General features: G+C 54.5%; 1 protein-coding gene across 1 annotated transcript; it reads left to right on the top strand.

Annotated features, from left to right (window-relative positions):
* Positions 1-12674: 12674 nt before the first annotated feature.
* Positions 12675-61557, top strand: MAPK8IP2 (mitogen-activated protein kinase 8 interacting protein 2). Its single transcript, XM_060244528.1, has 11 exons — positions 12675-12739; positions 36848-36953; positions 41999-42232; positions 47883-48003; positions 50669-52888; positions 54509-54584; positions 55127-55299; positions 57302-57411; positions 58575-58694; positions 60851-60921; positions 61441-61557. The coding sequence occupies exons 1-11, from the start codon at positions 12675-12677 to the stop codon at positions 61541-61543; spliced, it is 3399 nt and encodes a 1132-aa protein (XP_060100511.1). The 3' UTR covers positions 61544-61557.
* Positions 61558-69715: the final 8158 nt, after the last annotated feature.

Below are 69715 nucleotides of genomic sequence, written 5' to 3'. Positions count from 1 at the left end.
ATCATGTAGTCCAACCTCCTCCACAATGCAGGAAACTCACAGATACCTCCCCCTAAATTCACAGGATGTGGGGAGGCTCTTCGTGGGCCAGAGCTTTGGCTGCTGTTCATATGGAAGCGACACTCTTCTCTGTATCCACAATCACCCAGCGTGGCCTGGGTATCCGAAATTCTGTGCCCAGAATAATTCAAGTAGAAATACCTTGGCATGTATGGACATCGTTACAGGCATACAAAGCTGTCTTGGCTAGACAGAACCCCTGGCTTGTCGCAACCCAGACTTACTGCAGATGTCCCATTTGGGGAGGCTGGTCAGGGTAGACTCTTGGAACATAAGAACATAAGAGAAGCCATGTTGGATCAGGCCAGTGGCCCATCCAGTCCAACACTCTGTGTCACATAAGAACATAAGAGAAGCCCTGTTGGATCAGGCCAGTGGCCCCTCCAGTCCAACACTCTGTGTCACAGAAGAACATAAGAGAAGCCATTTTGGATCAGGCCAATGGCCCATCCAGTCCAACACTGTCACATAAGAACATAAGGGAAGCAATGTTGGATCAGGCCAAAGGCCCATCCAGTCCAACACTGTGTGTCACATAAGAACAGAAGAGAAGCCATGTTGGATCAGGCCAATGGCCCATCCAGTCCAACACTCTGTGTCACATAAGAACATAAGAGAAGCCATGTTGGATCAGGCCAATGGCCCATCCAGTCCAACACTGTCACATAAGAACATAAGGGAAGCAATGTTGGATCAGGCCAATGGCCCCTCCAGTCCGACACTCTGTGTCACAGAAGAACAGAAGAGAAGCCATGTTGGATCAGGCCAATGGCCCCTCCAGTCCAACACTCTGTGTCACATAAGAACATACGAGAAGCCCAGTTGGATCAGGCCAATGGCCCATCCAGTCCAACACTCTGTTTCACACAGTGGCCCAAAAACCCCAGGTGCCATCAGGAGGTCCATCAGTGGAGCCAGGACACTAGAAGCCCTCCCACTGTTCCCCCCCAAGCACCAAGAATGCAGAGCATCACTTGCCCCAGACATAAGAGAAGCCATGTTGGATCAGGCCAATGGCCCCCTCAGTCCAACACTCTGTGTCACATAAGAACATAAGAGAAGCCATGTTGGATCAGGCCAAAGGCCCATCCAGTCCAACACTCTGTGTCACATAAGAACATAAGAGAAGCCATGTTGGATCAGGCCAATGGCCCCCTCAGTCCAACACTTTGTGTCACGTAAGAACATAAGAGAAGCCATGTTGGATCAGGCCAATGGCCCCTGCAGTCCAACACTGTGTCACATAAGAACATAAGAGAAGCCCTGTTGGATCAGGCCAATGGCCCATCCAGTCCAACACTCTGTGTCACATAAGAACATAAGAGAAGCCATGTTGGATCAGGCCAGTGGCCCATCCAGTCAAACACTCTGTGTCACATAAGAACATAAAAGAAGCCATGTTGGATCAGGTCGATGGCCCCTCCAGTCCAACACTCTGTGTCACATAAGAACTTAAGAGAAGCCATGTTGGATCAGGCCAGTGGCCCCTCCAGTCCAACACTCTGTGTCACAGAAGAACATAAGAGAAGCCCTGTTGGATCAGGCCAGTGACCCCTCCAGTCCAACACTCTGTGTCACAGAAGAACATAAGAGAAGCCATGTTGAATCAGGCCAGTGGCCCCTGCAGTCCAGCACTCTGTGTCACATAAGAACATAAGAGAAGCCATGTTGAATCAGGTCAGTGGCCCCTGCAGTCCAACACTCTGTGTCACATAAGAACAGAAGAGAAGCCAGGTTGGATCAGGCCAGTGGCCCATCCAGCCCAACACTCTGTGTCACATAAGAACATAAGAGAAGCCATGTTGAATCAGGCCAGTGGCCCCTGCAGTCCAACACTCTGTGTCACATAAGAACAGAAGAGAAGCCAGGTTGGATCAGGCCAGTGGCCCCTCCAGTCCAACACTCTGTGTCACATAAGAACATAAGAGAAGCCATGTTGAATCAGGCCAGTGGCCCCTGCAGTCCAACACTCTGTGTCACATAAGAACAGAAGAGAAGCCAGGTTGGATCAGGCCAATGGCCCCTGCAGTCCAACACTCTGTGTCACATAAGAACATAAGAGAAGCCCTGTTGGATCAGGCCAGTGGCCCCTCCAGTCCAACACTCTGTGTCACATAAGAACATAGGAGAAGCCATGTTGGATTTTTTTAGGAAACCTTTTCAGGTCTTCTTTGGCTCCCTCTGCAGAACAGTCTCTTCTAAGTGAGAGCAAAATTTGTTAGATCTTCCTTACTGAAAAACAACACCAGGCCACAGGTGGTTTTTATGGAAGAGTGTCCTGATGCTCTCTGAGTTACACAGATCTCTGTTCCTTAGAAAGGCATCGTTTCCCTGCCTAGATCCTGCTGAATACAGAATCAAGCAGCAACCAGTGTACAAATAGTAAATACAAAATAATCACTGAGTAAGACAACACTTTAGAAAGATAAAGTATATTACAAGAAGTCAGAGTTGTTATATATAAACAAATATATTAATTACACACAGCTGCAAAGAGTCTGTCTACAAATGATAGCTTCTGTTGTTCCGCAGTTTCTGTCTCTTAAAGGGCCAACAGTCCCACTTTAAATTCCAAGCCACAGCTTCTGTACATAAGAAAGTGTGTCTTGTTTTGAGTCATAAGGACTTCTCTAGCATTGAAAAGAGACAGAACGCTCATGGCAAAATAAATCCAAAAGTAAAGGAGAGAAGTCGCCACACCTAGAACTTGCTGGTGGTTTCGAAGCCTTCCTCTGCTCTCTCTCTTATAAATATACAAGATTTCCACAGAGCTACAGTGTAAACATCAGTTGAGCAGACAATGCGTCATATCTTTTCTTGCAGTGAAGAAAAGATACAACGCTTTGTTCATTGAACTGAAGTTTACACGTGGAAATATCGTATACTTATAAAAGAGAGAGCAGAGGAAGGCTTCGAAGCAGTCAGCCAGTTCTAGATGTGGCGAGTTCTCTCCTTCACTTTTAGATTTATTTTGCTTTGGATCCTGCTGAAGGCTACAGTGAGTCTCTCAGAGGGCAAGCAGGAAATCTCCTGAGGCCTAGGAAGGCTGACTCCAACTGTATTCCTTTGCCTATTAGGCCACACACCACTGATGCAGCCAATCCTCCAAGAGCTTCCAGGGCTCTTCTTACAGGGCCTACTGGATGCTCCTGGAGGATTGGCTACATCAGGGGGTGTGGCCTAAAAGGCAAAGGAGTTCCTGCTACAAAAAAAGCACTGGGAGCAGCAGCATTTCCCCGAAGGCTTCAGCTTTGAGGAGGGCTTCCCCAAGGCTGGAGGAGGAGAAGATGGCCCTTGGGCGAGGTGCCTTCCTCAGGCAAAGCTCCGCTGCCCCACAGCCCCCATGCTGAAAAGTCTTGCCCTCTTCCCTCTGCAGGCTGTGCTGTCCCAGGCCCTGGGGGTGAAGGGCGTGGTGAAGAAGGAGCGCCGCCTCTACCTGGTGGGCCAGACTCGTGTCCACGTGGATCATGTGGAAGGGCTGGGAGACTTCATGGAGCTGGAGGCAAGTGAGGCTGTAAATGCGGGGTGGGGGTTGCCTTTGGGTCTCTTCCCAAGCAGGTTGGCCAGTTTGCCTTGCCATTCGGTTCAGAGAAGAAGGTTGGACATTGAGACCTTGGCTGGGGCTGGAGTGAAAGGCAAATGAGGCTGAAGACCAGGGAAAAGTGAAAGCAAGGATGACTTGGGGAAGCAGGGAAAGCCAGCAGGGGAGGGACGGTGACTCAGTGGTAAAGCCTCTGCTTGGTAAGCAGAAGGTCCCAGGTTCAATCCCCAGCATCTCCAACTCAAAAGGGTCCAGGCAAGTAGGCGTGAAAAACCTCATCTTGAGACCCTGGAGAGCTGCTGCCAGTCTGAGTAGTCAAGACTGACTTCGATGGATCCAGGGGGGTCTGATTCAGTACAAGGCAGATTCATGGGATAGGGCTGTGTGGCTCAGTGGTAGAGCATCTGCTCGGGAAGCAGAAGGCCCCAGGTTCAATCCCCGGCATCTCCAACTCAAAAGGGTCCAGGCAAAGAGGCATGAAAAACCTCCGCTTGGGACCCTGGAGAGCCACTGCCAGTCTGAGTAGACAAGACTGACTTGGATGGACCGAGGGGAGTCTGATACACTACAAGGCAGCTTCATATGCTCATATATATTGGGGAGGGAGGGTGGCTGAGTGGTAGAGCCTCTGCTTGGTAAGTAGAAGGTCCCAGATTCAATCCCCAGCATCTCCAACTCAAAAAGGTCCAGGCAAAGAGGCGTGAAAAACCTCAGCTTGTGACCCTGGAGAGCAGCTGCCAGTCTGAGTTGACAAGACTGACTTGGATGGACCCAGGGGGTCTGATGCAGTAGAAGGCAGCTTCATATACATGTTCAGCAGAGACGGGAGTCCGGGCAGGGCAAGGGGACCCACCAATGCAGCACCACCCAGTGGCTGCGCTGTCCGGAATCCTGCCTTCCTCCAGCCTCTTCCTCTTTCCTGTGGGAGGCTGAGCGGCCAAAGCAGTCTCCCTGTGGGGCTGAGAAGGGAGTCATGGGGGGGCAGCCTGCAGGGGGGACAAGTTCTGAGGAAGGGGCTTCACCCAGAGAGCTTGTCTTGAGATTGCTGCTCCAAGGACATGTGTCCATCTTGAGGGTGGCTGCTACCAAAGGATGAAGCAGGGGCTTTTCCCATGCGGACATCGCCCCAAAGAGTCAATGGGCAGCTCTCACAAGGGAGGGAAGCAAGGAGGGGGGCCTTACGAAGACCTCAGCCTCTGTGCCCTGCTGTTGGCCCTCCAGAGGAACTGGTTGGACAGTTTGTGAGACAGGAGGCTGGACTAGATGGACCCTCATTGGTCTGATCCAGCAGGGCTCTTCTGAGGTTCCTTTGAAGGCCTCAGCCTCTCTGCCCTGTTGTTGGCCCTCCAGAGGAACTGGCTGGCCCGTGTGAGACAGGAGGCTGGACTAGATGGACCCTCCCTGGTCTGACCCAGCAGGGCTCTTCTGATGTTCTTCTCAGGGGAAGGCCTCGGCCTCTCTGCCCTGTCGTTGGCCCTCCAGAGGAACTGGCTGGCCCCTGTGTGAGACAGGAGGCTGGACTAGATGGACCCTCCCTGGTCTGATCCAGCAGGGCTTTTCTGATGTTCTTATGAAGGCCTCGGCCTCTCTGCCCTGTTCTTGGCCCTCCAGAGGAACTGGCTGGCCCCTGTGTGAGACAGGAGGCTGGACAAGATGAACCCTCCCTGGTCTGATCCAGCAGGGCTCTTCTGGTGTTCTTATGAAGGCCTCGGCCTCTCTGCCCTGTTCTTGGCCCTCCAGAGGAACTGGCTGGCCACTGTGTGAGACAGGAGGCTGGACTAGATGGACCCTCCCTGGTCTGATCCAGCAGGGCTTTTCTGATGTTCTTCTCAGGGAAAGGCCTCAGCATCTCTGTCTTGTTGTTGCTCCTGCAGAGGAATTGGTTGGCTGCTGTGTGAGACAGGAGGCTGGACTAGATGGACCATTGGTCTAATCCAGCAGGGCTCTTCTTGGGTTCTTCTTATGGTTTTAATGTTCATGGCGTTGCACCTCTTGCCACCTCTCTTTGGTGAAATGGCCTTTGTGTCTGGTGTTGCTGAGAGAGTTTGTTTCTCCTCTAGCCCCTTGGGACTGCCAGGCAGAAAGCAGCTGGTTCACATGGATCCCCCCTCCCTCTTTCTCCCCCCCCCCCGCTCACTCCCTCTCCCCCCACCTTGGCTCAAGGTGGCCTCTGATTTTGTCTTCCTTCTTCTAGAAGGCCTCTGACCAATGCGGGGAAAGAGCTCTCTGTGAATCAGGTGCTTTTGCTGGCCACAGTTCCATCCCCAGGAGCGCAAGTGTGGATTGACAGAGAGAGCAGCTGGTGACACGGGGGGAGGGGGAAGACCTGCAAAGACCTCCCCTCCCCCAGCCCTCTCTGGCTCTGCTCTCTTGCCCCCTGCTCCTTCTCCCCCCGCCCCCCAGCCTTCCTCCCACTCACCCATCCTCCTTTTCCTCTTCCCTCCTGTTTGCCCGCTCACCACTGGCATGGCGAAATGTTGCTGGTCCCCCTTTATTTCCCCAAGTAGACCTCGCCATGGAGTGTTCCTGTGGGGCCCTTGGGACTGCTACGGCTCCCCAGAACCCCTCTGGAACTCCAGCTATGGGAGGGGAGGGGTCTGTGTGCTGCTCTTAGCATTTAGGTGTTTTTAACTTCTCTTCTTTTGTCGTTTGCTTGTCTGTTTTTTTAGTGAACCCTAGCCTTGTGCAAAGTCTGGGCTCCCCCCCCCCCCCGGTTTAGAGAGCCATAAATGGGTGGCCCCCGCATGCAGACTCCTTGTCCTGCACATGGGCTGGTCTTTGGTGGTCGATTGGGAGGCTACATGACATGGGGAGAAGTGTAGAGGGGCTCTAGGAAGACACAGGCTGGAGGAAGGAAGAGCTGCAAAGCATGGTGGGAAACTCCTGCCTCCTCTGTGAGTGGGTGCACCTCCGCCCACCCACCCGTTTGGCCAGGCCTGGTTCTCAGTCGCCTCGTGTGAAGCCTTGGGGGTGGGGTGGGAGGACAGCAGGCTCCTGGGATTACGCCTCCCACTCTCCCTTCTTCTCTCCCTCCAGGTGGTGCTGGAGGAGCATCAGAGCCCCCAGGAGGGGGAGCACGTGGCCCGGCAGCTGATGGCAGAGTTGGGAGTCAGCCCGGAGGACCTGCTCACGGGAGCCTATCTGGACCTGCTGGTGGGAGCGGCGCCTCACCCATGAGGCCACGCCATCCAGGCACGCTCAGAGGCCCTCTCGGGTGGCTCTGTCTTCTGGATGAGGGGCTGAAGCATCAGCACAAATGTTAGGAACACTCCGGATTTTAGGGGGCCTGAGACTCACCACCCGGGCTGAATACAAAGAAGACGTGGCCAAGGCCTCTTTCAAAACAGGCCGCCTCCCTTTAATGGTGCAGACTCCATGGGAAAAAGTGAGAGCCAGTTTGGTGTTGCGGTGAAGTGTGCGGACTCTTATCTGGGAGAACCGGGTTTGATTCCCCCCTCCTCCACTTGCACCTGCTGGAATGGCCTTGGGTAAGCCAGAGCTCTCCTATCTGGGAGAACCGGGTTTGATTCCCCACTCATCCACTTGCACCTGCTGGAATGGCCTTGGGTCAGCCAGAGCTCTCTTATCTGGGAGAACCGGGTTTGATTCCCCACTCCTCCACTTGCAGCTGCTGGGATGGCCTTGGGTTAGCCAAAGCTCTGGCAGAGTTGTCCTTGAAAGGGCAGCTTCCTGGGGCTTGCCCCTCCCTTGGCCTCCTGCTTGCAGTCCTGCCCCCCCCTCCTTTCTCTCTGGGCCAAAGGCCAGTCTGTGCAGAGAAGCAACCTGCTGGCCCGCCTGGCTTTTCAGGGCAGCCACTTGCTGGGGGCACGGATCCCCTGTGACATCTCGGCGCATCTTTTGTTCAGCCCCGACGGACCTGAGGCAGTAGATGGCCATGCTGGGAACTCAGCCTTTGGCCTGTGCAAGTTCCTGCGGTGAGAAATCTGTTGTTCTTTCAGATGCCGCAAGACCCCGGCTGGCCTTTCCCTGCTGTGTGGTGATGCGGCCATCCCCTCAGGAAAGTCTGTAAAGGAAAGAAGGACAATCCTCTAGCCTTGTGGCCCAAGAAGACACGTGCCACGCGGTGCAGGTTCAACAAGCATGCAGAGGTTCCGAAGACCAAAAAAACGATAGCATCGAGATGACTTGCCCTCCCCCCCCCCCCCCCCCGTTGTCTGTTCTCAGAAATACTTTCACTTTCCTGCGTCTCTGCTTCGCCTTGCTGCTATCTCTGTGCAGCAGTTACCACATTCTTTCAGCCTGGTCTCAAAAGTTACCAAGGTCACTCTTAGTAGATTAAGTTGTTGTTCAGCCAATAAAGTCGAGTCTGACTCTTTGCGACCCCCTGGACCAAGTCACGCCAGGCCCTCCTGTCTTCCACCATCCTCCGAAGTCTGCTCAAATTCGTGTTTGTGACATCAGGAACGCTGTCCAGGCATCTCCTCTTTTGCCGCCACCTTGCGCGGTTCAGTGAGGCTGTGGGCTGTGCCGTGCAGGGCCACCCAAGAGGGACGGCCACAGCTGAGAACCCAGAAAGAATGTGATCCACTGGGGAAGGAAATGGCAAACCGGGCTAGTATCCTTGCCAAGAAAATTCCATGGACAGTGGATTAAGTGCACCCCTGCAAAGGGGCGAGGGGTTGCTGCTTCCCGCTTTCCTTTGAAAATGTAACAGTTTTGGGTGAGGGCTATAAGAGAAAGGCGAAAGCCAGCCAACCCAGATTTTTGCAAAAGTCTGTACTGCCTTGGACTGCTGCATATCAATAAACTGCCATTCATGAAGTGGAATGAACTGCCAGGGTCTTGACAAATAGCAGAAAGAGCTCCTGCGCCCCCCTCCTTGGAAATATGCCATGGAAGTGGGTGAGCTTCCAGTGTGCAGCTTCCCCCTTGGCTTCTCTTTCCCCTTTAAAGGTGTTTTGTCTTTCTAAAAAAAGGAACAGGAAGTTCAGAGCCAGTTTGGTGTAGTGGTGAAGTGCGCGGACTCTTATCTGGGAGAACCAGGTTTGATTCCCCACTCCTACACTTGCAGCTGCTGGAATGGCCTTGGGTCAGCCAGAGCTCTCTTATCTGGGAGAACCGGGTTGGATTCCCCACTCCTCCACTTGCAGCTGCTGAAATGAACTTGGGTCAGCCAGAGCTGTCTTATCTGGGAGAACCGAGTTTATTTTCCCACTCCTCCACTTGCAGCTGCTGGAATGGCCTTGGGTCAGCCAGAGCTCTCTTATCTGGGAGAACCGAGTTTGATTCTCCACTTCTCCACTTGCAGCTGCTGGCATGGTCTTGGGTTAGCCACAGCTCTCGCAGAGTTGTCCTTGAAAGGGCAGCTTCTGTTCAAGCTCTCTCAGCCCCACCCAACTCACAGGGTGTCTGTTGTGGGGGAGGAAGATGAAGGAGATTGTGAGCCGCTCTGAGATTTGGAGTGGATGGAGGGATATAAATCCGATATCTTCTTCATGCTCGCCCTCATGAACTACAGTTTCCATCCTGGCTTAGACGTAACCCCCCTTCAGCCTCTCGTGTGGAGTGGCCTGCTCCCTGCATAAAGCTGTTGTTTCTTTTTATGTTATTTATTGAAAACAGTCATTAGGCTGCCCTGCTTCTTTTCAAGGCAGCTTGTGCTCTGAACAGAATATATAGAATAGAGGGCAGAAATGCATAGAACCAAAATGTAAAGTCACAGTGTCGGACTGCTTAAAGGATGCTGCCTTCAGCCCCCTTGAGGTCCAGGGGGCCAGCCATGCCTCCCTGGAGAGGTGGTTCCGTAATTGTGCAGCTGCCACTATAAAGGTGGTGTGATTCTCCTCAGGTATGGTTCCCAAGGATCAGTGTGGGTGGGTGGGGCTGCATGTTTTCCTGAAGACGGCAAAGAGATACGCCTTTCAGAGCCCCGTGGGATGGGCTGCCAGAGGCTTTGTGGTTCAGGTCTCACCCTGTCCAGACTAGGGTGAATGTTGCTGTGGTTTGTGACCTGCAAGCTGCAGTAGCAGCAACACAACAAAGGAGTCTGCAGACATCTATCAAGTCAGGTCCCTGCACAGGCGTCCCTCAGGCACATCTGCTGGTCGCCTCTGTTGGGGAGAGGTAGATGTAACCAGAACCAGCCCAAAATAAAACTCTCATCAACCTCCTCTGAAAGTGCAGGAGTCAGACACACCTCCTTGGGGAGGTTGTCCCATAATTGTGGGGCTGCCACTGGTAAGGCCCCGTCTCGTGTCCCTGCCTGATGAGCTTCTTCGGTGAGCCAGTTTGGTGTGGTTAAGTGCATGAACTCTTATCTGGGAGAACCAGGTTTGATTCCCCACTCCTTCACTTCCACCTGCTGGAATGGCCTTGGGTCAGCCAGAGCTCTCACATAGTTGTCCTTGAAAGGGCAGCTTCTGTCAGAGCTCTTTCAGTCCCACCTAACTCACAGGGTGTTTCTTATGGGGGGGGGAGGTGAAGGAGATTGTGAGCCACTCTGAGATTCAGAGTATAGGGTGGGATATAAATCCTATTTTCCTCCTCCTCGCTTGGTGAGACGGGGGGGGGCCTTGCCCTGTGATCCTAATGCCCAGGCAGGAAGCCTGCATTCCAAGGTTCCAGAAGGCAAGACAGTCTTCCTAGATTGACTTGATGATTTGATGCCTTTCTCAACACTCTGAAGTGGCTGGTGCAGGTCGTTCTTCTCACCATTCAAAAGAAAGAAGAAACGGGCTGCAGTTTTCCATCCCACCGTGCGCCCCTGGTGAAATGCATGCACATGTCCTAGCAGGCATCATGCTCTGGGGCTCTTTCTGCTCTCGCTGTGTGGAAGTGCAAACTTTGCAGGAGAACAGCTCTTTGGCCGCTGCCTCTGGAACCTGAGGGCTGTGCTTCAAAAGAAGAGGCTGTCTTGGCAGCAGCCCGTGTGTTTTTTTCCCCAACCTCGTGGCTGGTTGGGATGATCCTCTTGTGGTGACGAAATATGTCCTAACGGGAGGAGGGGATGCGTAGAGGCACCCCCCATGTGACAGCCGCCATGCAGAGCGGCCTATGAGGCTGAGCTCCCTCGGAAGGTGAGCAGCTGGTGTTTTGCCCAGGGCTTACTGCACATCTGATCTGCAGGGACCGAAGCCTCGCCCTGGCAACCAGCCAGCGAGTCGGAATTGGGTGCAAACACAACACGTTTATGGGCCGCAGCTGTCCTCAGTGGATCTGCCTTGGAAGGCGCCTGTGCCTCCCTCCTGCCCCTGGCGGGGGCCTCAGCCCCCTCCTGGAGCCATTCATCCACCGCTGATGGGAGGTGGGGAGTAGAAACGGTCACCATGAAGGTTCCTGTCTGCAGCGGCCTGAGTGGGGGTGGGCTGAAGCACACGGGACTCCTGTCTTTCAAGAAGAAGACTGCAGATTTATAACCCACCCTTCTCTCTGAATTAGACTCAGAGCAGTTTACAATCTTCTATATCTTCTCCCCCACAACAGACACCCTGTGAGGTGGGTGGGGCTGAGAGAGCTCTCACAACAGCTGCCCTTTCAAGGACAACTCTTGAGATATCTTTAGCTAACCCAAGGCCATTCCAGCAGCTGTAAGTGGAGGAGTGGGGAATCAAACCTGGTTCTCCCAGATAAGAGAGCTCTGGCTGACCCAAGGCCATTACAGCAGCTGCAAGTGGAGGAGTGGGGAATCAAACCCGGTTCTCCCAGATAAGAGAGCTCTGGCTGACCCAAGGCCATTCCAGCAGCTGCAAGTGGAGGAGTGGGGAATCAAACCAGGTTCTCCCAAATAAGAGTGCTATGGCTGACCCAAGGCCATTCCAGCAGCTGCAAGTGGAGGAGGGGGTAGCAAACCTGGTTCTCCCAGATAAGAGAGCCATGGCTGACCCAAGGCCATTCCAGCAGCTGCAAGTGGAGGAGTGGGGAATCAAACCCAGTTCTCCCAGATAAGAGAGCCATGGCTGACCCAAGGCCATTCCAGCAGCTGTAAGTGGAGGAGTGGGGAATCAAGCCTGGTTCTCCCAGTTAAGAGTCTTTTTACCTAAGAAGAAGAAGACTGCAGATTTATACTCCACCCTTCTCTCTGAATCTCAGAGTGGCTTACAATCTCCTATATCTTCTCCTCCCACAACATACACCCTGTGAGGTGGGTGCGGCTGGGAGAGCTTTGAGAGGAACTGCCCTTTCAAGGACAACTCCTGCAAGAGCTGTGGCTGACCCAAGGCCATTCCAGCAGCTGCAAGTGGAGGAGGGGGGAATGAAACCCCGTTCTCCCAGATAAGAGAGCTCTGGCTGACCCAAGGCCATTCCAGCAGGTGCAAGTGGAGGAGTGGGGAATCCAACCCGGATCTCCCAGATAAGACAGCTCTGGCTGACCCAAGGCCATTCCAGCAGCTGCAAGTGGAGGAGTGGGGAATCAAACCCGGTTCTCCCAGATCAGAAGAGTCTGCGCACTTCACCGAACTCGCTTTCTCGGACTCCTGCCCTGGGCGAGGAGAATGGGAGGGGTGCTGGTCGAGGCACCCGAAAGAGCCGCGGGGACTGCGCGGCCCAGGCGGCGCCCTCGGTTTCAGCACCAGGTGCGGACAGCTCCCTCCTTCCTTCCCTCCCGCTCTGCAGGGCGCGGCGCTTCAGCACCAGGGACAGCTCCCTTCGGGGCTCCTCGGAGCCGGGCTGGCCTCTCCTCTGGCTGCGGGGCGGCTGGCCGGGGGTCGGGAGGCGGCGGCGGTTGCGGGGCTCCCCTCGGCTCTGCCACGGTTGCGCAGCCGCGTCTAGCTGCCTGGGCGGCCGGGCGGGGGCGCTGTGGAGCCTCGCTCCTCCTCCTCCAGCCGCCGAGCGCCGGGCCGGGGGCAGCAGTGGCCGCAGCCGGACTCAGGTTCGACCCCCCGCCCTTGCCTTGCCCTGTCTCGCCTCGGCTCCGGCCCGGCCTGCGATGGCTGCAGGCGCCCCAAGGCCCGGCCCGCAGCCGCAGTGACTCGCCGCCAGCGCCCGCCCGCCCGCCCGCCTCCACCCGCGCCTCGCCTCGCCTCGCCTCGCCCCGTCCTGCGCCAGCAGCAGCAGCGGCAGCTCCCTGTGTGTCGGCGGCGGCGCCCCGCGCTCCTCGGGCCCAGCCACGAAGATGGCCGATCGGGCGGAGATGTTCGCGCTCTCCACCTTCCACTCGCTCTCCCCGCCCGGCTGCAGGTAAGGGTCAGGGGGAGGCCGGGCTAGGGGGCCTTGGCGCAGGAGGCGGGCTGGGGGCGCCCGGGCTCTCCCACTCCCCCCCCCCAGCCCGGGCGGAGAAGGGCGGCGGCGGCCCCTCCCTGCCTGCCTGCCTGCCGATGGACGCCTCCTCGGGCAACCTCCGCGCACCGTCGGGCGGGGACAGGCTGCTGGGGAAGAAGAAGAAGAAGCAGCAGCAGCGCTTCCCTCGCCTGGGGGGCTGCGGCGGGCCGGCGGCGCATCTCCCGGGGCCTTGGGGGGGGGGGGGTTCTTTCCGATGGGGCCACCGCGGCTGCTGCCCCCAAGACCCCCCCTCCCCCGGGAGAACGAGGCTCCTCCCCGGTCCCCGCAGCCTTCCTCCCCGAGACAGGGCGGGGATGCATCGCGCCGCCCCGGCCCTCCCCGGCTGCCGCCTCCCCCTGGGAGCATCCCGCGGCCTGCTCGCCTCCGCCCTTGGCAGCAGAAACCCCCCCCCCCCACCCACCAAAGAGGCCGGCGCCCCCCTTTTGCTTCCCCTTCTTGCGGGGGGGATCATGCCCTTAACTCTGGATTCCTGCTGAGCAGGGGAGCACCCCGCCCCCCCCTTGCCCCTGACGCCAAGGCCTGCGCCCAGGGCCCTAGCCAGGATTTCATGCTTGGGGGGCGCACAGCAGGAGCTGTTGTTTGGGGGGGGCAGTTTGGCGGCCCACAAGCTAAACCCCGCCCCCCTTTGCCTGCAGCTCCGCTCCCCCCTTTCTCGCGTGCCCCCCCTCTCAGAGAGACCTCTTGACTCGCCCCCAAACCCCTCTCTTTGCTCTGCCAGGTGTGGGAGGGGAGGGGAGAAAAAGAAGCGGGAAGAGCGGCAGCCAGGCGGCTCCTCCTTCAGAGCGGCGGTGAGCAAAGGGGGCAGGTGGGGGGCTCTCCAATGGAGGAGCCATTCAGTTGGAAGAGGGGGGGGGGTCGAAAGGATGGGCCTGGCCCCCCAGGCCCCACTGTAGCTACAGGCCTACAGGGGCCCTCCTTGGCTTCCCCAGAACCCTTGACCTCCTTCTCGGGCTCGGGGAGGGTCTCCTCCAAGGGCGACTGGGAGCCTGGAGCTGGGCCTCTGGAGACTCCCCACCTTTTCTGCCCTTGGGGTGGCGTCCCCTGCCTTCTCCTCCACCCTCTTCCCTCCAGTCCTTCCCTGGGATGAGTGGAGCCCAACCAAGTAGATTTTTCTAGATTCGGCCAGCCGACCAACCGGCCTTCTCCTGCTCCAGCCCAGCCCTCCTCCCACAACACCAGGCTCCCGTCTACAGCAGGAAGCACCCCTTACCGGGATGGACGGGTGCCCGGCTTGCACTTTCCTCTTCTCCTTGCCATACTTCAGGAGGGCATCAGGCCAAAGGAGCCAGTGGTGCCCAAAGGTGCCAGGCCTCCATTAACACTGGAGCCTCACCTGGTTTCAGAGCTGGGGAGATGTTGCACCAAGAGAGAACAACTACTGGGGGGGGGGGGCACAGCCCTTTCCGTCCACTGAATGAGGAACATAACCTGAGAGAGGCCGCTTCTCTTGGCAGCGGGCTCCGTCCAGAGGAGAGGCACCTACCAGGTCGCTGAAGCCCCCAAGCCGCTGTGGGGAGGATTGGGGCCTGGGGGGCTTTCTCAGGGGAGGTTGCTGCTCTTCTTGACACCCCGGTGATGACTGCCAAACTGGGGCAAGACCCAGAGGAGTGGCTGAGCCATGTTAGTCCGTTGCTGCACAATAGTCCAGAGTCCAGGCGCACCTTGAAGGCTGACCAGCTGTATTGTAGCAAGAGCATCTGTCCGTCTTCTTTGCTGTACTCCGCTCTGAGCCCCCAATGGGGGAACGGGCGGGATGTAAACAAACAACAACAACAAAAACAAATTAACAATAATAATAAGGCGCCACTGGGCTCTTGACTAAACTGGGGAAGGGTCAGAGGGGCTGCTGGAGACCTGGCTCTTCTCTCTCCAGGCCAGGCTTCTGAGCATGTGGGGAAAGAAAGGGGAAACTACTGGATGACCAAGTAGGACAAAATAGGCGTCCAGTAGCACAGGCCTCAGATCCAGCAGGAGCTCACAGGAGCACAGCCCCTGAATTTCTGACAGTTCCCCCCATTCCTCCCCACCTACCTTGTCCATTGAATAGGAGGTGCAGCGGCATAACAATCCCTGAATTAGGAGAGCGGGCAGCCAGCCAGCCACCAGGGGCTTTGCCACGCCCCCAGCAGCCCTCATGTACCCCCTGGAGAAGTCCACACCACCCTTTTGCCACTTCTGATGTGATTTTGGGCGGCGGGTGGCTTGCTGGCCTTTTGACTGGGGGAGGGTGGGGCAAGAGAGCCTTAGGTGAGTGAGGCCTGCTTAGGCTGGCTGGATCTCTTGGGCTGGCTCACTCAGGGCTCAGCTTTCTTGCATTGGGTTGCTTTTGGCTGGGGAGTGGCGGCATACGCTAATGAGTTATGCTTATGAGCTCCACCACCTATTTTCCTACAAAACGACCCGTGCGGTTGCACCTTTAAGACCAACAAAGTTTTATTCAGAATGTAAGCTTTCATAGATTTGCATACATCTGTGGGTCAGAAGATCTGGGGGCCGTGTGTTGTGGGGGCCATGGCTCAGTGGCAGAGCCTCTGCTGGGCATGTGGAAGGTTCAGGAACGGATCATACCCATCAAGGCTTTTAAGCTATAAGTCTGGGAGGGGCCCCCAGAGCTGCCCGGTAGCCATTTAATATGGTGGGAAAGGAGATGGGGTGAGATCAGGGGTTTTGTCAGAGTCTGCCAAGGGGCTGTCTGCCCCCCTCCCCCTAGGACGGCTCTGATAAGGACAAGAACAGCCCTTGTGAGGAAAGAGGTGCTCAAAACCGTTGGGTGACCAAGTGACCTCAGAGCGTCCTTTGGGACCGAGGCCCAAGCCGGATCAGCACCGGCCGTCCTTCATCTGGAACTCCCATGGATTTTTCAGACTAATTTCTCAGTTCCATCCTTTGCAGATGAGAATGTTAAAAACCACTGGAAGCTCCAGGCGCTGAACGCCTTGCACCCATCCAGTCTGGTCCTGAGCTTACAGGAGAGAGAAGTGGTTGCAATGGAGTTCCTTGGTTGCTTCTGGGGGAAAGAGCCGGTGCTGTCCTTTTCTTTGCATTCAGCGACCGCCCCCCCCCCCCCACACACACTCCCCTCCTGCATTTAAACCTACAGGGGAAGCCCCCTCCTTCGTAGATGGTGGCAGCCTGGCTTCCAACAGAAACAGATCCCCACCGTTTGGTTTCACTTCCCCTCAGGGTCTGCACAGTCTGGAAGTGGCTGCAGGTAGCCCTGTTGGTCCAGCTAAAGATCGAAAGAACCAAAAGCACAGTCTTTTATTTGCTTCTTTATTTACATCTGTCATACCTTTCTCTCTGGGGGACCCAAAGCGACGTACTTGTTCCCCCTCTTCTCAATTTTATCCCCACAACAACCCTGTAAGGTTGTCAGGCTGAGAGTGCATGACTGGCCCAAGGTCGCTCCGCGAGCTTCCAGGGCAGAACAGGGATTCGAACCTGGGTCTCCCAGATCTTAGTCCAGCACTCTACCCCCTACGCTATGCTCCTGCAGTTCTTTTGTCAATAGTTTAGTTTATTCACACCCTAAGCCAGCATTTAAAACAGTAAAACCATATTAAAACTGAATTACTGTAACATTGCAGTTCTTTTGTCAGGAGCAATCGAAACAGCAGACAACACTGTGGAAGTTGTCAGTCAGAAGGCCAGATGCTCAAACACAAGCACAACAGAAGGGTGGGGGTCAGGGCCAGAGGTGGCTTTTCTGCAACTGATAGAGAATGACTGACCGACCTCCTGGAGAACTCCTGCAAGGGCTTCTAGTGTCCTGGCCCCACTGATGGCACCTTGGGTTTTTGGCCACTCTTTGACACAGAGTGTTGGACTGGATGGGCCATTGGCCTGATCCAACATGGCTTCCCTGATGTTCTTATGTGACACAGAGTGTTGGACTGGATGGGCCACTGGCCTGATCCAACAGGGCTTCCCTGATGTTCTTATGTGACATAGAGTGTTGGACTGGATGGGCCATTGGCCTGGTCCAACATGGCTTCCCTTATGTTCTTATGTGACACAGAGTGTTTGACTGGAGGGACCACTGGCCTGGTCCAACATGGCTTCCCTTATGTTCTTTTGTGACACAGAGTGTTGGACTGGATGGGCCACTGGCCTGATCCTACAGGGCTTCCCTGATGTTCTTATGTGACACAGAGTGTTGGACTGGATGGGCCATTGGCCTGATGCAACAGGGCTTCCCTGATGTTCTTATGTGACATAGAGTGTTGGACTGGATGGGCCATTGGCCTGGTCCAACATGGCTTCCCTTATGTTCTTATGTGACACAGAGTGTTTGCCTGGAGGGACCATTGGCCTGGTCCAACATGGCTTCCCTTATGTTCTTATGTGACACAGAGTGCTGGACTGGATGGGTCATTGGCCTGGTCCAACATGGCTTCCCTTATGTTCTTATGTGACACAGAGTGTTGGACTGGATGGGCCATTGGCCTGATGCAACAGGGCTTCCCTGATGTTCTTATGTGACATAGAGTGTTGGACTGGATGGGCCATTGGCCTGGTCCAACATGGCTTCCCTTATGTTCTTATGTGACACAGAGTGCTGGACTGGATGGGTCATTGGCCTGGTCCAACATGGCTTCTCTTATGTTCTTATGTGACACAGAGTGTTGGACTGGATGGGCCACTGGCCTGATCCAACAGGGCTTCTCTTATGTTCTTATGTGACACAAAGCGTTGGACTGGATGGGCCATTGGCCTGATCCAACAGGGCTTCTCTTATGTGACACAGAGTGTTGGAGTGGAGGGGCCATTGGCCTGATCCAACATGGCTTCCCTTATGTTCTTATGTGACACAGAGTGTTGGACTGGAGGGGCCACTGGCCTCATCCAACATGGCTTCTCTTATGATGCCCTATTTCATTCTGGGAGAAGGCATTTGCTGGCCCTTGACCCATCTCGGGGCCGGCTGCTTGGCCCACTGTAGGGTGGGCTAAGAGTAGAATCAGATAAGGAACTTCAGAGGGGGTAGCCAACAAGGAAGGAACACGGAGCCCAAAAGGGAGATGGGGCCTCCAGGTCCCTGGAAGTCCTTGCAGAATGGATCGAGCACTGCCCTCCCAGGGAGGATGCCCACAGACCCAGCATGACCCTGGCGAAGGCTCCAGCTGCTCCCGACTGCATTGCAGATGGAAGCCTTCATTGGCTTGGGAGGTGGAGGAGATGTGGCCTTTCATGTCCCCAGATTGTGCCACAGCTGGATCCCCCTGACACAGCTGGAGCTGCAAGGAGAGCTGAGGGAAGAAACTGGAGATGGTCACAGATGCCCTCCTGCATGCACGCCACCCCCAAGGTGCCAGGGGCAGCAGCTAGTGGCCCAGGAGGACTGGCAGATGGAGCCAAGGGAAGCACAGAAGCTGCCTGCCCCAAGAGGTGCCCATCTCAGCAGACTGAGGTGTGGCTAGCAGAGCAGCAGCCCCAGAGGATGAAAGTCGCTGGTGAAGAAGAGTTCCTGGCTCTGCCTAGAAGTGCCTTGAGACCCCCCAAGGGCTGCAGCTGGCCAGGACTGTGACCTCTGGGGAGGCAGACGTCATCCCAAGGCATTGGGGGCCGCTCTCGGGTGGAGCATGGACAGGAGATGCCTGCAGCTTCCTTTGGAAGCTCCTCCTACACTGGGCCAGAACCAATGGGTTGAAATTAAATTAAAAGAGTTTCCGGCTAAGCATTAGGAAGAACTTCCTGACTGTTAGAGCGGTTCCTCAGTGGAACAGGCTTCCTCCTGGGGAGGTGGTGGGCTCTCCTTCCTGGGAGGTTTTTCAACAGAGGCTAGATGGCCATCGGACAGCAATGCGGGGTTCAGGGCAGTGACATTAGGGGGAGCCCTGAGAACTCCCCACTGGGCAGTGACTGCTGTGTCCCCTGGAGTCTCATGGCACCGTAAGGATGAATCTCTGCATATGTAATGGTCAACTTGTCTCACTAGGTCCTGGAAGACCCAGGTTCGAATCTCTGCTTTGTTGGCCTAACCTACCTCACAAGGTTGTTGTGTGCATAAAATGGGAGAATGCTGTAGGCTACTTTGTGTCCCCATTGGGGAAACACATCTAAAATATATTTATTGTGGCATGAATGAGATTCAGCCTTTGTCAGACTTTGTGGGCGCAACGGACATCTCTGGGCCAAGAAAGGTTCTGCCATAGGAAATCTGTAATTCTCTGAGGTGGCACAAGACAAGATGCCTTTGGGTTTGTGGCGGGAGGCTGGGAGTGGGGAGAGGCAGGAATGTGGTTTCTGAGCCCCCCAGCTCTTAAGAAGCTTCTTTGATGGATGACCATTGGCTTGTCTTCCTGTGCCCCTCAGGGTCTCTTGGGCAGGGGCTGGTGCCCCACCTGAGTGGCTCAGAGTCTGGAAGGAGCTCTCCTGCTGCCCGCAAAGGCCTGGTCGCCGGCTTCTCTCCTCCCAACAGCCCAGTCCCGGCTTGGGAGATGGGCAGGAAGTTCTTGCTGGGGCTGGTGCTGCAGCTGCCTTGGCCCTGTCTTCTTCGTTGCGGAGGCAAGGTTCCAGGGGGCTCCTGTGGCATCTGCCTCTGCTCCCCTCTTGCTTCTCAGCTGCAGTGGCCCTCTGTGCTCTCCATGCGGTAATAGGCATGAAGCTGCCTTCTGCTGTATCTGATCATGGTCTGGACTGGCCGTGGCTCTCGAGGGTCTCTCAGGCAGAGGTCTTTCACATCTGGAGACCAAGTCCTATGAGGAAAGGTTGAAGGAGCTTGGGATGTTTAGCTCCATTTGGCCTCTTTCCTTCCCTCGTCTCTCTGTTGTGCAGAGAAAAGCTAGCTTTGAAGACTGACACAGGCTGCAAAGCCTGAGCTCCATTTGGCTTCTTTCCTTCCCCCGTCTCTGTGTTGTGCAGAGAGGAGATGGGCCGCCTCCTCTTCCTTCTCCCCTCTCCCAGTGTTTGAGAGAAAAGCTGGTGTCCACTGCCACTTTAGACCCATGAAGTGTTCTTCAAGGTATGAGCTTTCATGTGCCTTGCAGTATGTTCTTTTGGGGAGATTTCCCCAGGAGGCCTGAGCAGCAAAAAGGGGGGGGGGATGTTTTTTTTTCAGTTGGGAGGGGCAGGGAATGGGCATTCCAGTAGCTATTTTTTTACCAAATGTCCCCTGGGCAGAATTGTTGCTGGCTGGGGTCATCTAATGGTGAGTAAGGCTTTTTTTCCCTTTGTCCTCCCTTCTTTCTTTCTTTCCCTGCAAGTGATGTTCTGTCTGTATTCTTGGTGCTGGGGGTGGGGAAGCAACAGTGGGAGGGCTTCTAGTGCCCTGGCCCCACTGGTGGACATTCTGGTGCTTTTTGGGCATTGTATGAGAGAACTTTGGACTGGATGGTTCACTGGTCTGATCCAACATGGCTTGTCTTATGTTCTTTCTTTTCCTTTCCTTTCCTTCCATTTTATTCTTTCACTTTCTCTTTCTTTCTTTTCTTCCATTTTTACTGGATTAAACTTTTCTGTTCGTCATACTGTTGTTGCAGACATTGGAGCTCTGCCAATGAAAAGTTGGCACCCAGTTGTAGCCAGCTGGCCTTTCTATGAGATTTCTGTGTGAGTGAGTGAGAGTGAGAGATGTGAGGCAGAAAGAGATTATTGGACATTACTACTGCATATCTCAATAGCACTGGAAGTGATGGTACTATGAACCTCGCACCATTTTACTGGTCCTGCTTTTAATAGCTGCTTGACACCAAAATTAAACTCCTCCTGTAGATATTAAAAAGGATGAAAGAAGTTCATTGGCTAAAAATCTGCACAACAGGTTGCTTTTAAAGGCATGGGAAACACAGCCAGTAAAAAGCTGCAAGCCCCTCATAAATATCCTTTTTGGGATAACTGCAGAAAAGCTTGTGTGAACTTCATATAGCTTGAAATTAATTCATTAATTGCAATACAATTCTCTACGTTTCACAGCAATTTCCCAGTGTTTCAACCAAAGAAAAGAATTAAAAATAACTGTCAAAAGATTTTCTGGAAACCAAGCAAGCTTGGTTGTAGCTTGAGGCAGGGTTCCAGTAGTAGCAGCTGAAGGAAGGGCCTACTAACTGTGTCAGCATATTTTGAGGTAGAGCAGCTGCCAGGGCCCAGTATGAGTGGTATACAGTGCTGGCATTCCTGATGGCAATGGCAACAGCACTCCCAACTGCATACACTGGCCAGTGCTGTTGAGGAAGGGGTGTGTAGGTGGTGCAGGCAACTGAACTTGGGCATTAGGAGTGCTTGCAAGCTGGAGAAAAACACACAAACAGATAGGTGCATGCAGGTATGGGGGTGGAAAGAGAGGACCCTGGGAATGTATGAAAAAGTTGCAGACCACCCACTTTCCACCCCTATTTTGGCTCAGCATGAGTTTCAGAGAGATTTTTCTGAAGACAAAGTTACTTCAGAAGAAGAGGCAGGTTTGGGGGAGTGCCCTGAAAGTGACATCACAGGAAAAGGTGGAGTTTTGATTCAGTGTGCCCTGGAAGTGTCATCACTTGGCCCTTAACCTGGAAGTGATACCACAGGAAATGACATGATTCCTGTCTCCCAGCTCCATCCGCAAAGTCTCCTGGCTCCACCACCACATTTTAGTGGGCCATGAAGGAAAAATGTAAAAATAACCAGGCCACAGGAAAGAAAAGTTTGGGAAACCCGGATCTAGAGGATGGTGTGGAATTGTATTCTGTGGCCCCAGAAGGCAGGACCAGAACAAATGGGTTGAAACTAAATCAGAAGAGTTTCCAGCTCAACATTAGGAAGAACTTCCTGATCGTTAGAGCGGTTCCTCAGTGGAACAGGCTTCCTCCTCGGGAGGTGGTGGGCTCTCATTCCTTGGAGGTTTTTCAACAGAGGCTAGATGGCCATCTGACAGCGATGAAGATCCTGTGAATTTAGGGGGAGGTGTTTGTGAGTTTAGAGTGGTTCCTCAGTGGAAGAGGCTTCCTCCTGGGGAGGTGGTGGGCTCTCCTTCCTTGGAGGTTTTTAAACAGAGGCTGGATGGCCATCTGACAGCAATGAGGATCCTGTGAATTTAGGGGGTGGGATTTGTGAGTTTAGAGCGGTTCCTCAGTGGAGCAGGCTTCCTCCTCGGGAGGTGGTGGGCTCTTCTTCCTTGGAGGTTTTTCAGCAGAGGCTGGATGGCCATCTGACAGCAATGAGGATCCTGTGAATTTAGGGGGAGGGGTTTGTGAGTTTAGAGCGATTCCTCAGTGGAACAGGCTTCCTCCTTGGGAGGTGGTGGGCTCTCCTTCCTTGGAGGTTTTTCAACAGAGGCTAGGTGGCCATCTGACAGCAATGAAGATCCTGTGAATTTAGGGGGAGGGGTTTGTGAGTTTAGAGCGATTCCTCAGTGGAACAGGCTTCCTCCTTGGGAGGTGGTGGGCTCTCCTTCCTTGGAGGTTTTTCAGCAGAGGCTAGGTGGCCATCTGACAGCAATGAAGATCCTGTGAATTTAGTGGAAGGGGTTTGTGAGTTTAGAGCGATTCCTCAGTGGAACAGGCTTCCTCCTCGGGAGGTGGTGGGCTCTCCTTCCTTGCAGGTTTTTCAGCAGAGGCTAGATGGCCATTTGACAGCAATGAGGATCCTGTGAATTTAGCGGGAGGGGTTTGTGAGTTTAGAGCGATTCCTCAGTGGAACAGGCTTCCTCCTGGGGAGGTGGTGGGGTCTCCTTCCTTGGAGGTTTTTCAACAGAGGCTAGGTGGCCATCTGACAGCTATGAAGATCCTGTGAATTTAGGGGGAGGGGTTTGTGAGTTTAGTGGTTCCTCAGTGGAACAGGCTTCCTCCTTGGGAGGTGGTGGGCTCTCCTTCCTTGGAGGTTTTTCAACAGAGGCTAGAGGGCCACCTGACAGCAATGAGGATCCTGTGCATTTAGGGGAAGGTGTTTGTGAGTTTCCTGCATTGTGGAAGGGGTTGGACTAGATGACCCTGGGGGTCCCTTCCAACCCTATGATTGTATGATTCTATCACACTACCTACTCCTTTTAACTGGCAGTGCCGGGAATTGAATGGAGACCTTCTGCATGCCAAGCAGAGGCTCTTCCCCTGACCAGGGCCCCTCCCTCAATTAGGGAGAACACCAAGCGGCCTGATCCTGGACTGGACTGAACTGTCCCCCCCCCCCCCCAGGTCAGGACTGGCCGTGGCTCTCCCGGGTCTTGGGGGGAAAGACCTTCCACATCCCCTGTGACCCGCTGGTTTGGGCTGGAGATCGAACCGGGGACCTTCTGCTCTGCCCTGAGCCGTGGCCCCTTTCAAGGCTTCTGCTGCAACCTCACTCTGAGATCTGCTGCCTCCCCCCTCCTCTCTCCTCTCTGTCTCTCTGTCTCTCTCTCTCTGTCTCTCTCTCTCTCTCTGCTGCCAGCTGTTCTTATGTCTACCTGGGCACCACTTCCCCCTGTCCTTTCTCCTCTAATCTTTTGGACTGGCAGCAACCCGTTGCTCCTGTCTCCAAGGGCAGGCCGCCTCCTGGGCCTGTTTATTATCATGGAAATCTTTTTCCGAGCCCAAGAGCAGGGAGGGAGGGAGGGAGGGAGGAGGCCTCAGTCTCCTGAGAGGCAGAAATGCAAGAGCAGTGCAAGGGCAGGGAGGGGTCCTTTCTCCCCTCCCCTCCATCTGCAAAAAGTGCAAGAAAGCAACACTGAAGCAGAGCTGCCAGGCTGGGGGGGGGGGGGGGGGCTGAACTGCTCCCAGAATCTCCAGGCTACAGAAATCAGCTCCCCTGGAGAAAATGACAACTTTAGAAAGTGGGCTCTACAGCATGGTATTCTATGGAGGTCCTTCCCTTCTTTGGGCTCCACCCAAAATCTCCAGGAATTTTCAACCTGTGCTTGGCAACCGTACTCAGACCCTCCAAAGACCTGGCAGATGCCTGAAAGCTGCATTTGTGCCTTCAAGAAGCAGTGATGTCTCGCCTCTTCCGGAAAAGAGATGCTAAACATGGTTCCACACTAGACAGTCACTCCCAGGAAGACACGAACCCTGAGTCAGATTTCTCCTGGTTGGAGAATCTGGTGTAATCATCCTCCTGCCCGCCCTTCAACCCCCACCGCTGGGAATTGGGGTAGGATGCCCCCCCCCCCAGAGATGGATGGGCGGGATCCTCTTTCCCCCCTCCCTGACTTGTCTCAGTCATCATCATCATCACGCTCTCTGGCCCTCCCCCAGGTGAACTGTCTCCAAAGACCCAGCCTCCTGCAACCACCAAAGGAAATGAACTTCTTTCCCTCTTGGTCGCTCACTGAAGGTGCTTGCCATTTCTGACCCTCCGCCCTTAGAGGCAGCAGCTGCCATCTTGGAGTGAAATGTAAGAACATAAGAATATAAGAAAATCCATGTTGGATCAGACCAATGGCCCATCCAGTCCAACACTGTGTTACACAGCAGCCAAAAAACCCAGGTGCCATCAGGAGGTCCACCAGTGGGGCCAGGACACTAGAAGCCCTCCCACTGTGCCCCCCCCAAGCACCAGAAATACAGCGCATCACTGCCCCAGACATAAGAACATAAGAGAAGTCACGTTGGATCAGGCCAGTGGCCCCTCCAGTCCAACACTCTGTATCACAGAAGAACATAAGAGAAGCCATGTTGGATCAGGCCAATGGCCCATCCAGTCCAACACTCTGTGACCCATAAAAACATAAGAGAAGCCCTGTTGGATCAGGCCAGTGGCCCCTCCAGTCCAACACTCTGTGTCACATAAGAACATAAGAGAAGCCCTGTTGGATCAGGCCAGTGGCTCCTCCAGTCCAACACTCTGTGTCACACAGTGGCCAAGAAAACCAGGTGCCATCAGGAGGTCCATCAATGGGGCCAGGACACTAGAAGCCCTCCCACTGTGCCCCCTCTCCAAGCACCAAGGATACAGAGCATCACTGCCCCAGACACATAAGAACAAAAGAGAAGCCATGTTGCATCAGGCCAATGGCCCCTCCAGTCCAACACTCTGTGTCACACACCAGAAAACCCTGGTCCCTCCTCACCCTGGTGGTGGGAACAAAGTGCTCTCCACATGTGGAGTCCTTAACTGGAATCTTCCCATTTGGATCCTGGCCTTGCCAAGGATCTGACCTGGAAGCGCCTGGAGCGGCTCTTGACCTTTGTGCAGTTGGTGGGGAACTTCATGGCTCCATTGGGAGTTTTCAAAAGTAGGCAAAAGAGGAGGGGGTCGGGGGTCCCGGCAGTTTCTATGTATCTAAAAAGGGGAAGGGAAGCAAGACCCTTCTTTTCTGGGGCAAGAGGTCATGGGGGGGGGGAGACTTCAGCTGCATAAAAGCGGAGGCAGGGCTGACCTCCAGGTGATGCTGCCAGGGCACGGTGGGGGGGGCACAGGAGGAGGCTCCCTTCTGCTGGGTCAGACTCCCGCTGGGTCCATCCAGATCAGTCAGTCAGTTCATAGAATCCTAGAGTTGGAAGGGACCTCTAGGGTCATCTAGTCCAACCCCCTGCACAATGCAGGAAATTCACCAATACCTCCTCTTAAATTCACATGATCCTCATTGCTGTCTGATGGCCACCTAGCCTCTGTTTAGAAATCTCCAAGGAAGGAGAGCCCACCACCTCCCCAGGAGGAAGCCTGTTCCACTGAGGAACCCCTCTAAACTCACAAACACCTCCCCCTAAATTCACAGGATCCTCATTGTTGTCAGAAGGCCATCTAGCCTCTGTTTAAAAACCTCCAAGGAAGGAGAGCCCAACACCTCCCGAGGGGGAAGCCTGTTCCACTGAGGAACCGCTCTAAACTCACAAACACCTCCCCCTAAATTCACAGGATCCTCATTGCTGTCAGATGGCCATCTAGCCTCTGTTGAAAAACCTCCAAGGAAGGAGAGCCCACCACCTCCCAAGGAGGAAGCCTGTTCCACTGAGGAACCGCTCTAAACTCACAAACCCCTCCCCCTAAATTCACAGGATCCTCATTGCTGTCAGATGGCCATCCAGCCTCTGTTGAAAAACCTACAAGGCAGGAGAGCCCACCACCTCCCAAGGAGGAAGCCTGTTCCACTGAGGAACCGCTCTAAACTCACAAACACCTCCCCCTAAATTCACAGGATCCTCATTGCTGTCAGATGGCCATCTAGCCTCTGTTGAAAAACCTCCAAGGAAGGAGAGCCCACCACCTCCCAAGGAGGAAGCCTGTTCCACTGAGGAACCGCTCTAAACTCACAAACCCCTCCCCCTAAATTCACAGGATCCTCATTGCTGTCAGATGGCCATCCAGCCTCTGTTGAAAAACCTACAAGGCAGGAGAGCCCACCACCTCCCAAGGAGGAAGCCTGTTCCACTGAGGAACCGCTCTAAACTCACAAACACCTCCCCCTAAATTCACAGGATCCTCATTGCTGTCAGATGGCCATCTAGCCTCTGTTGAAAAACCTCCAAGGAAGGAGAGCCCACCACCTCCCGAGGAGAAAGCATGTTCCACTGAGGAACCGCTCTCACAGTCAGAAAGTTCTTCCTGATGTTGAGCCGGAAACTCTTTGGATTTAATTTCATCCCATTGGTTCTGGTCCTACCTTCTGGGGCTCCAGAAAACAATTCTGCCCCATCCTCTATAGGACAGCCCTTCAAGTACTTGAAGATGGTGATCATATCACCCCTCAGTTCGTTTATTGTAATTAGCCATTGGCTGTTACAAATCTACAAAAATCTCAAGGAAAAGGAAAGAAAACTAGAAGTTAAAACATACAAGGTATCATGTAAGGTATAGCAAGGGTATAACAATGGATGCAATACAGTGGCAATAACAATAAAGATGTAGACATAAATCTAACGTTATCTCTTCGCCTTGCCACCTTGGCACGTATCTTCTTTGCTGCAAGGACAAAGACTGAAACTTTCTGGGGGATATAAGCATCAATATCAGATAAAAGAAATACTAATTTTTCCTCAACTGAATAAGCACTTAGGCCTGACAGAATCCCATCTAAAAATTTAGCCCTTGGACTGGAATAGAGTGAACAGGAAAGTAAATAGTGAGGTAAATCCTCAATTGCATGAAGACAGCATCTGCATAAATGTTGGGCCACTGAAGTTTGGTTAAAACGACCTTTTTATGACTGCTGTTGGTATTGACTGGAATCATAAGGAGGTAAAGTTCGCTCTAAGAACAGGATTAGCAATGTTAACTAAGTATGGAGATCTTGTGTGTTCCAGCTTAATTAATTTGTCCCATGGTGCTTTTGATTTTTAATATAAAGGTACAGTCTAGTCGGGCATCAGAGTCAAATATCCATTTTCTAAGATGGGATCTGTCAGTTGTGGGACCTGAGAGGTCATCAGGGACAAGGTATCTTGAGCTCAGACTGGCAGCAGCTCTCCAGAATCTCAAGCTGAGAAGGTCATAGATTCCTAGAATCATAGAGTTGGAAGGGACCTCCAGGGCCATCTAGTCCAATGTCCTTCACAGTGCAGGAAACCCACAAACCCCTCCCCCTAAACTCACAGGATCCTCATTGCTGTCAGATGGCCATCTAGCCTCTGTTGAAAACCCTCCAAGGAAGGAGAGCCCACCACCTCCCCAGGAGGAAGCCTGTTCCACTGAGGAACTACTCTAAACTCACAAACCCCTCCCCCTAAATTCACAGGATCCTCATTGCTGTCAGATGGCCATCTAGCCTCTGTTGAAAACCCTCCAAGGAAGGAGAGCCCACCACCTCCCCAGGAGGAAGCCTGTTCCACTGAGGAACTACTCTAAACTCACAAACCCCTCCCCCTAAATTCACAGGATCCTCATTGCTGTCAGATGGCCATCTAGCCTCTGTTGAAAACCCTCCAAGGAAGGAGAGCCCACCACCTCCCCAGGAGGAAGCCTGTTCCACTGAGGAACTACTCTAAACTCACAAACCCCTCCCCCTAAATTCACAGGATCCTCATTGCTGTCAGATGGCCATCTAGCCTCTGTTGAAAACCCTCCAAGGAAGGAGAGCCCACCACCTCCCCATCCCCTCCAAGGTCTTCCCCATCCCTTCAAGGGTGGTCCTTTTGAACTGGAGATGGTGCCGGGGATTGGACCTGGGGCCTTGTGCAGGCCAAGCGGATGCTCTGCTGCTGAGCCATGGGGAAAACTTTCCCGCTGGCATCCTGCACATCTGCTCTGTCTCGCTGAGGCTGGGCTAAGCCCTGTGCAGAGCAGCTGCTCCGGAGGATCGACCCAGTTTCAGCGGGAGGCTGTGCAAGTGCAAAGCCCCCCCCTGCCTCCCCCGCAGGGCCTGCTTTCCCCTCCCAGCATCAGGCTGAAACTGAGCCAGAGATTAATCCTCAGGCAGGGAGCCGAGGGCTGGGCCGGGGCAGGAGAAGTCCTGCGGCCTCTGGAAACCTGCCTGGGGTGGGCCGGGCCCCTGTTGCCCTGTCTGCTGAAGGCCACCCTGCCTGGACTTCCCTGCTGCGGCTGCTGAGCCTCCATGCAGCAGCTCCTCGGGGGAGACGGGGCCACAGAGAGACCCGAAATGCTGCTTGCTTGTGAAGGAGGGGTTGCCAGGGCCCTCTGGGGTCCAAAGGCTCTGAGACCCTCGGGAGGGAACGGCCAGGCAGGGGCTTTTCTTGGGCTGCTCTGCATTCCCACCTGGAATAATAATAATAATAATAATAATAATAATAATAATAATAATAATAATAATAATAATAATAATAATAATAATAATAATAATAATAATTTTTTATTTCTATCCCGCCCTCCCCGCCGAGGCAGGCTCAGGGCGGCTCACAACATAAAATACATTATACATCAGTTATACTTATAAAAACATGGTTAAAACAATTACAGATTATTAAAATTAACATTAACAATATGGTGCTATAAAATATCGGATTTGTGCCAGCCATTCCTACAGAATAGATGCTTTCGAGCTGTGGTGCTGGAGAAGACTCTTGAGAGTCCCTTGGACTGCAAGAAGATCCAGTCAGTTCTAAGGGAAATCAACCCAGACTGTTCTCTGGAAGGTCAGATGCTGAAGCTGAAACTCAAATACTTTGGCCACCCAATGAGAAGGGAGCACACCCTGGAGAAGAATCTTGAGAGTCCCTTGGACTGCAAGAAGATCCAGTCAGTCAGTCCTAAGGGAAATCAACCCAGACTGTTCCCTGGAAGGTCAGATGCTGAAGCTGAAGCTCCAATACTTTGGCCACCCAATGAGAAGGGAGCACTCCCTGGAGAAGAATCTTGAGAGTCCCTTGGACTGCAAGAAGATCCAGTCAGTCAGTCCTAAGGGAAATCAACCCCGACTGTTCCCTGGAAGGTCAGGTGCTGAAGCCGAAGCACAAATCCTTTGGCCACCCAATGAGAAGGGAGCACTCCCTGGAGAAGACTCTTGAGAGTCCCTTGGACTGCAAGAAGATCCAATCAGTCAGTCCTAAGGGAAATCAACCCAGACTGTTCCCTGGAAGGTCAGGTGCTGAAGCTGAAGCTCCAATACTTTGGCCACCCAATGAAAAGGGAGCACTCCCTGGAGAAGACCCTGATGCTGGAGAAGATAGAAGGCAAAAGAAGAAGGGGGCGGCAAAAGAGGAGACGGCTGGACAGCATTACTGATGTAACAAACACGAATTTGAGACGACTTCGGAGGATGGTGGAAGACAGGAGGGCCTGGCGTGACTTGGTCCAGGGGGTCGCAAAGAGTTGGACTCACCTGTTCGGCTGAACAACAACATTCCTACAGAGCAAGAATCCCATTTGGCTGGAGGAAGCCACAGAGTCAGTTTGCAGGACCTGAGCCAGGCCTGTTAACAACAGAGGATGTTTTGGAGGTCACTCATTCAGAGGGTCACCAGAAGTCAGAAACAGTTTGACAGTATTTCACTCTCTCTCTCTCACGCACTCACACACACACACACACACTGCTAGTGGGAATGTTCCAGGTGTGCGATGGCACATCTAGCCCGAGAGAATGAGCCATGGCAACTGGTAGCCTTTTCTAAGCTCTAGTGACGGCATCCACAGAGTTGCTTACAGCTGTTTCAGTGCCTGGCCGGGGGCTGGGGGGGGGGTGTTCCTCTCTGTTTCGCTGCTGCTGGGCATTGCCTGTCCATATTTTGGGTGCTACCCAAAAGGTCTCTGAGACATGAGACTCCCAGAAACTCCTCCTTCAGACCTAGCTTAAGAACATAAGAGAAGCCATGTTGGAGCAGGCCAATGGCCCATCCAGTCCAACACTCTGTGTCACAGAAGAACCTAAGAGAAGCCATGTTGGATCAGGCCAATGGCCCCTCCAGTTCAACACTCTGTATCACATAAGAACATAAGAGAAGCCATGTTGGATTAGGCCAATGGCCCATCCAGTCCAACACTCTTTGTCACTTAAGAACATAAGAGAAGCCATGTTGGATCAGGCCAATGGCCCATCCAGTCCCAACACTCTGTGTCACACAGTAGCCAAAACACACACACACACACACACACACACACACACACACTGTGGCTAACAGCCACTGATGGACCTCTGCTCCATATTTTTATCCAATCCCCTCTTGAAGCTGGCTATGTTTGTAGCCACCACCACCTCCTGTGGCAGTGAATTTCACGTGTTAATCACCCTTTGGGTGAAGAAGTACTTCCTTTTATCCGTTTTAACCCAACTGCTCAGCAATTTCATTGAATGCCCACGAGTTCTTGTATTGTGAGCAAGTACTTCTTTTTCCACAGGAACAGGCTTCCTCCTCGGGAGGTGGTGGGCTCTCCTTCCTTGGAGGTTTTTAAACAGAGGCCAGATGGCCACCTGACAGCAATGAGGATCCTGTGAATTTAGGGGGAGAAGTTTGTGAGTTTCCTGCATTGTGCAGGGGGTTGGAGTAGATGATCCTGGAGGTCCCTTCCAACTCTATGATTCCTCGGGAGGTGGTGGGCTCTCCTTCCTTGGAGGTTTTTCAACAGAGGCTCGATGGCCATCTGACAGCAATGGTGATCCTGTGAATTTAGGGGGAGGGGTTTGTGAGTTTAGAGTGGTTCCTCAGTGGAACAGGCTTCCTCCTCAGGAGGTGGTGGGCTCTCCTTCCTTGGAGGTTTTTCAACAGAGGCTAGATGGCCATCTGACAGCAATGGTGATCCTGTGAATTTAGGGGGAGGGGTTTGTGAGTTTAGAGTGGTTCCTCAGTGGAACAGGCTTCCTTCTAGGGAGGTGGTGGGCTCTCCTTCCTTGGAGGTTTTTCAACAGAGGCCAGATGGCCATCTGACAGCAATGAGGACCTTGTGAATTTAGGGGGAGGGATTTGTGAGTTTCCTGCGTTGTGCAGAGGGTTGGAATAGATGATCCTGGAGATCCCTTTCAGCTCTATGGTTCTATGATTCTAGAAGGTGGGTGGTCCTATGAAGAACTGGTGGGGCTGAGGGGAGGGCCTGTGAGGGGTAGAAGGGTGAGGCCATGGCAAGAAGGGGTGGGGTGGAGGGCATTGCATGCTGCATGAGGCGTGGTCAACAGAGGGGCATTGGTAGGGTCAACTGGAAGCTCCGTGGGGCAGGGCATCTCCCTGCTGCTGCTGCCACTCCATCCTGCTCCTCCTCCCTTTAAAACCCAGAGACTGAGGGCGCATGCATGTGCAAGACAAGGGCATGTGCTACCCCACCTTGTTTGTTCCCCCTCCCCCCCCGGCAAGAAAGAGAAGGTTTCAGCGTGTGTGGTTGTGGGGGGGAAACTGCTGGCCTTCTTGGGCTTCCATGTTTTTCCCAGAGGAAGTTGTTGCCTGGGGCCTGCAAGGGGTCTTCCCAGAGGGGCTTTGCACAGCCAGGATGGAAGGTGGGGACCCCCTCTGGTGGTTGGCCCCTCTCAGCCAGCCCTGGCCGCTGCTTCGTAGCAAGAACTCTGGGCAAGATTTCTTTCCCCTGACTCTGCTCCCGCTCACCCCATGCCCTTAAAGGTGTAGGGTGGGACCCCCAGGGTCCGACTCTGCTGGGGAGGGGACAGCTCGTACCTTGGGAAATAGAAGGATCTCCATTGCAGTTGCTTTGGAAAGGCTACTTTGGCAGGGGTAGTAGGCATAGGTTTTCTTGGCAAGGCTACTGCAGCGGGTTGCCATTTCCTTCTCCAGTGGATCACATTTAGTCTGGGTTCTCAGCCGTGGCCTGTCCATCTTGGGTGGCCCTGCGTGGCATAGCCCACAGCATCATTGAACCGCGCAAGCTCTCTTGCCACGACAAGGCAGCCATCCATGAGAGAGAGACGGCAAAAGAGGAGATGGCCGGACAGTGTTACTGATGTAACAAACATGAATTTGGGCAGACTTCGGAGGATGGTGGAAGACAGGAGGGCCTGGCGTGGCTTGGTCCAGGGGGTCGCAAAGAGTCCGACTCGACTGTGCGACTGAACAACAAAAAGTAGACATGGGAAGGGGTAACACGTGTATGTGTGTGTGTGTGTGTGTGTGTGTGTAAATCCTCCGCTTCCCATCTCTGGAGCATGATTTGAATATATCTACGGATTAGCCTGGGATTTCTTCTTTTCTTTCGACAGGCTGGTTTCCATAACAACAGTGCTCCCTGGCGAGTCTTTTAACCTCTGAGTTGCTGGACCCGTGGGGCTTTGTGGGGGGGGGCATCTGGGGGCTCTCCTCTGCGAGCCGCCACCCAGTGGCACTGCAAGATTGCTTCCAGGAGTCACTGATGGCTTTAAATGTCTGTGTCACACACACACACACGCCTTTTCTCTGGGGCCCAGAGGGAGGCTGCAGTGGCTGGCTGGGAGAAGTCCTGTTGGCAGAGAGGGGAGAAAACACATCTGCCCAACTTCTCCCTTCTACCCAAGAGCAATCTCAAGTGGGAGGAAGCGGCTAATGGCACTCTTGGCATTGGAGATTTATTAAAATATTTATAGCCTCCCTGCCCATTGTGGCTGAAGGCAGCTTCCCAGGCCAGACTGAAAAACACAGCGAGGGCAAGAAAACTGGGAGTGGTTCAGCTTCCCCTCCCCCCCCCCCCCCCGCAACCGAAACAAAAAGGCCCCACAGTGTCCTCTAAAGGCCTCTGGAAAAGACAGCCCCTCTCCCAGGGAACCCATCCCATAGCACAGCAGCTGTTACAGAGAAGGGTTGGGCCCAGGGCTTCTTTTGTAGCAGGAACTCCTTTGCATATTAGGCCACACACCCGGGATCTAGCCAATCCTCCAAGAGCTTGCAGGGCTCTTCTTGCAGGGCCTTCTGTAAACTCCAGGAGGATTGGCTACATCAGGGGTGTGTGGTCTAATAGGCAAAGGAGCTCCTGCTGCAAAAAAGCTATCTATATACCTGTCCGTCCATCCGTCCGTCCATCCATCCATCCATCCATCCATCCATCCATCCATCCATCCATCCATCCATCCATCCATCCATCCATCCATCCATCCATCCATGGCTTCTTTTGCAGCAAGGAGTCCTCTGCCTATTAGGCCACACACCAACTGATGTAGCCAATCCTCCAAGGGCTGACAAGGCTCTTAGTACAGGGCCTACTGTAAACCCAGGAGCATTGGCTACATCAGGGGGTGTGTGGCCTAATATGCAAAGGAGTTCTTGCTGCAAAAGAAGCCCTGGTTGGGCCCTTGTTGATGCCAGGTGGGCAGCTTTAAATGGGTGGCAGCCTGAGGAGATGAGATGGCACCCAGCGGCAATTGGGAGGAGGCGGTCCTCCCTTTCACAGAACAGCCTCAGTTTAAAGCCCTCCAAGGAAGGAGAGCCCACCACCTCCCCAGGAGGAAGCCTGTTCCACTGAGGAACCGCTCTAAACTCACAAAACCCTCCCCCTAAATTCACAGGATCCTCATTGCTGTCAGATGGCCATCCAGCCTCTGCTTAAAAACCTCCAAGGAAGGAGAGCCCACCACCTCCCCAGGAGGAAGCCTGTTCCACTGAGGAACCACTCTAAACTCACAAACCCCTCCCCCTAAATTCACAGGATCCTCATTGCTGTCAGATGGCCATCCAGCCTCAGTTGAAAAACCTCCAAGGAAGGAGAGCCCACCACCTCCCCAGGAGGAAGCCTGTTCCACTGAGGAACCACTCTAACGGTCAAGAAGTTCTTCCTAATGTTGAGCCGGAAACTCTTTTGATTTAATTTCAACCCACTGGTTCTGATCCGACCTTCCAGGACAACAGAAAACAATTCCACACCATCCTCTAGATGACAGCCCTTCAAGGACTTGAAGATGGTGATCCTCTCACCTCTCAGCCGCCTCCTCTCCAGGCAAACATCCTCAGCTCCTTCAACCTTTCTTCACAGGACTTGGTCTCCAGACCCCTCACCATCTTCGTCGCCCTCCTCTGGACCCATTCCAGCTTGTCTATATCCTTCTTAAAATGTGGTGCCCAAAACTGAACACAAGACTCCAGGTGAGGTCTTACCAGAGCAGAGCAAAGTGATACCATCACATCACGTGATCTGGACACTACACTTCTGTTGATACAGCCCAAAATTGCATTTGCCTTTTTAGCCACCGCATCACACTGTTGACTCATGTTCAGCGTATGACCCACTAAGACCCTGTGGCGGAACCGGCCCGATTCTGGTTTCAGACCCGGTCCCGTCAGCTCCCTATTGAGTCGCCAACTCCTGGAGGGAGCTATTTCTCCTCCTGCCCCTTGGGCTCGCTGCCACCACCTGCTCAGTCCCGGGGTTCAGATTGAGAGGAACAGGACTCCCAATCCCCCTCTCCAGCTGTGAGGCCAGGCCTCAAGGTCCTCTGCCACCCTGCACTTGGGTTTCACAGAGACAGCGCTTCTTTGGGGCACCCCTGGAGGATTGGCACCTTATCCAACTGCATGCCTTCCCCCTTCCCCGGGGCCCCCTTCTCAACACAGCGTGGTCTAAAGCGGTCTGGGGATCTAGGTGGTACAGAGATTGACTGCCAGCATTTAAACAGTAAAAATATATTTATTTAAAAAGAGAAAAAGATAGGAAAAGAAAAACAAAACAAAAACAGTTGCATCTACCAAATTAGCACAGCACAGCCCAGCTCAGCACAGCCCAGCACAGCAACCAGTATAACAAAGAAAAGGTGATTATAAACGCATCCGGCTGGCCCTGCTCTAAACTTGCCCTGTCTTGTGAATTACTTACTTAGTCTGCCTGCCTGGGCCTTCCCAGGCAGGAGCCTCCATTGCTCACCACATGCTCGCTCGAGCCCCAGTTCAAATCTGCCTTCTCTTCCTGCCTAACACATGCAAGGAACAACAGCACTTCCTGCCTCTCTAGGAGATTTTCCCCCTAGCGTTGTTGGTTTGGCTCTGGAAGGGAGGGGGGGAGTGAGGGGAAGGCTACAAAGCCCTGCTGAGGGATTTACTGACCCCTGCCAAATGAAGCACCACCACTGACTAAAATGGCGTTTCTCCACAGACCCCGAGATCCTTTTGGAAAGGTCGTGGAAGGAACCCTTTGGAAGGGTCCTTGGTCCTCAGCCACGTGGCTCAGAGGAAGAGTGTCTGTGTGACCTGCAAGGAACCCCAGGTCCAATCTTGGCAGCATCTCCAGTTAGAAAGAACCAAGCAGGAGGGGATGGGAAAGACGTTTCTCAGCTTGGGACCCTGGAGAGCTGCTGCCAGGTGGAGTGGGCCATACTGGCCTTGGCGTTCCAAAGGTCTGTCTCCGTACCAGATGCCTTCCTTTAGGGGGAAGGGCTGAGGCTCAGTGGCAGAGCATCTCCTTGGCATGCAGAAGGCCCCCCCGGTTCAGTCCCCAAAAGAGAGTGACATAGCCTCCCCGGAGAGGTTGTGCACACTTAACCACTACACCAAACTGGCTCTGAAACAAACTGGTGGGCGGATGTTTTTTAGCGATAGGCGTTCTCCTGCTGGCTGGCCTCTGGCAATGATCCAGCTGCTGTATTCTAGACCAGCTGCAGCTTCCAGGTTGTCTTCAAGGGCAAACCAATGTAAAAACACATCACTGTAGTCCGTGAGGTTATGAAAGCGTTGATCTACATGGCCAGATTGGGCAAGTCTCAGAAAGAAGAGAGCTGGTGCACCAGATGCAGCAGAGAGAAGGGGCTCTTTCCCAAGAGCCAGGCAGGGTCCACAAGCCACTCCCCCCACTTCCCCCCCCCCGGCTCTTCACTTGCCCTGCAAATGGCAACTCTGCTGCATCCACACCGAGATCTCCAGCCTCCGTGTTTCCCTCAGCACGGCACAGCAATGGCCGCCCAGACCCTTGGGATCTAGGGGTCCTAGTGGACTATTCGCTGAACACAAGTCAACAGTGTAATGCGGTGGTTAAAAACACAAATGCAATTTGGGGCTGTATCAACAGAAGTCTAGTGTCCAGATCACGTGATGTGATGGTATCGCTTTGCTCTGTTCAGTTCTGGGTACCACATTTTAAGAAGGATCTAGACAAGCTGGAACGGGTCCAGAGGAGGGCGATGAAGATGGTGAGGGGTCTGGAGACCAAGTCCTATGAGGAAAGGTTGAAGAAGCAGGGCATGTTTAGCCTGGAGAGGAGGTGGCTGAGAGGTGATAGAATCACCATCTTCAAGAACTTGAAGGGCTGTCCTATAGAGGATGGGGTGGAATTGTTTTCTGTGGCCCCGGAAGGTAGGGCCAGAACCAACGGGTTGAAATTAAATCAAAAGAGTTTCCAGCTCAACATGAGGAAGAACTTCCTGAGAGTTAGAGCGGTTCCTCAGTGAAACAGGCGTTCTTGAGAGATGGTGGGCTCTCCTTCCTTGGAGGTTTTTCAACAGAGGCTAGATGGCCATCTGACAGCAATGAGGATCCTGTGAATTTAGGGGGAGGCATATGTGAGTTTCCTGCATTGTGCAGGGAGTTGGACTAGATCAGGGGTGGCCAACGGTAGCTCTCCATATGTTTTTTTTTTGCCTACAACTCCCATCAGCCCCAGTCATTGGCCATGCTGGCTGGGGCTGATGGAAGTTGTAGGCAAAACACATCTGGAGAGCTACCGTTGGCCACCTCTGGACTAGATGACCCTGGAGGTCCCTTCCAATTCTCTGATTCTATGACCCTGCTCAAGGGAAGGCAGTACTTCTCCTCCAGCTGCAAATAGATTCGGGAGAGGGGCTTGACTGAAGCACCCCCCTCTGCCCTTCTCATTCCCCCCTCTCTGTTTCTTCAGGGCCCCGCAAGACATCAGTCTAGAGGAGTTTGACGATGAAGATTTGTCCGAAATCACTGATGACTGTGGCATCGGCCTCAACTACGACTCCGACCATTACGAGAAGGTGAGAGGCCGTTGGGGAAGCTGCCCCAGACCCATGGCCGGGGCCCACATCACCAAAGATGCCAGCCGCGGGGACCCCCTCTGGCCCTCACGACCTCTCCAGGGAGGCTACGTCACTCTCTTTCGGGGACTGTTTAGTTTTATTGCTGTGCCCCTGCTGGCACCTCGGGCTCAGGACAGGGGGGTTTGAGGGGCAGCAGCATAAAAGCCAGCCTGGAAGGTGTGTCCTTCGGAATGGATCTGGGTGTTTCTTTGGCCAGAAGGATCTTAGAAGCGCCACTTCCCAGATGGAAAGGTTCAAATGCTTGACTGGCTGCCAGCTCTTGCAGACTCGAGTCCACTCTGGCTTCAAAAATATGCAACTTACAGAAGGCAATGCAAGTGTTTTGTGTCAGGGTTTCTTCTCTCCAGCCCCATGCTGGGCTTCTGTCTCTGTCCCCAGCCTTGCTTCTCCACATTCAAAGGCAGCCATGAGGCACCATCAGGGCAAAGTCTCGGCTTCTCAAGTCTGTTTGTAGGCCCTCCAGAGGAACCGGCTGGCCCCTGTGTGAGACGGGAGGCTGGACTAGATGGACCCTCCCTGGTCTGACCCAGCAGGGCTCTTCTGAGGTTCTTATGAAGGCCTCAGCCTCTCTGCCCTGTTGTTGCCCCTGCAGAGGAACTGGGTGGCTCAGGTATGAGACAGGAGGCTGAACTAGAGGGACCCTCACTGGTCTGACCCAGCAGGGCTTTTCTGAGGTTCTTCTCAGGGGAATGCCTCAGCCTCTATGCCCTGTTGTTGGCCCTCCAGAGGAACTGGCTGGCCCCTGTGTGAGACAGGAGGCTGGACTGGATGGACCCTCCCTGGTCTGACCCAGCAGGGCTTTTCTGAGGTTATTCTCAGGGGAAGACTTTGGCCTCTCTGCCCTCTTGTTGGTCCTCCAGAGGAACTAGCTGGCCACTGTGTGAGACAGGAGGCTGGACTGGATGGACCCTCCCTGGTCTGACCCAGCAGGGCTCTTCTGAGGTTCTTCTCAGAGGAAGGCCTCGGCCTCTCTGCCCTGTTGTTGGCCCTCCAGAGGAACTGGCTGGCCCCTGTGTGAGACAGGAGGCTGGACTGGATGGACCCTCACTGGTCTGACCCAGCAGAGCTCTTCTGAGGTTCTTCTCAGGGGAAGGCCTCAGCCTCTCTGCCCTGTTGTTGGAGCTCCAGAGGAACTGGATGCCCACTGTGTGAGGCAGGAGGCTGGACTAGAGGGACCCTCCCTGGTCTGACTCAGCAGGGCTCTTCTGAGGTTCTTCTCAGGGGAAGGTCTCAGTCTCTCTGCCCTGTTGTTGGCCCTCCAGAGGAACTGGCTGGCCCCTGTGTGAGACAGGAGGCTGGACTGGATGGACCCTCCCTGGTCTGACCCAGCAGGGCTCTTCTGAGGTTCTTCTCAGGGGAAGGTCTCAGTCTCTCTGCCCTGTTGTTGGCCCTCCAGAGGAACTGGCTGGCCACTGTGTGAGGCAGGAGGCTGGACTAGATGGACCCTCCCTGGTCTGACCCAGCAGGGCTCTTCTGAGGTTCTTATGAAGGCCTCGGCCTCTCTGCACTGTTGCTGGCCCTCCAGAGGAACTGGTTGGCCACTGTGTGAGGCAGGAGGCTGGACTAGATGGACCCTCCCTGGTCTGATCCAGCAGAGCTCTTCTGATGTTCTTCTCAGGGGAAGACCTTGGCCTCTCTGCTCTGTTGCTGGCCCTCCAGAGGAACTGGCTGGCCACTGTGTGAGGCAGGAAGCTGGACTAGATGGACCCTCCCTGGTCTGATCCAGCAGGGCTCTTCTGATGTTCTTCTCAGGGGAAGACCTTGGCCTCTCTGCCCTGTTGCTGGCCCTCCAGAGGAATTGGCTGGCCACTGTGTGAGGCAGGAGGCTGGACTAGATGGACCCTCCCTGGTCTGATCCAGCAGGGCTCTTCTGATGTTCTTCTCAGGGGAAGACCTTGGCCTCTCTGCCCTGTTACTGGCCCTCCAGAGGAACTGGCTGGCCACTGTGTGAGGCAGGAGGCTGGACTAGATGGACCCTCCCTGGTCTGATCCAGCAGGGCTCTTCTGATGTTCTTCTCAGGGGAAGACCTTGGCCTCTCTGCCCTGTTACTGGCCCTCCAGAGGAACTGGCTGGCCACTGTGTGCGACAGAAGGCCTGACTAGATGGACCCTCACTGGTCTGACCCAGCAGGGCTCTTCTGACGTTCTTATGAAGGCCTCGGCCTCTCTACCCTGTTGTTGGCCCTCCAGAGGAACTGGCTGTTCACTGTGTGAGACAGGAGTCTGGACTAGATGGACCCTCACTGGTCCAATCTAGCAGGGCTCTTCTGATATTCTCATCAGGGGAAGGCCTCACCCTCTCTGCCCTGATGTTGGCCCTCCGGAGGAACTGGCTGGCCACTGTGTGAGGCAGGAGGCTGGACTAGATGGACCCTCCCTGGTCTGATCCAGCAGGGCTCTTCTCATGTTCTTATATTTGACATGCAGAAGCACACCAGGTACAGTGTTTCCTGGCATACAGTCTAGAATGAGGAAATTCCACCTTGTCTTTTTCTTCTCTGAAGCAGGAAGGGCTCTCTATATACCCCGCTTAGCTACTGAGATCTGAGCAGCTGGGCTGGCTGGGGTTGTCCAGGTCTGGGCAGTTCAGGGGCCAGGAGGAGAAAAGCACTCGGAGCCTCCAAGCTGGAGATTTGGGTCCTCCCCTGGGGACCTACAAGGAGCCGCATCAGAGGAACTTCCCCCTCCCTACGGCTAGGGACCAAAGTGACCCTTGCCTGTGCTGCCCAGCTGACTCAGCAGGGGCCGGTCACCCTGAGGACTCCTGCTGAGTCAGCTGCCGTTCCTTGCTGAGTCAGGAGGAGCAGCCCCTCCCCCCATCACTCCGCCTCCCAGGCTCAGAGCATCATCAGCACTTTCCGGCTCAGAGCTTGGTTGAGCGGGAAGCGTGGGGGGAGCGTTCAGCCAACGGGACACCAGGCCTTTCTGGAAGCAGGGTTCTTGATGCGCAGGGCTTGATATTCTGGGGGAAGAAGTAGATATTGGATTTATATCCCGCCCTCCACTCTGAAGAGTCTCAGAGCGGCTCACAATCTCCTTTCCCTTCCTCCCCCACAACAGACAGCCTGTGAGGTGGGTGGGGCTGAGAGGGCTCTCCCAGAGGCTGCCCTTTCAAGAACAGAGTCTCAGAGTGGCCACAATCTCCCTTCCTCCCCCACAACTGTCACCCTGTGAGGTGGGTGGGGCTGAGAGGGCTCTCACAGAAGCTGCCCTTTTAAGGACAGAGTCTCAGAGCGGCCTACAAACTCCTTTCCCTTCCTCCCCCACAACAGTCACCCTGTGAGGTGGGTGGGGCTGAGAGGGCTCTCACAACAGCTGCCCTTTTAAGGACAGAGTCTCAGAGCGGCCTACAATCTCCTTTCCCTTCCTCCCCCACAACAGTCACCCTGTGAGGTGGGTGGGGCTGAGAGGGCTCTCACAACAGCTGCCCTTTCAAGGACAACCTCTGCCAGAGCTATGGCTGACCCAAGGCCATTCCAGCAGGTACAAGTGGAGGAGTGGGAAATCAAACCTCCCAGATAAGAGTCCACACACTTAACCATTACACCAAACTGGCTCTGAAGAAGAAGAAAACTGGAGATTGATACCCCACCCTTCTCTCTGAATCAGACTCAGAGCGGCCTACAATCTCCTATATCTTCTCCCCCCACAACAGACACCCTGTTAGGTGGGTGGGGCTGAGAGATCTCTCCCAGAAGCTGCCCTATCAAGGAAAACTCCTGTGAGAGCTATGGCTGACTCAAGGCCATTCCAGCAGCTGCAAGTGGAAGAGTGGGGAATCAAACCTGGTTCTCCCAGATAAGAGAGCCATGGCTGACACAAGGCCATTCCAGCAGCTGCAAGTGGAGGAGGGGGGAATCAAACCCGGTTCTCCCAGATAAGACAGCTCTGACTGACCCAAGGCCATTCCAGCAGCTGCAAGTGGAGGAGTGGGGAATCAAACCCGGTTTTCCCAGATAAGAGTTGTGGCTGACCCAAGGCCATCCCAGCAACTGCAAGTGAAGGAGTGGGGAATCAAACCCAGTTCTCCCAGATAAGAGAGTTGTGGCTGACCCAAGGCCATTCCAGCAGCTGCAAGGGGAGGAGTGGGGAACCAAACCCGGTTCTCCCAGATAAGAGAGCTCTGGCTGACCCAAGGCCATTCCAGCAGCTGCAAGTGGAGAAGTGGGGAATCAAACCCGGTTTTCCCAGATAAGAGAGCTCTGGCTGACCCGAGGCCATTCCAGCAGCTGCAAGTGGAGGAGTGGGGAATCAAACCCGGTTCTCCCAAATAAGAGAGCTCTGGCTAACCCAAGGCCATTCCAGCAGCTGCAAGTGGAGGAGTGGGGAATCAAACACAGTTCTCCCAGATAAGAGAGCTCTGGCTGACCCAAGGCCATTCCAGCAGCTGCAAGTGGAAGAGTGGGGAATCGAACCCGGTTCTCCCAGATAAGAGAGCTCTGGCTGACCCAAGGCCATTCTAGCAGCTGCAAGTGGAGGAGGGGGGAATCAAACCCGGTTCTCCCAGATAAGAGAGCTCTGGCTGACCCAAGGCCATTCCAGCAGCTGCAAGTGGAGGAGGGGGGAATCAAACCCAGTTCTCCCCTATAAGAATCTGTGCACTTAACCACTAAACCAAACTGGCCGGGACACAGAAGTGACCAAAATGCATCCTTAAAAACAGCCAAAATGCCTGGTAGCTGTCTTCATGTGCAGCTCCTCCAGAGGCTGGTAGTGGAGAGGAAGGAGAAGGGGTCTTGGCTAGGAGGCCAGATGCAAAACTTTTGTAGCACTGGGAGTGGTTCTTACAGCAGTTCTAGAAACTCAGGAAGCAGCCCAACTTCTCTCTCCCGTTGGTGCGTGAGCCTGTGGGCAGGGGTGGGTAAAATCACGTGTATCTGATTCAAGAAGGGGCTACTGGGGGGGGGGGGGGCTGGCCTCCTACCTGCTGGAGCAAGGGGTGATCTCCCCTTCCCCCGCCCACTTCTTGTCTCCCCTTCCAGGACTGCCTGGTGCTGGAGCGATGCGAACAGCCTCAAACCATCTGCTCCTTCCAGGATGACTTCCAGGAGTTTGAGATGATCGATGACAATGAGGAAGAAGAGGAGGAAGAGGAAGAGACTGGGCTGGAGGAGGGCCCTCCCTCCCCATCGGTCTCTCCCATACCTTCGCCCACCCCGGGGGAGACCCAGAAGCACCGGCCCACGACTCTCCACCTGACGGCCACAGGCACCCAGGTGAGGGGAGCACAGCCTGGCCAACCAGCCTGTCTTGGGAATAGGTGGGCCTTCTGGACGCTCTGGGAGTCCTTCAGGTTGGGGGGGGGTTCAAGAGGATTTCCTGCCCTGCTCCCCTCTCTGGCTAGGAAGCAGCTGTCAGTTGACCCAAGGCTGCCCAGTGAGCTTTGTGGCCAGCTGACGACTAGAGTCCGAGCTTCCCTTGTCCATGCCAAATGCTTGACCCACTGCGGGAGGTAGCGTTGCCAAGTCCAATTCTAGAAATATCTGGGGCTTTGGGGGTGGAGCCAGGAGCAAGGTTGGGACAAGCATGACTGAACTCCAAAGGGCCGTCACATTTAAAGGGACCACACACCTTTCAAATGCTTTCCCTCCATTGGAAAGAATGAAGGATAGGGGCACCTTCTTTGGGGGCTCATAGAATTGGACCCCCTGGTCTCATCTTTTTGAAACTTGGAGGGTCTTTTGGGGAGAGGCACTGGATGCTATGCTGCAATTTTGGTGCCTCTACCTCAAAAAAACAGCCCCCCCCCAGATACCTGCAGATCAATTCTCCATTATGCCCTATGGGAATCAGTCTCCATAGGGAATAATGGTGTGCCCAGCAGACATTTCCCTCCTCGCCACCCCCACTTTCTGATGATGGGGAATCTCATGCCCTCACCTGGGGATTGGCAACCCTAGCTGGAGGATGCAGGTACCCTGCAGAGTATGGATACCAACTCTGGGTTGGGAAATTCCTGGAGAATGGGGTGTGGAGCCTGGGGAAGAAATTGACCAGCCCCCTCGAGTACTCCCTTGGAAGCAGCCCTTTTCTCTGGGGGGGGGGGGCTGATCTCTGCCATCTGGAGAGCAGGAGTGATACTGGGAGATCTCCAGGCCTTGCCCGGAGGTTGGCAACTCTGCTCCGGAGAGTGTGGGCTGAGTGCACGGAGGCAGGAAGAGGGCGGGCACCCCAAAGTGCTTGCCTGGCTCCGATTCCACTTGGCCGGAAATGCTCCGGAGCACTTCTCAGCATCAGAACGCTGGAATGAAGGCCCCCCCCCCGTCTTAATTGAAATCTCCTCCACCCCTGTGGTGCCCAGAGAGCAGAGTCAGCTGCCCAAATGCATCCTGCCACTTCTCAAGGAGCCAGTTTGGAGTAGTGCATAAGAACAGAAGAGAAGCAATGTTGGATCAGGCCAATGGCCCATCCAGTCCAACATTTCGTGTCACACAGGGGCCAATATATATATACTGTGGCTAAGAGACACTGATGGCCGTTGCTCCATATTTTTATCCAATCTCCTCTTAAAGCTGTCTATGCTTATAGCCGCCACCACCTCCTGTGGCAATGAATTCCACATGTTAATCACCCTTTGGGTGAAGAAGTACCTCCTTTTATCCGTTCTAACCCAACTGCTCAGCAATTTCATTGAATGCCCACGAGTTCTTGTATTGTGAGAAAGGGAGAAAAGGACTTCTTTCTCTACCTTCTCCATCTCATGCATTAACTTGTAAACCTCTATCATGTCACCCCACAGTCGACGTTTCTCCAAGCTAAAGAGCCCCAAGCGTTTTAACCTTCATAGGGAAAGTGTTCCAAACCTTTAATCATTCTAGTTGCCCTTTTCTGCACTTTTTCCAATGCTATAATATCCTTTTTGAGGTGCAGTGACCAGAATTGTGCACAGTACTCCAAATGAGACCGCACCATTGATTTATACAGGGGCATTATGATACTGGCTGATTTGTTTTCAATTCCCTTCCTAATAATACCCAGCATGGCGTTGGCCTTTTTTATTGCAAACGCACACTGTCTTGACATTTTCAGTGAATTATCTACCACGACCCCAAGATCTCTCTCTTGGTCAGTCTCTGCCAGTTCACACCCCATCAACTTGTATTTGTAGCTGGGATTCTTGGCCCCAATGTGCATTACTTTGCACTTGGCCGCATTGAACCTCATCTGCTGTGTTGACGCCCACTCACCCAGCCTGAACAGATCCCTTTGGAGTTCCTCACAATCCTCTCTGGTTCTCACCACCCTGAACAATTTAGTGTCATCCGCAAACTTGGCCACTTCACTGCTCACTCCCAACTCCAAATCATTTATGAACAAGTTAAAGAGCATGGGACCCAGTACCGAGCCTTGCGGCACCCCACTGCTTACCGTCCTCCACTGTGAAGACTGCCCATTTATACTGACTCTCTGCTTCCTATTACTCAGCCAGTTTTTGATCCACAAGAGGACCTGTCCTTTTACTCCATGACTCTCGAGCTTTCTAAGGAGCCTTTGATGAGGAACTTTATCAAAAGCTTTCTGGAAGTCAAGGAGGAGGAGGAAGATAAGGAGGGGGAGGAGAGGGAGAGCAGAATTCCCCAAGCACTGACTGTCCCTCCCTCTCCCACCGTTCCACACAAGCTCCCATTTTGTGTTGATGAGTTCCACACAGCCCATCCTCCAGGGCAGGCCATTGGGGGGCTGTTTCCCTTGGTGCTGCCTCTCCCCCCCACGCCTGCCTTGCCCCAGATGCTGCTGCCCACAGATCCCCCCTCCCTCCCTTCCTCCCTCCCCTCTCGTGCTCTCCTGTGTGCTGCTTCTGCTGGGCTCTAATCCCCTGCGGGAGGGAGGGAGGGAGGGAGGGAGACTTCTTCCCACGTAATCCCCTGCAGCAGCATTAACTCTCCCCCCAGGAGGGGATCAGGGGGGCAGGCAGGGCTTCATCTGGATCCCCTCCAAGCCAAACCAGGCCCTGCTCTCCCCCGCCCACCACCAGAGGGTCCAAACTGGGGACTGAGATGGGGCAGCTGTCAAAACGGAGTTCTGGGGGGCTGCATGGCGGAGATCTAGGTGGGAGCCAAGTGGGGGGGGGGGGGAGCTGGGGGCCTTTGGGGCCAAGAGGAGGAAAAGTAAGTGGGGTGGAGGTGGGGGGGCAAGTGGAGCAATTTCCATCCCCTGGGGCAGCAGGAGTTGCTCAGGCAGGCGGAGCACATCCGGGGATGTTGGAACTCTCTGTCTGGGGCAGGGATGCTCTGTATTCTTAGTGCTTGAGGGAGGCACAGTGGGAGGGCTTCTAGTGTCCTGGCCCCACTGATGGACCTCCTGATGGCAACTGAATTTTTTGGCCACTGTGTGACACAGAGTGTTGGACTGGAGTGGCCTTTGGCCTGGTCCAACATGGCTTCTCTTATGTTCTTATGTCTGGGGCAGTGATGCTCTGCATTCTTGGTACTTGTGGTGGAGGGGACAGTGGGAGGGCTTCTAGTGTCCTGGCCCCACTGATGGACCTCCTGATGGCCCCTGGATTTTCTGGCCCCTGTGTGACACAGAGTGTTGGACTGGAGGGGCCATTGGCCTGATCCAACATGGCTTCTCTTATGTTCTTATGTGACACAGAGTGTTGGACTGGATGGGCCATTGGCCTGATCCAACATGGCTTCTCTTATGTTCTTCTGTGACACAGAGTGCTGGACTGGAGGGGCCGTAGGCCTGATCTAACATGGCTTCTCTTATGTTCTTCTGTGACACAGAGTGCTGGACTGGAGGGGCCGTAGGCCTGATCCAACATGGCTTCTCTTATGTTCTTAAGTGACACAGAGTGTTGGACTGGATGGGCCGTTGGCCTGATCCAACATGGCTTCTCTAATGTTCTTCTGTGACACAGAGTGCTGGACTGGATGGGCCGTTGGCTTGATCCAACATGGCTTCTCTAATGTTCTTATGTTTCTGGGGCAGTGATGCTCTGTCTTCTTGGTGCTTGTGGAGGGGGCATAACAGTGGGTGGGCCTCTAGTGTCCTGGCCCCACTGATGGACCTCCTGATGGCACCTGGGTTTTTTGGCTACTGTGTGACACAGAGTGCTGGACTGGAGGGGCCGTAGGCCTGATCCAATATGGCTTCTCTTATGTTCTTCTGTGACACAGAGTGCTGGACTGGATGGGCCGTAGGCCTGATCCAACATGGCTTCTTTTATGTTCTTCTGTGACACAGAGTGCTGGACTGGAGGGGCCATTGGCCTGATCCAACATGGCTTCTCTTATGTTCTTCTGTGACACAGAGTGCTGGACTGGAGGGGCCGTAGGCCTGATCCAACATGGCTTCTCTTATGTTCTTAAGTGACACAGAGTGTTGGACTGGATGGGCCGTTGGCCTGACCCAACATGGATTCTCTAATGTTCTTATGTTTCTGGGGCAGTGATGCTCTGTCTTCTTGGTGCTTGGGGAGGGGGCACAACAGTGGGTGGGCCTCTAGTGTCCTGGCCCACTGATGGACCTCCTGATGGCACCTGGGTTTTTTGGCTACTGTGTGACACAGAGTGTTGGACTGGATGGGCCATTGGCCTGATCCAACATGGCTTCTCTTATGTTCTTCTGTGACACAGAGTGTTGGACTGGAGGGGCCATTGGCCTGATCCAACATGGCCATGGCCAATATTCATATGTGACACAGAGTGTTGGAGTGGATGGGCCATTGGCCTGAGCCAACATGTCTTCTCTTATGTTCTTGGAGGTGTCTGGGCAGCAGCTCTTCTGTGTCTTTGGCTCTCCTCCCAGGAGGTCCAGCAGAGAGAGGGGTCTTGCTCAGAGACCTGGCAGTGGCTGACAGACACCTCCTACCTGTCTTTGTGTGGCCTCCTCCTCCAGCCATAGCAATACCCTGTTCTGTGGTACTGTGGCAACACATTGAATGGAAGGGGTTCTTGCCTGGTAGGATTCCAGCCTCCCTACACCAGCCTGAGGTCACCCCCTGTCTCCAGTTCTCCCTAGGGTGGCCAAGTCCAAATCAAAACATATCTGGGGACTTTGGAGCCAGGAGCAAGGGTGTGACAAGCACAATTGAACTCCAAAGGCAGTTATGATAGGACTGGCAAACTCCCAGGCAGGGCAGGGGTTCTCCCGCCCGGAGGTCCCCAACCCGCCAGCTCACAGTGGGCCAGCAGGGGGATCTCCTCCCAACATCACCGGCACGATGATGTCATGTGCCGGTGACATCATGCGCTGGCCTCTCTAGGAGCTTCCGAGGAAACCCTTTGGTTTCCCTGGACGCTCTAGGAACTTGGGAGGGAAACTCAATGGTCCCGATTGGTGGTGTTTGCTCCATCATCCCTTCCAGGTGGGCGGCCATGCTGGTCCATAGCAGGAGAAGCAGGTTCAAGGCCTGCAAAGAAGCAAAAGGTTTCTGGGGAAGAGGTTGTCATGAGTCAGATGCAAGCAGAAGCTCTGGCTTTACAAAGAAGAAGAGGACTGCAGATTTATGCCCCGCCCTTCTCTCTGAATCACTCAGAGCAGCTCACAGTCTCCTTTCCCTTCCTCCCCCACAACAGACACCCTGTGAGGTGGGCGGGGCTGAGAGAGCTCTGACAGCGGCTGCCCTTGCAAGGACAACTCCTGTGAGAGCGAAGGCCGTTCCTGCAGCTGCAAGTGGAGGAGGGGGGAATCAAACCCGGTTCTCCCAGATAGGAAGAGTCCACACACTTAACCACGACACCAAAGCTCACTACTTGGAAAGCTTCTTGGTTTTTAAGGCGCTCCTGGACTCGAATCTTCCGCCTCGGCACCATCTTCAGCGGTCTCCCAATGAGACAGGAGAGCCTCACTTTCTGCTGCAGGGTTCCAAAACTGTCCTCAGTCCCCTGATCTGCCCCTTCCCTCTTTCTGTGCCCCCAGGACTCCTTGAACAACAACAGCAGCAGCTGCAACCCGCCTGCGCCCGCCCAGCAGAGAGCCACCTGGCAGGAGACGCTGCGCCTGGCCTCCCCCCCTCTCTCCTCCTCTGCAGCCCATGCTGGTGAGTGCCTTGCCCTGTGGGGAGGGAGGGGGTCCTGGCCTAGGAATCCGGAGGGTCCCACAGTGGATGAGGGTGGGGTGGAGGGGAGCTGTTGCCTGGGTTTCTGGACGTCTGGGGTGAAATCCTCACTTTGTAGGGTGGTCTCAGAGAACTGATCTTGGGGGGGAGGGGTTATCAAACGGCAAGAAAAGAATCTGGGGTCCTCAGCACTCAGAAGTCTCCTGACCACAAGGTCTCCTATCGTACCCGGCTGTCCTCCGGAAGAGAAACGCGGCTGGCCAGAGAGGCTGGGCTCTCCTCTCCTGCTTCTCTACGGCCAGACGCAGCTTCTTCCTCCACCCCGCACTCCAAGACCACCTTGGCAGTCTGCTCCTCTTTCCCTGCACCGTTTGTCTTGCTGAGATTCCAAGTAAAACAGGAGCCGATCAGGAATCTGTTTATTGATTAAAGACAATGAAAAGGAACTCGCGTAATAAGAAACACAGGAGAGAAATCATTTGTGTGGCCTCCTCCTCCAGCCGCTCACAGGGGCAGTGGTGGGAAATAATAATAATACTTTTTATTTGTATCCCGCCCTCCCCGCCAGGGCAGGCTCAGGGCGGCTCACAACATACGAATATAATATACAATAAAACCATACATAGTAATTACAATTACAATTATAAAATCAACATTAAATCATTAACAACTTACATTAAATAGCCTCTGCTGACCCACAAACTGATTCTGGTCAGTGTTAATTAACTTTTTCTGTGTATTTCAATTAACTGTTGAAGATGAAAGTAACTCTGAGCAAACAGAGATCGCTGACAGTAGAAAAGTGCTTCAGCTCTTGCACATGCAGCGAGAAAAGGTTAGGGATACAACAGCTGCCGCTCCACTCTCCCCTCCATGTCCATCCAAAGCTAAGAGACCTGCACATGACCAACAAAGACCTCAAGCTGCCATCTCCTTGGTGTATCACAGTCAGGACTGTCTCCTCATATTGGCAGAGGGTCTTCCGGGTCTCAGGCTGAGGGCTTTTCCGTCCCCTCCTAGCTGATTCAACTGGAGATGCCGGGGATCAAACCTGGGACCTTTGGCCTGCCCAGCAGATGCTCTACCATTGAGCCACAACCTGTCTCACTTGGGCAGACTCGCTCTGCCTGCAGAATTCAGCCAACATCTTGGGGCAGGCTGTGTCTGCACAGCTTCCTTTTTTAGCAGGATCTCCTTTGCCTATTAGGCCACACTCCCCTGATGTAGCCAATCCTCTAAGAGCTTACAGTAAGCCCTGGAAGAAGAGCCTTGTAAGCTCCAGGAGGATTGGCTCCATCAGGGGGTGTGGCCAAATAGGCAAAGGTGTCCCGGCTACAGAAAAAAGCCCTGCCGGGGGGGGGGGGAGGCTGCTGACATTAAAGCGTGATCCTGTGTGGTGATCCAACAAAGATGGCTGCACGAGAAGGGCCTTGAGGGGTTCCTGGCAGGAGAGCTGGTCCCCCAGGACCTTTCAGCTGGGAAGCCGTGTCAGTTCACAGTGGAAGAACCAGGTTCCAGTCCGGGGGGCACCTGAGAGACCAGGTGGGAGCTCTTGAGAGGCGGCACAGAAGTAGGAATGGAGGCCCTTCTCTCTCAGTCCCTCCGGTGGGCATGGGAATGTCTTATGGTTTATTTGGAATCTCCCAGGCACCAATGGAGACTTCTCCTTGCCCTTCAAGGCAGGAGGCCGGGGTGGAGGAGGGGAGGCAGAAGTTCCCAGCCCCCCCTCTCAAGATGCTCTTTCGTCTCATTTGGAGGTGGGCAGGGTGGGGTTTTTTGTAGCAGGAACTCATTTGCATATTAGGCCACCCCCCACCCCCCAATGTAGGCCCTGCAAGAAGAACTCTGCTACCAAAAAGCCCTGCAGGCAGGACGGAGTCTGGGTTAGGGTTGCCAAGTCCAATTCAAGAAATATCTGGGGACTTTGGGGGTGGAGCCAGGAGGCACTGGGGGTGGAGCCAGGAGACATTAGGGGTGGAGCTAAGATCAAGGCTGTGACAAGCATCATTGAACTCCAAAGGGAGTTCTGGCCATCACATTTAAAGGGACGGCACACCTTTTCAATTCCTTCCTTCTATAGGAAATAATGAAGGATAGGGGCACCTTCTTTGGGGGCTCATAGAATTGGACCCCCTGGTCCAATCTTTTTGAAACTTGGGGGGTATTTGGGGGAGAGGCACTAGATGCTATACTGAAAATATGGTGCCTCTACCCCAAAACACAGCCCCCCCAGAGCCCCGATACCCACAGATCAATTCTCCATGATTTTCTATGGGAATAAATCTCCATAGGGAATAATAGAGTTCCCAGCAGACATTTCCCTCCCCTCCCCCCGCGTTCTGATGACCCTGAAGCGGGGGGAGGGCCTCCAAACCGGGGGATCCCCTGCCCCCACCTGGGGATTGGCAACCCTAGTCCGGGTTCTGGAGCTGAATCTTCTGGCAAGCCGATCTTTTCCCTCCCTCCAGCTGTGGGAGGTGGGGGGCAGGCTGCCATGGGGAATTTCAGAGAGTGGAGAGACCACTTGGCTGCCAGTGAATGGAGAAGCGGGGAGGCAGCGCTCAGCAGACAGCCGTTCTTCTGTGGAGGGGGGAGTGTCGTGCTGTCGAGTTGTAAAAGGGGTGTGTGTGTCTGTTTTCCCCTACAGAACGTTCCTCTCCCTCACACCCGTGTCTCCAGGATGGGCCCTGCTTGGACGCTCAGAGCAGCAAAAGCCCAGGTCCTGCACAGCCTCCTTGCAAGCCTGGTCTTCACGATGCAGAAGAGAACAGCCGCAACTTGCAGCTCGCCCCACCCGCAGCTCGCCCTGGAGAAGACTACAACAAGAATATTGTCTCCTCCTCTGTGTTGTCCCGTACCCAGCCTCCTCCTTCGGCTCCTCCTCGCCAAGCACCTACCGAGCCCCATGATGCAGCCAGAGGCCCAGAGGCCCACCCCCCAAGCCTCAGCCCCCACCGGTCTCCTGCCACAGACAGCTACTGTGCCCGATTCCAGAGAGATGTGGCGAGCTGCAGGGAGAAGGAGATGAAAGTTGGTGCCCCCCATTCCCTGATTGGTCAGGACAGCCCTTTGCCAGCTGAGGAGGAGCCAGCAAAGGGCTGCAGAGATGCCGAGCCTGGAGCGGGCCGTGTGTCGAGTGCTCACGCCAGCCCCACCAGGGAGACCACAGAGCCACTCGGTTCTGAAGGTGAGGGTGCTCAGGGAAGCCGGGCCTCAAGCGTGCGAGGGCCGCCCTCTGCCTCATCAGATACCACCTCCCCTTCCTCAGACCCTGGCATAGAGGCCGACCTCACCAGCCGCAACTCCAAGGCCTTCTTGCCTTGCAGCCGGCATAGCGAGGACCTCAGCTCACCCGGCTCTGACTCGGATGTGGAGGGAGAAATCGAGGCCGCTTTTGCCTGCAGCGGGAACCGCCTGGTCAGCAACATGATCTCCAGCATCTCAGAGACCGAGCTGGACCTGAGCAGCGACAGCAGCAGTGGCCGCTCTTCCCACCTCACCAACTCCATCGAGGAAGCCAGTTCTCCAGGGTCGGAGGCAGACCTGGAAGCAGACCTGGAGGCCCCGGGAGTGCTCGGCCTCAAGGATGCCCTGATTCTCGGCACCACGGACAAAGACAAGACAACTGTGGAGCTGCCGCCGGGGGAGAGCTTGGCACCGCTCAAAATCGAAGAATTCTACGATGATCCGTCAGCTCCCATTGACCAGACGGATGTGCCTCTCTCGGGTCCTCTGGAACTGGAGATCAGCCCCGATCACAGCCTGGAGAGCCTGCGACGCTCCTTCTACTTGCCGGTGGGCCCCAAGCTCATGCCTGAGGGAGACGACGAGGACGATGAGGACGAAGGGAACAGCGAGTATGATTCAGACTCCGACTCGGAGTCGGAGCCTGATCTGAGCGAGGACTCGGACTCCCCCTGGCTCCTCAGCAATCTGGTGAACAAGATGATCTCCGAGGGCTCCTACCCCATCAAGTGCGCGGAGGAGTGCTTTCCTGCGGCTCACTCTCTCTCGGACACCATCTCGCCCGCCTCTGACCTGGAGCCAGAGATCCCCAGCGAGGCCCTGAGCGAGGACCAGCTCTGTCCGCAGCAGAGTATCGAGCTGGTCGACATGGAGACCCTTCGGTGCTCCCTGCAGAGCGCGGCTGAAGAGAAGACCGCCGAGGCCAGGCCTGCTGCTGCGCTGGAACCTCCGCCGAGCGACACGGGGCCCTACCTCTTGATGAGCAACCCAACCGAGGACACCATCACCCCCGTCTTCCCTGGGCGGCTGCTCTCCAGCTGCTGCAAAGCCTTGCCCTCCAGAGAGGCCCCCCGTAAGGCCGAGCTGACTGCTGTGCCGAAGGACTGGGCGATCGAGGGGGACCTTGACTCGGGCATCCTGGAGGACAAGGACATGATTGACGACATCCGGTTAGAACACCCCGACGTCTTGGACGTCTCCACTGCCAAGACCAACCGCTGCTTCCGCTTGGCGTATTCCCCGGAGGAGGACGAGGTCCCCCACCTGGGCAGCCGCCAGGGCTCCCCGTCGGCCGAGGAGTTGCCGCTGCCCCCGCCCGCCGTGGCGCTGGATGAGTCCTTGGCCTACGACTCCATCAAGTACACCCTGGTGGTGGATGAGAACACGCAGCTGGAGCTGGTGAGCCTCAAGCGCTGCACCTCCCTGCTGAGCGACGACAGCGAGGAGCTGCGGGCCTGCGAGGGGGCCGACCTGGAAGACGGGGCCAGCGACTTCGAGGATGGGCTGGTGGCCCCTGATGGGCGCAGCTGCTCCTCCTCGGAGGACTCCTCGCCAGAGGCAGACCTCCACTTCTCCAAGAAGTTCCTCAACGTTTTCGTCAACAGCACGTCCCGCTCCTCCAGTAAGTGTTGTCCCTCTTGCTGGGAGTGGTGGTGGGGTTCTGGATCTGCTCAGGCTGGCCCGATCTCATCAGATCTCAAAAGCTAAGCAGGGTCAGCTCTGGCAAGTATTTGAAATATGAGGAGCCTGAAACAGAGACAGGCAGTTGCAAAGCCACCTCTGCATTGTCTCTAGCTCGCCACCTAGTGGCGCCTATCATTAAAAGAGCTAGAATTTCTGGCTGCCAGACAATCTTAGGCTCTCCTGGCTATTCTACACACAATGCTATAGGATAATTAATTTAATTGCCCACCCCCTTGCGGCAGAGCTGCAGGCTCCCTCATCTAGGGAGGGATCTTTGTTCTGCTTGCCTGCGAACATTATAGGATGGGGGAGACTTGTCTTAGCAGTAGTCTGTGCTAAAAGGATCTTAGTGGACCATACGCTGAACATGAGTCAACAGTGTGATGCGGTGGCTAAAAAGGCAAATGCAATTTTGGGCTGTATCGACAGAAGTATAGCGTCCAGATCACGTGATGTGATGGTATTGCTTTACTCCCCTCTGGTAAGACCTCACCTGGAGTATTATGTTCAGTTTTGGGCACCACATTTTAAGAAGGCTATAGACAAGCTGGAACGGGTCCAGAGGAGGGCGACGAAGATGGTGAGGGGTCTGGAGACCAAGTCCTATGAGGAAAGTACCTGAGAGGTGATAGGATCACCATCTTCAAGTACTTGAAGGGCTGTCCTATAGAGAATGGTGTGGAATTGTTTTCTGTGGCCCCGGAAGGTAGGACCAGAACCAACGGGTTGAATTAAATCAAAAGAGTTTCCGGCTCAACATCAGGAAGAACTTCCTGACCGTTAGAGCAATTCCTCAGTGGAACAGGCTTCATCCTGGGGAGGTGGTGGGCTCTCCTTCCTTGGAGGTTTCTCAACAGAGGCTAGAGGGCCATCTGACAGTAATGAGGATCCTGTGAATTTAGGGGAGGGGTTTATGAGTTTAGAGCGGTTCCTCAGTGGAACAGGCTTCCTCCTCGGGAGGTGGTGGGCTCTCCTTCCTTGGAGGTTTCTCAACAGAGGCTAGATGGCCATCTGACAGCAATGAGGATCCTGTGAATTTAGGGGGAGGGGTTTGTGAGTTTAGAGTGGTTCCTCAGTGGAACAGGCTTCCTCCTTGGGAGGTGGTGGGCTCTCCTTCCTTGGAGGTTTTCCAACAGAGGCTCGATGGCCATCTGACAGCAATGAGGATCCTGTGAATTTAGGGGGAGGGGGTTGTGAATTTAGAGGGGTTCCTCAGTGGAATAGGCTTCCTCCTGGGGAGGTGGTGGGCTCTCCTTCCTTGCAGGTTTTTCAACAGAGGCTAGATGGCCATCTGACAGCAATGAGGATCCTGTGAATTTAGGGGAAGGTGTTTGTGAGTTTCCTGCATTGTGCAGGGGGTTGGACTAGATGACCCTGGAGGTCCCTTCCAACTCTAGGATTCTATGCAACAGCAACACCCCCCAGCAATGCCGCCCCATCTGAGCCCCCTTCCCTATCCCACCCCTGGCTCCCCCCGGCTCCTCCTGGCGCCTGAGGTCCCTGCCTTCCTGCCTCTCCGGCCTGCCTGCCGTCATCCTCTCTCTGTCCCCTCCCCCAGGTACGGAATCCTTCGGTCTGTTTTCTTGCATGGTGAATGGGGAGGAGAGGGAACAGACCCACCGAGCTGTCTTCAGGTGAGGAGGCAGATGGGGAAGCCAGAGCTTTTTGGGGGGGGAGGGGATGAATCACCAGGGCAGGGGGACCCTTCCATGATGCCGTGTCTGGAGTTTCTCGGGGGGGGGGGTCAGGGCAGCTCAGAGGGAGTTTTGTGCCCCCCGTCTCCTCCCACACCCAGCTGAAACCTTCTGCAATGACACAGAAATGGGATCAGGAAGAGCTGGAGAGGGCCTGTCACGGCACATCCGTTGAGGCTGAATTTTAACCCTGGAGTGGGTTTTATTGCACCACTGCTCCAAGTTTTAGTTTGCAAACTGACACACTGCTCATTGCCTCTGAGCATGCGCAGGGTGCCTTTCCCACAAGCATCCAGTGGGCTAGTGGCTTGAACAACAGGACTCGTCTCTCAAAAAGATCTTTACTGTCCATTCAGAAAGGCCAACTTGGGGCGGTTGGAGACGAGAGGGTGTCCGGGGAGGGGGCTGTTGTCTGGCTGGGGGCCACTGAAGTCCCCGTCCTGCCCCCCCCAGCTTTTATCAATTGCTCCCCCTCCCCCCAGATTCATCCCTCGCCACGAAGATGAACTAGAACTCGACGTGGACGACCCGATCCTCGTGGAGCTGGAGGAGGACGACTACTGGTATCGGGGCTACAACATGCGCACGGGGGAGCGGGGCATCTTCCCAGCCTTCTATGCCCACGAAGTGGTGAGCCAGGCCAAGGAGGTGGCAGGTGAGTTCCCTGCCTTGTGCAGGGGGTTGGACTGGATGACCCTGGAGGTCCCTTCCCACTCTAGGATTCTAGGATTCTATGACTGTTAAAGTGGTTCCTCCGTGGAACAGGCTTCCTCCTTGGGAGGTGGTGGGCTCTCTTTCCTGGGAGGTTTTTCAACAGAGGCTAGGTGGCCACCTGACAGCAATGGAGATCCTGTGAATTTAGAGGGAGGGGTTTGTGAGTTCCCTGCATTGTGCAGGGGGTTGGACTGGATGACCCTGGAGGTCCCTTCCCACTCTAGGATTCTAGACGGCCTTGCTGCCACGAGGGGAGGGGGTGGGCATTGCCTTGCTCCCACCTGCTCAGGTAGGGCGGCTCAATCCATCACCCCCCGAGGGCTGTTTCAACTGGTTCTGGATGACGCCTTCTTCTCCGTTGCTATCACAAGGACAGGGCGGAATCCGTGGGCGAGAGGGGTTCCCACCTCCCCCCGGAATCCTTTCTCCCCCCTCTGCCTTGGGGCTGGAGTCCCCCGGGTGGTGGCTGCAATTGCCACAGCCACCCCCAAGTGTGCTCTGCTTTCTTTCCCACCCCCTGCAGCTGCACAGGCATTGTGGGCAACTGGGAGGCAGGGGAATCCTCACATTGAGGGATTTAAGAAGATGATTCGTCAAGCTCCAGCATTTTGCAGAAGCCTCCCCCCGCCATACTTGCAGCTGCCCCCGTTGCATGGGTTTTGCTAGCCACATTGCTGCTGACGGTTCTCTGTTGTTGGTGTGTGGAGGGGGAAGTCTCCAGAGTCAGTGGAGAGCTTGGAGGAGGCAGAGAAGAAAGCCAGGATTCCCACGGGGGGGGGGGGGTGGGGTGGGGTGGGGAGAGCCTCCATAGCGGACTGGGGAGCTCTGCAGACCAGAGGGGCTGGTTGGTTTCGATTGGCTCAGTGGGTTGTTTGCAAGGCAGAGCAGCTGCTTCCGGCACTGGGTTTCCTGGGTTTCTCGCATCTCTCCCATTTGTCCTAAACTTTGCTAAATGCATAGCAATTATAGTTCTCTAAGATAGATCCAGGCAGGCAGCCGGGTTGGGCTGAAGCAGTTGCAGGAGTCAAGGTGCACCTTTAAGACCAACCAAGTTTTATTCAGAACGTCAGCTTTCGTGCGCTCTCTAAGCACACTTCATCATGACTCCTGCATAGTTCTCTAAGAGAAGAGCAAATCCGATTTCAGATCTCCCCTGGAGAAATAGCCATGTGCACATGGGCAGCTTTCTCCCAGCCCAGAGGCCTCTCTTGCACTAGGGCTGCAAAAAGAAGAAGACTGTAGATTTATACCACACTCTTCTCTCTGAATCAGTCTCAGAGCCGTTTACAATCTACTTTATCTTCTCCCCCCACAACAGAAACCCTGTGAGGTGGGTGGGGCTGAGAGAACTCTTACAAGGACAACCTCTGCCAGAGCGATGGCTGACCCAAGGCCATTCCAGCAGCTGCAAGTGGAGGAGGGGGGAATCAAACCCTGTTCTCCCAGATAAGAGAGCTCTGGCTGACCCAAGGCCATTCCAGCAGCTGCAAGTGGAGGAGTGGGGAATCAAACCCGGTTCTCCCAGATAAGAGAGCTCTGGCTGACCCAAGGCCATTCCAGCAGCTGCAAGTGGAGGAGAGGGGAATCCAACCCGGTTCTCCCAGATAGGAGTCCACGCACTTCACCACTACACCAGACTTGCTCTTGCAGGGGAAAACTGGAGACTTCAAAGACAGAAGGCTGGTTTTTGGGGGGGAGGAAGGGGCTCAGTGGTGGGTGGAGGCAGACAGTCCAAGCTCACCAAAGCAAATGCTGACCCTTTCCGCCCAGACCAGTCCTGGCTGCCAGTCCGCAGGGCCTGAGGCTGAGGGGCCAGGAAGCAATGAATGGATGGGAATTAATCGACATATCCCCTTCGGGCACCGCCTCCCCGTGGCAGAGATGGGGCAGGCACCGTTAGCACCAGGAAGTGAAGGGGGTTCTTCTGGGCTTGGTCCTGGCAGGCTTGAAGCGGAATCCGTGCTGGGTGGAGCGTTTCAACGTGCAGTTTCTGGGCTCCGTGGAGGTCCCCTACCACCAAGGGAACAGCATCCTGTGTGCGGCCATGCAGAAGGTGAGGCCTCGTGAAGGGGGGGGGGTCTGTCTTACCAGGGGGGTCTTGTCGGGGGGCGGGGGCTCAGCCGCCACTGCCATCTTCTCGGACTCCTGTTTAGTCTGTGGCCCGATCTCTATCTACTACTCCCTGGGGCAAAGAAGCAGGGCACCACTGCCAGCCACAAAAGTATCCTGGAAGCACTTGGGGGGGGGGGCGGGCGATGATGGGGCCTTCCAGGCACCTGAAGGGATGCCCAGCTCCTTCCGGAAACTTCACAGGGCCCGTCTCTCCTGCCCAAGCCCCCTGCTTTCTCCACCTGGCCCCAAGACAACCCGCCCCCCCGCTGCAGATGGCTGTTGGGGCTTTTGGGGGCAGGAGGCCTCAGCCGGGGGGGGGGGTCTGCCAGCAATGGAGATGCCCCCCACTACACTGGGCCCTGCCAGCCCTCATCTCACCAGCACCAGCCCTAGACTCTCTGCCCCCTGGGAATGACTGACTTCTGGCCTCCAACCCCTGCGCTGAGAGTGTCACCAAGTCACATGGGGAGCACTCCGTCTGGAGCCCCTGCAAGATCGCGCCCTAGGAAGTGGCCTGCTTTGCCTCGTGTCTGTGTGTGTGTGTCTCTGTGTGTGTCTGTGTGTCTGTTTGTGTCTGTGTGTGTCTGTCTGTGTGTGTGTTTGCGTGTGTGTGTCTGTGCGTTTGTCTGTCTCTGTGTGTGTGTGTCTGTGTGTGTGACTGTGTGTGTGTCTTTGTCACTGTGTGTGTCTGTCTGTGTGTGTGTGTGTGTGTCTGTGTGTGTGTGTGTGTGTGTCTGTGTGTGTCTCTGTGTGTGTCTGTGTGTTTGTATGTGTCTGTGTGTGTGTCTGTGTGTGTCTGTCTGTGTGTCTGTCTGTGTGTCCGTGTGTAGGGCATTTCTGGCCAGCCAACAGTGTCCAAATCCCTTTCAGAACAGAATCCCTTTGATGGCTGTGCTGATCCATGCAATGGCTTGATCGTGGTCCCTCTACCTGTTTTCAATATGCATTTCCTTGAGTTCTCCCCCTGGAGTCCTGGTTACCTGGGAGAAACACCTGTGTGTTGGAAAGGATGGCCCGGGGAGGGGGGTGGGGATGGGCGCCTGCCAGGGGAGGCTTCCTGTGGCTCTGAGGGCTGCTTGCCACCTCCCTCCCCCTCCTTCGCAGATCGCCACCACCCGCAAGCTGACGGTGCACCTGAGGCCCCCGGCCACCTGCGACTTGGAAATCAGCCTGCAGGGCATCAAGCTCATCCTGAGTGTGAACGAGTACAGCCGTGAGGAGGAGGTGAGGGGCCCGGGGGGCAGGAGGGGAGCTCTCTCTCCCAGGGAGGCTGGAGCCAGCCCCTTGGGCCCTCGGGGGAGGGGGGGTTGCAGGGCGGAGCCTGGGGAGGCCGGGCTTTGAGGAGGGAAGGGGCTTCAGTGGGCCACAAGGCCATACAGTCCACCCCCCCCGCCCCAGCAGCCATTTTCTCCAGGGGGAACTGTAGACTGGACACATCTGGTCATTCGAAAGATCTCCAGCTGCCACCTGGAGACTGTGCAACCAACAAAGAGAATCATGGCAAATTTAGGCAGAGAAGAGGACCAATTGTATGGTCTACTGTAAATCAATATATGTATATTTATTCATCAGAAATTTTCCTGATGTTCATTTGGTGCATAAATGTTTGCCAATAGAATTTTTTTTACTTTCCACAGCAATTTCCACTAGTAAAATTCTTCCGACTTCTGAGGAATACTGTAACTGTGGCTCAAATTTATCCTTTACATAAATTGCCAGACCCCCCCCCTTTTTTTAACTTAAATCTGTTGCTGTAAATAAATTGCCAAATTCTTATTTCTCAAAAGATGCTGGTCTTCTGCCAAAATGTGGGTTTTTCTTATAAACAAATTAAATCCATCTCCAATTTTGCCAAGTATTTGAAGGTCTTCCTCCTTTTTTATAGGAGAATTAAGTCCATTTACATTAATAGAAACTATTGAGGCCATTATGAGTTTTTCTTATCGCTATCTTTTTTAGTTTGCAGTCTTGCTGGGTATTCCCTTGTTTACACTGCTTGCTTCTTTGTACGGAGGCTGGTTTTCATGGAAGCCTAGTGCTTTGGATTTCTCTGCCTCAATTTGCCGTGATTCTCTTTGTTGGTTGCATAGTCTCCATTCTATTTATTTTATCCATCCATTATCTGGAATTGGGAGTGAGCAGTGTAGTGGCCGAGGTTGCAGATGACACCAAATTCTTCAGCAAGTGTGTTGGTCTTAAAGGTGCCACTGGGCTCCCTCAGTTCTGTGTCAGGAATTACTAAAAAAGGGATTAAACATAAAACAGACAATATCCCCAGGCCCCTGGATAGATCTATGCTGTGGACTCACTTGGAAGGCTGTGTCCAGTTCTGGTGCCCATATCTCAAGAAGGCCACTGCAACCAGGACGATGAGGGGGCTAAAACACATTCCCTATGAAGAAAGGCTAAAGAATTTGGGACTTTCCAGCTGAGAAAAGAGACATCTAAGTGGGGGAGGGAGGGGCATAATAGAGATATGTAAAATCATGCATTGGATGGAGAGAGAGTTGACAAAAGAGAAATTTTCTCCCTCTCCCAAAATACTAGAACTTGAGGGCATCCAGTGAAGCTGACAGACAGTAGGTTCAGTAAGGACAAAAGGAAATACTTCTTTTCACAAAGAGTGATTACAGTGTGGAACAGGCTGCCATGCCCCCAGTCTGGGCGGAGGATCCCCCACCCCGGAGGTTCCCAACCCACTGGCCCACATTGGGCCGGTGGGGGGAACCTCCCCCTGCATCATTGGCGTGATGACATCACCTGGAAATGACATCATCAAAATGGCAACGCGCACGTGGGACACTCTAGGCGTTTCCAGGGAAACTCTATGGTTTCCCCAGATGCTGTAGCCATTTGGGAGGTAAAATTCTATGGTACAATTGGTACCATAGAATTTTAACCTCTCAAATGGCAAGAACATCCAGGGAACCATAGAGTTTTCCTGAAAACGCCTAGAGTGGCCCACGTATGCGCCATCATTTTGATGATGTCACTTCCGGGTGACATTTTGTTGTGCATGCGTGAATGTCTCCCGCCAGGTCTTGAAGAGGACTTGGCAACGCTAGTGTGGAACTGGCTTCCAGAGGGTGGAGTGAGGGCCACAGAAACAACTTTAGAAGGAGATTAGATCGATTCATGGAGGAGAAGTCTCTCCCTGGCTACTGGCCTCTGAATCCCAGAGCCTGGAGGGGAAGGCCTTGGACTCTCTGCCCAGTTGCTGGCCCTCCAGAGGAAGTGGTTGGCCACTGTGTGGAGCACGGAAAGGCTTGAAGCCCTGGACACCCTGGGGCTGACCCAGCAGGGCTCTTCTGCTGTCCTCTGACTGCCGCCTTTCTTTTATTGATTGATTGATTTATCAGCTATTATATTTATTTTTCCAGTTTGAGCGCTGCAGCCATTTCTTCCAGATGAAGAACATCTCCTTCTGTGGATGCCACCCCCGCAACAGCTGGTGAGCTTCCCCCTCCTCTTGCCCCAGGGCTCCCCCACCCAGGACAGAAGGGCTCCCCCAATCCTTTCCAGTCTTTCGCTTGTCAGCTCCACCCCCCCACCTGCCCCCCTATTGCAGGCAGCAGCTGCTGCTCCTGTAAGCGGTGAGCGGGACGCTGGCCTTAATCAAAGTCCACAGCAGATCTCTGGCGGAGGTGGGGTTTGAACTCAGTCCTCTGGCAGATGTGCCACATCTCCCTTGTCAGCTTCGTGGTGACTGGCCTTCCAGCTCAGCACCTCCGTTCTCCCAGAGGGAGTTTGCCTGCTCCGCCTGCCTGGTGGCCCCTCCTGCCTCTGCCCCAAGGAGGCACAGGCTGTTGGAGGCCCGGTCACATTTGGCAGGCATGTCTTAGCCCCCCAGGGCTGCAATTGGTCTCAAAGGGGGCCCTGCAGCTGTCTTGTCCGGGGCTCCATTCCCCCCCTCCAGAAAGAGAGTCTTGCTCTGCCCAGCTCAGAGCCCCCCCTCCCCCTTTCCTTGCAGCTATTTCGGATTCATCACCAAACACCCCATCTTGAGTCGCTTCGCCTGCCACGTCTTTGTTTCCCAGGAGTCCATGCGGCCTGTTGCAGAGTGTGTTGGGTGAGTGAGGGGCCGTGGAGGGGGGGACTGCAGCCCCTCCGGATCAGTCTGAAGGCTGCTGGCACGCCCCTTGTCTCCCTGCCCACGCTGGGGAGTGTGCACAACTGACGGGGTTAGCCCACCTGAGGATGCGGCACGCAGGAAACAGTTCAGTGAGGGGCCAGAACTGAGCCGTCTCTTGGTGGGGCCAACAGCGGAGAGGCCCTGCAGTGGCTGATGGAACCCATCCCCTGCAGGTGAGGTAGCTGAGAGCCCATCACCGGCCCTCTCCAGGGGCACGCTCCAGCCTGTGAGGAGGAAGAGCTGGCTGCCTGTCAGGGGCAGAGGTGTGCTTGCAGCTGTTGCCCCCTTGCAGCCCAAGTCCCACTGGGAAGGGCTGCGAGTGAGTGCCCGAGTGTGGCCTCACATGTGAGGAGGACTGCACCTCTCCTTGTCCGGGGCTGCCCTTGGAGACTGCCTGTTTGGCATGCGTGGAGCTGGTGGAGTTGTGCTTGCCACGCCCAAAGGAGTCAGCATGGGGGGGAGGGGCAGGGTTGGTTCATTGTCCATTGGAGCAACAGGACTCATGGGGGCCAGCCCCTCCAGCCCCCACCCTGGCCTGCTACCTGTGCCCTCTCGATCACAGCACCTCTGGCTTCTAGTGTTCTGGCCATTTCCCGCTCAAGGGGAACCGGGCTCTGTAGATGTCTGTCCTAGCAGCAGAACTCCAGGCCCCACCGGGAGGTTGGGAACCCTGCCTAGATCCCTGCTGCCCCATGTTGCAGTGAAGAGGGATCTTCCAGCTTCCTCCGGAACGGCTCCCAGAGCGGCCCTGGGCTGGGTCCTCTGGCAAAGGGAGCCAGAGTTGGGCGTGGGAAGGGCCAGCTTGGAGAGGCCTGCTGCTATGCCAGGACAGCCTCAGACTCCCGGGGGGGGGGGGGGGCTGCACAGGACAGGGCTGCCAGTTCTGGGCTTGGGGGGGGCGGGGCTGGGTGAGGCCAGAGTTTGGGGAGTGGGAGGACCGGGGAGGGGCAGAATGCCACCCAGCCCACCCTCCAAAGCAGCCCTTCTCTGCAGGGGAACGGACTCCTGTCATTTGGAGAGCGGCTGTGATCCCAGCTGGAGGTTGGCAAGGCCAGTGCGCGGCCCCTCCCCTCCTGCCTGCCTGCAGGCCCCCCTCCCTCCCTTTCTCTTGCAGACGCGCCTTCCCAGGAGTACTACCAGGAGCACCTGGAGTTCGCTTGCCCCACAGAAGACATCTACCTGGAGTAGGGAGGGGGCGGGCGCTGCCCCTCCCCCTCCGCCCCCCCAGCAGGACCCTGCTCTGCGCCGCCCGGCACCACCTTACTCCACAGCAGCCGGGCTGGAAGGAAAGAAGGGGGCAGCAGCCTTCCGACGGCGGGGGAGATGTGGCGGAGGCCCGCATCCGGTGGCCCTTTCCCAGATAGCTCTGCTGCAGCCTCGCCTTTCGTGCTGGAAGGAGCCTTTGGGGCCCCTCCCTTGCAGCTCCTGGGCAGCCCCCCTCCCCCTCCTCCTTTTCAGGGGGTGGGAAGAACATTGCCTCCCCCGCACCTGCCCCTCTGCTTGCCCACTCTGGGGGCCGGGCTGCTTAGCCAAGCCTCATTGGCCTCCCCACTCCCCGAGTGGCTTCTCGTCATCCCAGGGGTGCGATGGGGGGGGGGGTGTCCCTCTGTGCACACAGTCAGTCCTTGCAATGCCCCAGAACAGCCCCCCCCCACTTCCGTTCTCCTTCTGCCGTCCCCTGCCCTGTAGGAGACCCACAGCTGAGGCTGAGGGGGAGGAAAGGGGCCTGCATGCTGCATGGGGGGGCACTCGCAGCTGAGCAGTTTGCCAGGGAATGGGCAGGCAGACATTTGTCCGGGGCGGTGGTCCCAGGCCGGCAGGCAAGGTCCCTGCTGAGCCCCTCCCCTCCATCAGCCTCCCTGGCCCTGGGGGTGGGCCTGAAGCTGTGGGTCGGTGTCTGCCCTCCTGTCCCACCACAGCAGCCCAAGGGAGCCCTGCCTCTCCCCCCCCCACTTTCTTGGCTGGGGGGCTAGTCCGGCCCCCTCCTCCCCCCACCCTTCCTCCCCACCCCTCCGCACTGCAGTGCCTCCTTTGCTTGCCTGCCCCGCCTGTCTCCACCATTCCTCGCCAGCTGCCTCTTGCCTCACTGCTCTCCGTGTATGTACCGATATTTATCTGTAACTGTAGCCAGGCGGTGGCGGGGGTGGCAGGGCAGAGGCTCGGCTGGCCTGGCCTCCTCCCTCCTCCCTGCCCTGCCATGGAGTTGGTCTTTCAATAAAATATATGCTTGGTGTCGACCAAGAGGCCTCCAACGCTGCTGTGGCTGGGGCGGGGGGGGGGGAGGCATCAGGCTTGCAGAATACTGGAACTCCTACTCCAAGTGTTGTTCCCCATCTTCAGAACGGGAAAAAGGAGGATTCCCGGTAACTACTGACCTGTCAGCTTGACGTTTATATCTGGAAACAGTCAGTCCTGAAACATTTGGAAAAGATGGCTGTGATTACTAAGAGCCAGCATGGGTTTCTCAAGAACAAGTCATTGTCAGACTAACCTGATCTCCTGTTTTGAGAACGTTACTACCTTGCTGGGATCAGGGGAATGACATGGTTTATCTTGATTTCAGTAAGGCTTTTGATAAGGTTCCACATACTATCCTTGTTGACAAGTTGGTAAAATGTGGTTTGGATCCTGTTACCGTTAGGTGGATCTATAAACTGGTTGACAGATTGCACCAAAAGAGTGCTTGTGAATGGTTCCTCATTCTCTTGGAAAGCAGTAAAAATGGAGTGCCTCAAGGACCTGTTTTGTTCAACATCTTTATCAATGATTTGGATGAAGGAATAGAAAAGGAAAGGATCCCTGCACAAGCACCAGCCATTTCCGACTCTGGGGTGACGTGTTGCTTTCACGTTTTCACGGCAGACTTTTTACGGGGTGGTTTGCCATTGCCTTCCCCAGTCATCTACACTTTCCCCCCAGCAAGCTGGGTACTCATTTTACCGACCTCAGAAGGATGGAAGGCTGAGTCAACCTGAGCCGGCTACCTGAAACCAGCTTCCGCCCGGGTATCGAACTCAGGTCGTGAGCAGAGCTTTGGACTGCAAAAGGATTAGAGGGAATGCTTATTAAATTTACTGATGATACTAAATTTGGAGGGGTTGCAAATAAAGTAGAAGACAGAACCAAGATACAGGATGATCTTGGCAGGCTGGAAAACTGGCTAAAACCAATAAAATGAATTTTAACAGGATAAATGCAAAATTCTGCATTTAGGTAGAAAAATCCAATGCAATGGTTATAGGATGGAGGAGACTTGTCTTAGCAGTAGTCTGTGCGAAAAGGATCTAGGGGTCTTAGTGGATCATACACTGAACATGAAGTCAACAGTGTGATGCGGCGGCTAAAAGGCAAATGCAATTTTGGGCTGTATCAACAGAAGTATAGTGTCCAGATCACGTGAAGTGATGGTATCACTTTGCTCTGGGGTAAGACCTCACCTGGAGTATTGTGTTAGTTTTGGGCACCACATTTTAAGAAGGATCTAGACAAGCTGGAACAGGTCCAGAGGAGGGCGACAAAGACGGTGAGGGGTCTGGAGACCAAGTCCTTATGAGAATGGTTGAAGGAGCTGGGTACATTTAGCCTGGAGAGGAAGCGGCTGAGAGGTGATAGGATCACCATTTTCAAGAACTTGGTGCAGAACTGTTTTCTGTGGCCCAGAAGGCAGGACCAGAACCAACAGGTTGAAATTAAATCAAAGAGTTTCTGGCTCATGTTAGGAAGAACTTCCTGACCATTACTGCAGTTCCTCAGTGGAACAGGCTTCCTCCTGGGGAGGTGGTGGGCTCTCCTTCCTCTGAGGTTTTTCAACAGAGGCTGGATGGCCATCTGACAGCAATGCTGATTCTGTGGATTTAGGGGGAGGGGGTTTGTGAGTTTGTGCAGGGGGTTGTGACTAGATGACTCTGTGGGGTCCTTCCTGATTCTATAAGTGTGTGTGCATTGGGGGAGGAGGCTGGGGATGTCTTCTTGCATGGGGGAGAATATGTCCTCAGAGGCCTTTCTGGATGACCCCCCCTCTGGGCAGGCACCCCAAGCCTCCCATGCAGACCTGCCCAGCCGGACAGTGGGTGAGTCAGGCAGAGGCAGCTCTTTGGGGAAGGCTGAGCACCCTTTGCAATGCTTCTGTCTCATCAACTTGGTCTCCCGCAGTGCTTGGAGGTGCCATTCGCCTCTGGCCTTGAAGTCCAGCGGAGCGGCTTCCAGGGGTCTGACACTATCCTAGGGGTTCCTTGCTCGTAGAGGCTGTGCTTGCTTTGAAGGGGGAGGCTGGATGTGGGAGGAGGAGATCATTTAACCCTCGCCAGAGTTGCCAAAGCAACCCGATGCAAGAAAGGAGGGAAGGGAGGAGGAAGAGAGGAAGGAGAAGGGAGGGAGGGTGGAAGGGGAGGAGGGGGGAAGGAAGGAGGAAGGAAGGAAGGGGAGGGAGGGAAGAAAGGAGGGAAGGGAGGAGGAAGGGAGGAAGGAAGGAGAGAGAGGAGGGAGGGAAGAAAGGAGGGAAGGAAGGAGGAAGAGGAGGAAGGGAGGAGGAAGGAGAGAGGGAGAGGAAGGGAGGAAGGGGAGGGAGGGAAGGAAGGAGGGAGGAAGGAGAGAGAGAGGGAGGAAGGGAGGGAAGGAAGGAAGGAGGAAGAGGAGGAAGGGAGGGAGGGAAGAAGGAAGGAAGGAGAGAGGGAGAGGAAGGGAGGGTAGAAAGAAAGAAGTGGAAGGAAGGAAGGATGAAAGAAGGAGGAAGGGAGGAGAGAGGGAGGAGTAGGAAAGGAGAGGAGGAAGAAAGGAGGAAGGGAGGAAGGGAAGGAGAGGGAGGGAGGGGAAGGGGGTTACTTGACAATCATAGACAACGACCTTGTTAGCAGGTTGCAGGCTGCTATCAGCTGGGCTTGCTTGTCTTGCTTCATTGCTGGAATGGTTGATGGGCTTAAGCATGGTCTGTTAGGCACCTTTTACTCTGCTCAGAATTTCCTGTGCCCTCCAGTGGCCACAGTCAGACCTGCCTTTTAAAAATAAGAGGGGTAGATAGGTCGGATGCAGCTTTGAGGCCCCTCCAGCTGACTTGTCCCCCCCAGGCCCTCCTGGGCCCCTCCTTCCTGTGTGTGTGTGGGGGGGGCAGGGCCAGGAGAGGAAAGGCTCTGAGCATCCCACCAAGCCTGAGAGGCAGCCAAGTACACAAGGTGGAGACACTGAAGCCAATTTCAAAGAGCTCCAGAAGGCTCTCTTCAGACTGGGCGTCTGAGCAGCAGCAGGGACCATGCGAAGAAAGAAGGGAAGAGCCCGGAGAGGCTCATCCGGCCATGGCCAAGACAGACGTTTCTTTTCCTCTCCCCCGCCCTGCTTGGTATAAGAGAAGGGAGTGGAATTCCCTGGCAGAGAGGTGGAGTTGCCAACTGCCCGGAGAGACAAAACGCCCTGTCCCTTTCGTGCTAGTCCGGCCACCAGGGCCGGATCTAGGCGGGGGCAGACGGGGGGGGGGGCGCCAAATTGGGTGCAGAGTCCATTCTATTCTACGGGCCCACAGGGTAGAAATGGCGACCATAAGGGGGCGCCAATGCGCCATTTTTAATCTTGCCTTCCCCCTGCAGCCCGACCAGCTGACTCAAGGCAGCTCTGCAGGGTTTTCCAGGCCAGAGGCCCTTGCTTGCCTCTGCGGGGAGACTCTGCCCTTCCTGGGCTGCCCCAGCTTCTGTGGTCAGAGGAGACCGAGGCGAGGCCTGGCCTTTCAAACTTAAGGGGACCGCCCCATTTGCTTCCGTGCTGAGAACTTCAGCACTAACCTGTAACTTATTTATTCGGTTATTAATCTTAAAAAAAAGAAAGAAAGAAAAAAGAAAAACTTCCACAGCCCGTTTTGATACCCGAAGCCTCCCTGAAAGGGGCAGGACGTCTGGGCTGGGCCTTCTTCTCCTAGGGTCACCACTTCCTTTGCCAGGCTTGCTCAATCACACGGGAGCTACAGAGCAAACCCTCTGTTTTCTCCATTGGCTGATCAGCATATGAAGCAACGTATGTACAAAAGCTTGCAATGCCCAGCCATTTCATGTGTTCCCCTAGGCCTTAGGCTCAAAGCTTGGGCTGCCAAGTCCCCAGTCCGGGTGGGGGTTTCCCCACCCGGAAGGTTTCCAACCTGCTGGCCCACGTCCATTTCTCTAATGGATATTGGTGGCCATTCACCCGGAAGTGACATCATTGCATTGGTGACATTGCGTAGTGGCCACTCTAGGCATTCCTGGGAAAATTCTTATTGTTTTTCTGGATGCTGTAGCCATTTGGGAGGGAAAACTCTATGGTACAATAGGTACCATAGAGTTTTTCCCTCCCAAATGGCTAGAGCATCCAGGAAACCAATAGAGTTTTCCTGGAAATGCTTAGGGCGGCCACCACACAATGTCACCGGCACAATGATTGTCACATCTGGGTGACGTCATTGTGTCGCCAGCACGCTCCGTGCACAAATGTCCCCCGCGAGGCGATGCTGGGGACTTGGCAACCCTACTCGAAGCATTGACCATGAGATTTCTGTAATTAATATGACTAAATCAAAAGTTGGTTTGCAACTTACAGATATACACCTGAACAGCATACTCAAGATCACTATAGCACACACATTGTCTCCTGATTTTGATGCTATATTCAGAGTAAGTCTCCAATAATTCAGTGTCAGTTATCAGTAACTGTTAAATAAACAAAAAATTGCAAAAATGCTAATCTTTTAAGCACGTTTTAAGGGGTTGTTTGTCTGTGTCCTTTATAAAGTTTATATCTCAGCGACCTAGCATTACATGGCCCGGCCCAATAAGGTCTCATTTATGTCAGAGCTGGCCCTCATAGCAAATGAGTAGGACACCCCAGATTTAGATATTAAATAAGAGTGGGGCCAATAAGCTCCCCTCCTCAACTCCTTCTGCAAGGGGATTTCATCAGTTAATTGTCTCTTCGTACCAGCACCTATCTGGACAGATTTAGAATACGCTCGCTTAATTAGTCACAGCACATATTTATCAATTGAAGGAAGTTTGAGGCCAGTGGCATCTTTAATACCAACAGGGTATAATTCTGGTCACAAGCTTTCACATGCACCACACGACTTTATTCTGATGCTTCAGGCCAACACAGCTATCCAGTCGAAGAGCTTTCTAGCTTGATCCCTGGTCTCTCTCTTGGAAGGAGTCAAAGGCCTGCGTGAGATCAATAAAAGCTGCCAACAGAACTCCTCTGTTCATTGAGTCACATTTGTCAACGAGAAAGTGAAGAGTTAAACAGTGATCAGCGGCTGAATAATCTTTTTTTAAATCCAGCTCATTCTAGTCCAAAGAAATCATTTGATTGGAGCCAAAAGTCTAGTTTGTCATATTAAAAAGAAGTGAACAATTCACCTATTATAGACAGCACAGTGAACTGGCAGGACACAGGACCAGACCTCAAGCTTTCCCTGCTGTTAACCTTTTGATTAAATTGGCCATTTTTCTAATGGATATTGGGGGCCATTCTGGACTTCCGGCATCTCTGTTTCTTCATCTGGTACTAGCAAGATATAGACTGAAAATAGGGTTGCCAGGTTTGTATTGGAAAATACATGGACACTAGGGCCGGCTCGTGCACAAGGCAAATTAGGCATTTGCTTAGGGTGCCAGGAGGGGGGGCCTAAATTGGGCTCCCCCCCTCCTGGTACCCCAGACAAATGCCTGATTCCTCCCCCCACTTGTCTGCTGGCTCACGGAGATGAGCAGGCCACCTTCCGTGCCCCCCCTCCTGGTAAAAGGGCGTGCTTAAAGGAGTGACGTCCGCCTCCTCTTTACCTGCTTTGACGCGGGCATCTTAGTAATGCATTCTGGGATGAGGCTTCACTCCCCCTCCCTTTTGGTTCTTAAGAGAACGCTCTACTCTGATGTCCACGTCGAAGCAGGTAGAGATGAGGCTAGCACCGTTCCTCTGAGTGTGCCGGGGGAGAAGGTGGCCTGCCCACCGCCCCCACCCCCTCGACACACTCAGAGGAGTGAAGCTAGCCTCATCCTTACCCACTTTGACAAGGTCATAGAATCATAGAGTTGGAAGGGATCTCCAGGGTCATCTAATTCAACCCCCTGCACAATTGCAGGAAACCCACAAATACCTATCCCAA

The sequence above is a fragment of the Heteronotia binoei genome, chromosome 8 (genome assembly GCF_032191835.1).
Source record: "Heteronotia binoei isolate CCM8104 ecotype False Entrance Well chromosome 8, APGP_CSIRO_Hbin_v1, whole genome shotgun sequence".
NCBI lineage: Eukaryota > Metazoa > Chordata > Lepidosauria > Squamata > Gekkonidae > Heteronotia > Heteronotia binoei.
The sequence above is the reverse complement of the archived record's forward strand: the minus strand, read 5'-3'. Positions and strand labels throughout refer to the sequence as shown.

Bases quoted from the DNA above. Each gene is read 5' to 3' on its own strand.
- MAPK8IP2 (XM_060244528.1), top strand. From the start codon at position 12,675: ATGGCCGATCGGGCGGAGATGTTCGCGCTCTCCACCTTCCACTCGCTC. The intron at 52,889-54,508 runs GTAAGTGTTGTC...CCCCTCCCCCAG, and splicing joins CAGCACGTCCCGCTCCTCCA to GTACGGAATCCTTCGGTCTG. The intron at 54,585-55,126 runs GTGAGGAGGCAG...CCCTCCCCCCAG, and splicing joins ACCCACCGAGCTGTCTTCAG to ATTCATCCCTCGCCACGAAG.